Raw genomic sequence first — 72,089 nt, 5'->3', positions numbered from 1 at the left:
CAAAACATAAATGTCAGTCAAAACAGGAAATATTTTGTCACAAGGACATAACGGGAAAAGACATGTACACAAAAAACACATTAATGACCAAAACAACAGGAATGGAAGTAAATTCCCAATATGTATTGTATCAACTTCAACGAGATCTAACTGAACAAAACATGAAAGATCTCTGTTTCCTGTTGGTATTTCCTGTTCAGTATTGTTCCCGTATATTTTGTCCTGTTTAATATCGTTTTCCAGTTTTGTTCCCGTCTTGTGTGTCCGGTTTAATTTTGATATCCTGTTTTGATATCAATCCTGTCTGTCCCGTCCCGTCCGGCATGGACCCAATCACTCCGATATCTACTCGGGCAATTGGAATCGATATTGTCGGCCTCTGGCTTCGTGCATGATTCCCCATCCGGGTCCTGTTTCTGTTCTGGTTCTGACAGGTAAGGGATTAGGGTTAGGCCCAGCCAATCAAAAGTGAGATCAAAAATCTACAGTTGAATGTTTGAGGAACAAAAGAATATCCCATCTCAAATGACTTATTGGTTAAAAATGAAGTTTTTCGAAAAAAAACAAGAACTATCCGCATGCTTCTTCCCCGACACCGACTCCGCGCAGCCCCCGTCCACGTCCGCTCCCGTAAAATCCGAGAGCGGAAAATACAATCGTGGCGACAGTATCGTCGACGCGTCTCTTCAAAAAGTGTCATCCCTCGGCTAACGCGCTAACGTGCTAAGCCGGCGCGCTAATATGATAATCTGACGTTCTTATCCTGAGCCGCGAAGTTGCCACAGGTTTTTGGCATTCACTTATGGCGTCGAGCGCTAAATCGTTTTCGCTCGTAGGTAAATTTGTCGCGCCGGAGACGATTTTGTCCTGACGTACGCTAACCGACGTTCGTCTGGAGATTTGAGCGTGACTGACAATGTCGAGATGCCCTCGACTGAAATCGGGACATCGAGACATCGGGATTTACAGCCTAGACCAGGGGTGTCAAACTCATTTGAACTCGGGGGCCACACGATAGAACAAACATTCTGTCGGGGGCCGGACTAGTAGATTTAAGAGAAAGAAAAAGAGATAAAGAAATGAGAGAAAGAGGGAGGGAAAATGAGAGAGGGCGGGACTAAGAAAGAAAAATAGAGGGAGACAGAGAGCACAGAAAACAAAAGATAAAAAGTCGTGATAGAGGGGGGAAAAGGGAGAGGAAGAAAGAAATCCAAAGAGAAATAGAAAGACGGAAGGAGAGAAAAGAGAAAAGAAAGCGCGAAGGGTATGAAGAGAGAAAGAGAAAAGAGAGAAAAGGAAAAAAGGAAGTTAGAGCAAAAGAGGTTAAAAGACACAGAGAGAGAAAGGGACAAAGAGCAACAAAGGAAGCGAAAAAGAGACACAGAGAGTGAAAGAGACAAAGACAGAGTGGGAGAAATGGGGTGGAAAAGAGAGAAAGAGAGAGAGAGAGAGAGAGAGAGAGAGAGAGAGAGAGAGAGAGAGAGAGAGAGAGAGAGAGAGAGAGAGAGAGAGAGGGAGAGAGAGAAAAATAAATACAAGTACAGTGTCTTTGTGAGAGGCACCTGGCTTTGGCAACATCAAGTTGACATATTTCAACCTGCAGCTTGTTTTTCTCTTGCGCTTCTCTGAGTGTTGTCTCGCGGGCCGGATTCCATCCCCCTAGCGGACCTGATCTGGCCCGCGGGCCGCCTGTTTGACGCTTGTGGCCTAGACGGAGATCCTCATCTCATCTTATCTCATTGGCCGTGCCGCTTATCCTCATTACGGTCGCGGGGGTGCTGGAGCCCATCCCAGCCATCTTCAGGCAGTGGGCAGGGGACACCCTGAACTGGTTGCCAAACAATCGCAGAGCACACAGGGACAGACAACTCGTACACTCATTCACACCTAGGGACAATTTGGACCGGCCATCTCATCTCATCTCATTAGCTACACCGCTTATCCTCAGTAGGGTCGCGGGGGTGCTGGAGCCCATCCCAGCAATCATCGGGCAGTGGGCAGGGGACACCCTGAACTGGTTGCCAACCAATCGCAGGGCACACAGGGACAGACAACTCATTCACACCTAGGGACAATTTGGACCGGCCATCTCATCTCATCTCATCTCATTAGCTACACCACTTATCCTCAGTAGGGTCGCGGGGGTGCTGGAGCCCATCCCAGCAATCATCGGGCAGTGGGCAGGGGACACCCTGAACTGGTTGCTAACCAATCGCAGGGCACACAGGGACAGACAACTCATTCGCTCATTCACACCTAGGGACAATTTGGACCGGCCAAATCACCTGAAATTCACCTGAAACGCAAGCACGAGGAGAGCATACAAACTCTGCACAGGAAGTCTGGAGCTGGATTTGAACCCACGACAGGTTCCCATGACATGAACTGTGCCGCACAAGCGCTAACCACTGCGCCGCCGTGCTGCCCAGACGGAGATCCGTGCGACTAAAATCCGGAAAAAAGAAATAAGACTTATAAACCGATACAAGTTTAGTTTTACACGAAAAAAAAGGTGGCCGAGTCAAAATTCAAGGGCCGGATCGATACTTATTGTCTGGGCGGGACGGAATGCGGCCGACTCTTAGCTATTGGAAGCGGCTCCAGTCATTGCCAAGGCAAAACAGTGTAAAATATGATCTGTTTTTGTTGTTGTCTTTCCTTGTTTGTAAAAGAGTATAGAATAGAATAGAATATACCGTATTTTCCGCACTATAAGGCGCACCTAAAAGCCTTTTTTTTTTTTTCAAAAGCTGACCATGCGCCTTATAGTACAGTGCGCCTTATATGTGGATCAATATTAAGTCGCAAAGCAGCCGCCGACTAGATTTTACCCTGAAGGCAAAGTAGTCCGCTGGGATTTATATACCGACGTTTCATTTCCTAACCAATGTGTCAATCATCATTTGAATCGATCACTATTGGCTAAAGTTATTCAGAGGTAAAGGGGGCAGATCTTTTTTATCATTTACAGGCTCGCATAGGCTAAAGGGGCGAAACAAAGCCTGCGATTGGCCGAAAAAGATGAATGTGAATCACACGTTGGGTTGCACTACGGCATAGAGAAAACAGTTTTTACTATTTTGTATTTGTAAATATTTGACTCTCCTGGATTTACTACACTCACGGTTGTAAGAAGACCATGGTTACGTATCATTATTGAACGTGATGGCTGCAAGAGAACTTAGGTGAGCTAGGCGGCTTTATATTTTCTCGGTATCTTGTTTTAGAACGATCTTGATGTTTCTGTGATGAGTCTATTTTTAAACTCAATTCAATTCAAAGTGTTTATTGTCATATGCAAAGTAAAGAACCCCGTTTCCCTGCACGATAAAATTCTTACTTTGCTGTCCACACAGTTGCTAGCAAAAAATAAAATGGAAACTAAGAAATGATATTTGGAACAATGCATTTGAGTGATTGGTGACATCGTACAGACACTGTTTCCGTACATGTCTGAGACACGTATTTGCTTCTTTGCAAGCTTTGGGAATGTTAAGGGGGTAATCAGTTGGACTGAACTATCTAACTGTTTTTGTAGCGCCTTATAATCCGGTGCGCCTTATGTATGGAAGATATAGGACCAAAAACTATTTTTTGGGGGTGCTCCCTATAACCCGGTGCGCCTTATAGTGCAGAAAATACGGTACCTTTATTGTCATCCTTACAACATGCTTTGAATATATTGTGACAACGAAATTGGACGTGGTACTCCACTTCCACATTTTACAGTGAGGATAAAGAAATCAAAGAGGATAAAGGGACAAAGAAGATGTTTGTACTGTCCTTGTTGCATAGGCTATGTTTTCCTCCGGAGGGGGGTGTATGAGGGGGTGAGGGACAGACAGAGATGGCCGTATCCAACCAATGTTTGATATTACTGTACACATGGTCCAGTGTTTTTTCCCCCTGGTTGCTCAGTCCATGTATTGAATGTATTGTATATTGTTGTAGAATAATGAAGTCAGAGCTTATCGACATAATGAGGACACATTTGTTTGGACAGGAAATTCCAGGCTTGTTTCTCCCGAGTTTAAATGACAGCGAAGCTGTCAGGGTCTTGGCTGGGTCAAGGTGACTTGGCTGAGGTGGGTCGATTCTGAGAAGCATGCACTTTGAGAATAACAAGCAACGTGTGATATTTCTGACATGATGTTTTTGCCCCGGAGGGTGTAAGAAAGCTGATTGTCTCTTAGACGAATGAGAACGCTGTTTGAACGCTAAAGAATATCAATAAACAACTTATCCCTCACCGTCAAAATGTCTCTGTGCTTTTGTGCATATTTCTGGGGAGAGGCGGATCCACGGTCTGCTCCAAAAATATCTAAAAAAGGTAGTTTTGCCCATTTTCAGGATTTTATATCTAAATGTCGGCAACCTCATCTGACGTGTGCAAGATATGATATTGTCGGAACCAGAACGAATGGTAGACCCAATCGCGTAACGTTTCACTCAAAAGTTTATTGGGATATCAAGGAAACAAACGCCCACCATCCGGTGCTCGCTGGACAGGGGGAGCTAGAAACTCTCGGGATCGGAGAGTGATCGGAATGCGGAAGTGGATTTGCCGGAGCGGGAGATCTAACCGTGGTCAAATGGGTCGCTAGCTGGAGCGGGAGATCAGAAACAGACGAGTAGGAAACAGATGAAGACAGGGCCGACGAGAGCCAGAGTCAAAGGGCTTGCCTAGCGTATGCAGAGGTTTGCTGACGGACTGACCAGGAGTGACTGGAGTACTGGGTATAAATAGGAGGGGGAATTGAAATGGCACCAAGTATGCGCTAGCAGCAAGGCGGCAACTTTATTTTAGTCATCAAAGCCGACGCAAAAATTGTTTTTTTTGATCGGCCCTGGATTTCTTCCTTTGAATGTAATGGAAAAATGGCTTTTAAAGTGCTTGAATCTGGCCTTAGAATAAGGAGTTTAAAAAGTCTTAAGTCTTGAATTTGAACGGCAAAATCCTAGGTGAACCCTCAGGGAAAATGTCCGCGAAAATGGCTTTGTTACATTAAGGATAATCCATAGAATCAAACCGTGTCAAATATTGACTCCAAAACACAGATGAAAATAAAAATCTACCTAAAAGCATGTCTGCTTCGTAGAATAATTCCCAATATGGTCGTTAACCTCTAAACTTTTGATGGACACTGCTCTCGGCCAATAGCTGGTCTGTTTGATAAAAGGGACAGTAATAACTGATTCGAATGATGATTGACAGATGGGTTAGCCATTGAAAGTCCAAAATCAAAGGCGATTTGCGATTCATTTTTACACGTGGGTTTTACGCGCAAGTTTGCGCAATCGTGGATTTGACTTCTTGATAGAGAAGTCAATCATTTACAACTCTTTCACAATGTTTAAAAATTGGTCAAAGTTGAATACACTTTTGCCCATTTGACCACACTCCGATCTCCCGTTCATGGGATCGGACTTCTTTGAATTTCCGCCAAAATGGCTTTGTTACATCATTGATAATCCTGAAAATCAAACTGTCATATATTGACTTCAAAACACGGATGGAAAAAAAAATCTACCTAAAAGCATTTCTGCTTCATAAGATTATTCCCAATATGGCCGTTTACCTTTAAACCTTTGATTGACACCGCTCTCGGCCAATAGCAGGCCTGTTTGATAAAAGGGACAGTAATAACTGATTCGAATGATGATTGACACATGGGTTAGCCATTGAAATTCCCAACAAAATTGTATGCCATTTTCCAGGAGTGTATTCAAATCAGACCCAAAATCAAAGGCGGTTTGCGATTCAGTTTTACGCGCAAGTGTGCACAATCGTGGATTTGACTTGCAGAAAGAGAAGTCAAACATTTACAACTCTTTCACAATTTTTAAAATTTGGTCAGAGTTAAATACACCTATGCAAGGGTTTAAGTGCTGTAAATCGGCAGGTCCAAATGGCCATATTTGGAAACGCCTTCACATACCCTTAATAAAAATGTGTCAAATAAAATTGAAATATTGACCCCAAAACAGATACAAAAAAAAAAGGTTTTTTTTTGCTTCATTTGAGGTTCCTAGTATTAATCAGTTCGTTTCTCTCCAAATATTCCCTTTAAAAACAATCCGGACTGGTGAAAACTTTCCCAATATGGTCATTAGCCTCTGACCTTTTGATTGACTCGGCTCTCAGCCAATAGCGGTGTTTTTTCCACAGTCCACAGCATGTATTAGCCTGTAGGGGCCTGTTTGATAAAAGGGAATATTTTCAGCCAGTAGTAACCGTTTCGGATGACAATTGACATATTGGTTAACCAATTAAGTTCCCAGCATCAAATGGAGCTCGAGATCCATTTTTACGCACCGTTATTACCCGCAAGTTTGCACCATTATTGATTCGACCTCTGAATGGAGTCAAACATTTACAACTCTTTCAAAACGTCTAAAAAATAGGCTCCAAAAATACACATTTGCAAAAGGTTTTCTTGATGTAAACTGGTCGTCTCCAAATGGCCGCTATTCGCTTAAACCTACCATTAGAAAAATGTGTAAAATATAATGTTTAGTTTTTCAGAATGTGGGCAAATTTGCCAAGGTGCCGGGTGATGCTTCAAGCTAATGTCCCAGCTGTTTTCTAGCTAAAATGCCCATGCTACACTCATCGTCAGGCATGTAATTGCATTGATTTTATATCATAAGAAGAAAGATAGATAGATAGATACTTTATTCATCCCCGTAGGGAAATTCACACTTCCAGCAGTCTACCCCGTTGTTTATTAACAGATGAACATGATGCCCTAGGGGTGCTTGTAGCGGAGTGGATGACGTCACGCCAGTCCAAAAGTTCGACATCCCTGCGGCAGATGGAAATCTTTTCTTTGTGAAAATCCAGGGATACACCACCTCGTGTTAGCAAGTCCGCCTCCTCTCTGATTCCCCCCAGCTTTCGTGTCTCTGTATAGCGGCGCAGAAGCCGGATAGCTCCGGGTGGCTACACGTTAGCGTCCAAGAATGCTAAACGTGAGCCACGTTTCCGCAAAACACAGCAACTGCGCTCCCTGTGCGCTTCGATGTTTTCCACCAGCACTCGATGATCTTATTTGGTCGTGAGTTCGCATTTACCATTTTGTAACACTGACAATAAAGGTATATTCTATTCTATTCTATTCTACCGAAGACTTATAACGCCGCTAGCCGCTTAGCTAGCTCCGGCTCTTCGTCCACGATAGGCCCCTTCATCACGCCGGCACGAGAATTCTTCAGGGCAAGGAGTTGATTCATTGATTAGACGCATTTCTGTGCGCTAAAACCCATGTCCATAGGATAGAAGCAATCCATAGTGTAGTTGTCAAAACGGGAACAAAAAACCCCGAAGATAGGAGCAGACAATTAAACAATAGGGCAGCTGCTGGAAAAGGCAGCCGCTCGTGGCAGCGCCGCTTTAGACGAGCGTTCATCAATTAGTCACGATTTTTTCTAACAAGGGGAGACGAAATTTACAGAGGCCTTTCCAAAGAACCCCAAAAACAGAAAAACCTCCAGAGTCATAAATCTCGCTCGGCTCCGTCAGATAAGTTTAGGGAAAACATCTGACTCAAAGTGCCACATTTGTCATCATCGCCAAGAGGACGGTCACACAATATGTTCTCGCTTTCAGTGTCTGGTTTTATAGGGTTTGTTTTTTGTTTCTGTTTTTTTTTTTTTTAGAGTTTACGACGCCAGTTTCTAGCAAATTAAGAAAACCCACTTTTCTCTGTAAAAATGATGAAAACGAAACCAAGCTAAGCTCATTTTTGTATTGAAATGATTCCTTAGTTCCTTAAAAATTAGCAAAAAAACGCTACCAAAACATTGAGCAATAAACGACCAAAAATGGCCAAATAATCTGAAATGAACCACCCTTTCTTTTCATTAAATTTCAGAGATGACAAAAGCAAATCCGCCTTAAAGGCTCCGGTCGTCAAAGAACAGCAAGATGATTGGCCAAAAACAAATAAAGTGTGAAAGAAAAAAAATACACCAAACACTTACCAAAAAATACAACAAAAAAACATAAACATATGAAAAAACAACCGAAATTCTGACAAACATTAACCCCAAAACAACAACTAAGTAAATTAACGAAAACTACCAGAAAAGAATCCAAAACAACCGTAAATTGATCAAAAAAATCAACAGCAATATTTACCTTAACCCACCAAAATATGACAACGAAAACTGACACAAAGCTGAGAAAAAAATTGAAAATTAGCAAAAAATATTACCAAAACAATGAGCAATAAACAACCAAAAATGGCCAAATCATTTGAAATGAACCACCAAAAAATTGACTGCCCTTTCTTTTCATTGAATGTCTGAGATGACAAAAGAAAATCTGCCTTAAATGCTGTGGTCATCAAAGAACAGCAAGATGATTGGCCAAAAACAAGTAAAGTGTGACTCCACCCAAAAAAAAAATATTACCAAACATTTACCAAAAAATACAACAAAATACATTCAAAATATGAAAAAACAACCACAATTCTGACAAATATTAAACCAAAAAAACCAACAAAAAATTGCCCAAAAACTACCCGAAAAAAAAAATAAAACGACTGGAAATTGATCAAAAAAGCAACAGCAATAATGACCAATACCCACCAAAATACGACCCCCCAAAAAAAAATCAAATTCCGACACAAAATTGAGAAATACACTATTTCAAAAAATTCCAAAAATGAGCAAACGATACTACAAAAACAAGGAGCAACTAACGACCAAAAATGGCCGAATCATTTGAAATGAAACACCAAAGGCTGCGATCATCAAAGAACAGCAAGATCATTGGCCAAAAACAAGTAAAGTGTGAAAAAAAACACCTTATATTTACCAAAAAATACAAAAAAATACATTCAAAATATGAAAAAAAAAATGTGTCAAAATTCTGACAAAAGTTAACTCAAAAATTAACAAAAAAATTGATGGAAAACTACCAGAAAAAAACAGAAAACGACCGGAAATTGATCTAAGAAAACAACAACAATAATGACCAAACCCCACCAAAATATAACCAAAAAAACCTCAAATTCTGACATAAAATTAAGAAAAAACACTATTCCGAAAAATTACCAAAAATCAGCAAAACAATGAGCAATAAACGAACACAAATGGACATATCATTTGAAATGACCCACCAGAATAAAACCCCAAAAATTTGACGGCCCTTTCTTTTCATTAAATGTCCGAGATGACAAAAGCAAATCCGCCTTAAAGGCTGCAGTCATCAAAGAACAGCATGATGATTGGACAAAAACAAGTAAAGTTTGACAAAAAAAAAAAAAGGTACACCAAACATTTACCAAAAAATATAACAAAAAGCATAAAATTATGAAAAAACAACCAAAATTCTGTCAAACATTAACCCCAAAAAAACAACTAAAAATTGACCGAAAACTACCAGAAAAAATAACCAAAAACGACAGGAAAATGATCAAAAAAGCAACAACAATAATGACTAAAACCCACCAAAATATGACCCAAAAAAAAAATCAAATTCAAACACAAAACTGAGAAAAAACACTATCCCAAAAAATTACCAAAAATGAGCAAAAAATACTACCAAAACAATGACCAATAAACGACCAAAAATGGCCAAATTATTTAAAATGAACAACCAAACTATAGAGAAAAAAATACCACAAACATTTACCAAAAAATACAACAAAAAAACATAATACGAAAAAAACAACCGAAATTCTAACAAACATTAACCCCAAAAAACAACTAAAAATTGACCGAAAACTACCCCAAAAAAAAAAAAAAACAACCAGAAATTGATCAAAAAAGCAACAACAATAATTACCGAAACCCACCAAAATCAAAAACTGACCAAAAAACTGAGAAAAAAAAACTATTCCAAAAAATTACCAAAAATGAGCAAAAAAAAAAAAAACCTACCCAAACAATGAGCAAAAAAAAAAAAACTACCAAAACAATGAGCAAAAAACGACCAAAAATGGCCAAATCATTTGAAATGAACCACCAAAAAATTGACTGCCCTTTCTTTTCATTGAAGTCTGAGATGACAAAAGCAAATCCGCCTTAAAGGCTGCAGTCATCAAAGAACAGCAACCCGATGATTGGCCAAAAACAAGTAAAGTGTGATAAAAATACACCAAATATTTACCAAAAAATACAACGAAAAACATAAAAATATGAAAAAACAACAGAAATTCTGACAAACATGAACCCCAAAACAACAACTAAAAAACAACTGAAAACTACCAGAAAAGAATCCAAAACGAAATTGATCATAAAAGCAACAACAATAATTACTGAAACCCACCAAAATCAAAAACTGACACAAAAACTGAGAAAAAAAAACTATTCCAAAAAATTACCAAAAATGAGCAAAAAAAAAAAAAACTACCCAAACAATGAGCACAAAACGCCCAAAAATGGCCCAATCATTTAAAATGAACCACCAAAAAATTGACTGCCCTTTCTTTTCATTGAATGTCTGAGATGACAAAAGCAAATCCGCCTTAAAGGCTGCGCTCATCAAAGAACAGTAACGTGACAATGATGTGCATAACAGTCCAAATAATAGTGTGGCATTCTAGCAATCTCCTTTGCAGATGTCCAGTACACAAAACATAATAAAGATTTCATTTTGAAAATGTTAAATCCCCGAAACCGAATCACAATACCAGCGAAGAAGAAGTGTTGCCGGGTGACTCAGAGCTGCAAAAAAAAAAAAAAAACTCCCCGGAGATTTCCCGGCAAATCCCCGCCGCATAAAAGGCGACGGGCGGCACAATAAAAGTAAATGTCAGCGAGCTTTAATATTCCTGTCCGTCATTTGCTTTCCGAGGCACGCTAGCGTTAGCGTCTCGCCGCTAACGCTAGCGCGACCTCTGTGGCTAGGTCACTCCGGCTAGCTTACGCTACCCGTTATTGTCTCCGATGGCTTTATTGGAAATACGGACGTATACCTGAGATACTGACGTCCGATATCTGTCACGGTTGCCAAGGCGCCCAATTGGCCCCGCCCGTGTGGCGCCAGCTGTGGCTTGTTAACAGATTGGCTTTCTGTCTATTTAAGCTCAGAGCTCTCATTTTTCCTTTGTCAGTCCGTCGACAAACCTCTGCACCCGCTAGTCGTGGGTTGTGACCCGGTCCTGTTTCCTGTTGGTATTTCCTGTTCGGTATTGTTCCCGTTTATTTTGTCCTGTTTGATATCGGTTTCCAGTTGTGTTCCCGTCTAGTTTGTCCTATTTGATTTTGATATCCTGTTTTGATATCAATCCTGTCTGTCTTGTCCTGTCCGGTATCGACCTTGTCCTCGTCTGTGTATGGTGTCCCGTTTCGATCCCGTCTATTTCGTCCTGTTTTGATTTCCGTCTCCAGTGTCAGGTATCGTGCCTGTCATTCTCCTCCAGTCTGATATCTGTCTCTAGTCTCCTATATCTGTTATCAATCCTTTCTTTCCCGTTCTGTTCAATCCCGTTCGCCAGTTGCGGCTCGTTAACAGATTGGCTCTCACTTACCCTTTGTCAGTCCGTCAACAAACCTCTGCGCCCGCTAAACGTGGGTTGTGACTCTGTCTGATTTCTCATCTGTGTATTGTGTCCAGTTTCGATCCCGTCTATTTCGTTCTGTTTTGATTTCCGTCTCCAGTGTCAGGTATTGTGCCCGTCATTCCTCGTCCAGTCTGATATCTGTCTCCAGTCTTCTATATCTGTTATCAATCTTTTGAATCCCGTTCTGTTCAACCCTGTTCGCCAGATTGGCTCTCACTCACCCTTTGTCAGTCCGTCAACGAACCTTTGCACCCGCTAAACGTGGGTTGTGACTCTGTCTGATTTCTCGTCTGTGTATCGTGTCCGGTTTCGATCTCATCTGTTTCGTCCTGTTTTGATTTCAGTCTCCAGTGTCAGGTATTGTGCCCGTCATTCTCGTCCAGTCTGATATCTGTCTCCAGTCTCCTGTATGTGTTATCAATCATTTTAATCCCGTTCTGTTCAATCCCGTTCGCCAGCTGCGGCTTGTTGACAGATTGGCTTTCCTTCTATTTAAGCTCAGTGCTCTCACTCGCTGTTTGTCAGTCCGTCAACGAACCTCTGCCCCGAAAGATGTGGGTTTTGACTCGGTCCTGTTCCTGTTGGTATTTCCTGCCCAGTATTGTTCCCGTTTATTGTGTCCTGTTTAATTTCGGTTTCCAGTTTAATTCCCATCTATTTTTTGTCCTGTTTGTTATTCTTTCCTGTTTTTTATTCTCTAAATTTTGTGCAGGCTTGGGGAGTAACGGAATACATGGAACGGCAAAAATAATGTGGGCAAGCTATTTGGATTTATTTTCATTTTGTTTCTGTGGCATTTGATGTTCGTTTTGCCGGAGATCAAAGAGATCAAAGCCAGGAGAGAAAGCTTACTACGTGTTGTGAGTTATCATTTTATTCAAATTTAGTTTATTTTGTCTTTTATGAGCATATTTGGTATTGGAGTCATCCAAAAGTAATTGAAAGTAATCCAATTAAAGTAACCCTACCCAACCCTGGATATAGTACATACAGACGCAGGAGGACACTAGGCCTGCTTCTCATCACCTGCACCTGACTCTAATCAATCTAAAGGAACCAGTAAACACCAATATTTAAGGACCGTGCCCACAGCAAAAGCTGTCAGATGTTTGCGCTGGTGATTCTGGAGGGGTAAAAAATTCCTGGGACTTCGAGTGTTAAGTAATTTTACACAAAATAGAGTATTTCATTGTTTAAATCAGGGGTCTAAAACATGCGGCCCGGGGGCCAGATCAGATCCGCTAAGGGATTGAATCCGGCCTGCGAGGCAACGCTCAGTGAAGCGCAAGAGAAAAATAAATATGTCCACTTGATGTTGCCAAAGCCAGGTGCCTCTCATAAAGACGGTGTACTTGTATTTCTCTCTCTCTCTCTCTATCTCTCTCTCTCTCTCTCTCTCTCTCTCTCTCTGTCTCTCTCTCTCTTTTCCTCCCTTTTTCTCTCACTCTTTGTGTCTCTCTCTCTTTCACTTTCTGTGTCTCTTTATCTTCCTTTGTTTCTCTTTGTCTCTTTCTCTCTCTGTGTCTTTTTACCTCCTTTTGCTCTCTCTTCCATTTTCCTTTTCTCTCTTTTGCTCTCTCCTGCTTTCCCCTTCTCTCCTTCTCTTTTCTCTCCTTCCCTCTTTCTCTCTTTTTCTATTTCTGTTTGGATACGATTATTTCTCTTTCTTTCCCCCTCTCTCACTATTTGTCTTTATATCTTTTTTGTTTCTCACATTCTCTCTCTCTCTCTCTATCCCTCTCTCTCTCTCTTTTCCTCCCTTTTTCTCTCACTCTCTGTGTCTCTCTCTCTTTCACTTTCTGTGTCTCTTTATCTTCCTTTGTTTCTCTTTGTCTCTTTCTCTCTCTGTGTCTTTTTACCTCCTTTTGTTCTCTCTTCCATTTTCCTTTTCTCTCTTTTGCTCTCTCCTGCTTTCCCCTTCTCTCCTTCTCTTTTCTCTCCTTCCCTCTTTCTCTCTTTTTCTATTTCTGTTTGGATACGATTATTTCTCTTTCTTTCCCCCTCTCTCACTATTTGTCTTTATATCTTTTTCGTTTCTCACATTCTCTCTCTCTCTCTCTCTATCCCGCTCTCTCTCTCTTTTCCTCGCTTTTTCTTTCACTCTCTGTGTCTCTCTCTCTTTCACTTTCTGTGTCTCTTTCTCTTTCTTTGTTTCTCTTTGTCTCTTTCTCTCTCTGTGTCTTTATACCTTATTTTGCTCTCTCTTCCATTTTCCTTTTCTCTCTTTTGCTCTCTCCTGCTTTCCCCTTCTCTCCTTCTCTTTTCTCTCCATCTCTTTTCTCTCCTTCCCTCTTTCTCTCTTTTTCTATTTCTGTTTGGATACAATTATGTCTCTTTCTTTCCCCCCTCTCTCACTATTTGTCTTTATATCTTTTTTGTTTCTCACATTCTCTCTCTCTCTCTCTCTCTCTCTCTATCTTTCTGTTTTCCTCCCTTTTCTCTCACTCTCTGTGTCTCTCTCTCTTTCACTTTCTGTGTCTCTTTCGCTTTCTTTGTTTCTCTTTGTCTCTTTCTCTCGCTCTGTGTCTTTTTACCTTCTTTTGCTCTCTCTTACATTTTTCCTTTTCTCTCTTTTGCTCTCTCTTGCTTTCCCCTTCTCTCCTTCTCTTTTCTCTCCATCTCTTTTCTCTCCTTCCCTCTTTCTCTCTTTTTCTATTTCTGTTTGGATACAATTATGTCTCTTTCTTTCCCCCCTCTCTCACTATTTGTCTTTATATCTTTTTTGTTTCTCACATTCTCTCTCTCTCTCTCTCTCTCTATCTTTCTGTTTTCCTCCCTTTTCTCTCACTCTCTGTGTCTCTCTCTCTTTCACTTTCTGTGTCTCTTTCGCTTTCTTTGTTTCTCTTTGTCTCTTTCTCTCGCTCTGTGTCTTTTTACCTTCTTTTGCTCTCTCTTACATTTTTCCTTTTCTCTCTTTTGCTCTCTCCTGCTTTCCCCTTCTCTCCTTCTCTTTTCTCTCCATCTCTTTTCTCTCCTTCCCTCTTTCTCTCTTTTTCTATTTCTGTTTGGATACAATTATGTCTCTTTCTTTCCCCCCTCTCTCACTATTTGTCTTTATATCTTTTTTGTTTCTCACATTCTCTCTCTCTCTCTCTCTATCTTTCTGTTTTCCTCCCTTTTCTCTCACTCTCTGTGTCTCTCTCTCTTTCACTTTCTGTGTCTCTTTCGCTTTCTTTGTTTCTCTTTGTCTCTTTCTCTCGCTCTGTGTCTTTTTACCTTCTTTTGCTCTCTCTTACATTTTTCCTTTTCTCTCTTTTGCTCTCTCCTGCTTTCCCCTTCTCTCCTTCTCTTTTCTCTCCATCTCTTTTCTCTCCTTCCCTCTTTCTCTCTTTTTCTATTTCTGTTTGGATACAATTATGTCTCTTTCTTTCCCCCCTCTCTCACTATTTGTCTTTATATCTTTTTTGTTTCTCACATTCTCTCTCTCTCTCTCTCTATCTTTCTGTTTTCCTCCCTTTTCTCTCACTCTCTGTGTCTCTCTCTCTTTCACTTTCTGTGTCTCTTTCGCTTTCTTTGTTTCTCTTTGTCTCTTTCTCTCGCTCTGTGTCTTTTTACCTTCTTTTGCTCTCTCTTACATTTTTCCTTTTCTCTCTTTTGCTCTCTCCTGCTTTCCCCTTCTCTCCTTCTCTTTTCTCTCCATCTCTTTTCTCTCCTTCCCTCTTTCTCTCTTTTTCTATTTCTGTTTGGATACAATTATGTCTCTTTCTTTCCCCCCTCTCTCACTATTTGTCTTTATATCTTTTTTGTTTCTCACATTCTCTCTCTCTCTCTCTCTCTCTCTCTATCTTTCTGTTTTCCTCCCTTTTCTCTCACTCTCTGTGTCTCTCTCTCTTTCACTTTCTGTGTCTCTTTCGCTTTCTTTGTTTCTCTTTGTCTCTTTCTCTCGCTCTGTGTCTTTTTACCTTCTTTTGCTCTCTCTTACATTTTTCCTTTTCTCTCTTTTGCTCTCTCTTGCTTTCCCCTTCTCTCCTTCTCTTTTCTCTCCATCTCTTTTCTCTCCTTCCCTCTTTCTCTCTTTTTCTATTTCTGTTTGGATACAATTATGTCTCTTTCTTTCCCCCCTCTCTCACTATTTGTCTTTATATCTTTTTTGTTTCTCACATTCTCTCTCTCTCTCTCTCTCTCTCTCTATCTTTCTGTTTTCCTCCCTTTTCTCTCACTCTCTGTGTCTCTCTCTCTTTCACTTTCTGTGTCTCTTTCGCTTTCTTTGTTTCTCTTTGTCTCTTTCTCTCGCTCTGTGTCTTTTTACCTTCTTTTGCTCTCTCTTACATTTTTCCTTTTCTCTCTTTTGCTCTCTCTTGCTTTCCCCTTCTCTCCTTCTCTTTTCTCTCCATCTCTTTTCTCTCCTTCCCTCTTTCTCTCTTTTTCTATTTCTGTTTGGATACAATTATGTCTCTTTCTTTCCCCCCTCTCTCACTATTTGTCTTTATATCTTTTTTGTTTCTCACATTCTCTCTCTCTCTCTCTCTCTCTATCTTTCTGTTTTCCTCCCTTTTCTCTCACTCTCTGTGTCTCTCTCTCTTTCACTTTCTGTGTCTCTTTCGCTTTCTTTGTTTCTCTTTGTCTCTTTCTCTCGCTCTGTGTCTTTTTACCTTCTTTTGCTCTCTCTTACATTTTTCCTTTTCTCTCTTTTGCTCTCTCCTGCTTTCCCCTTCTCTCCTTCTCTTTTCTCTCCATCTCTTTTCTCTCCTTCCCTCTTTCTCTCTTTTTCTATTTCTGTTTGGATACAATTATGTCTCTTTCTTTCCCCCCTCTCTCACTATTTGTCTTTATATCTTTTTTGTTTCTCACATTCTCTCTCTCTCTCTCTCTATCTTTCTGTTTTCCTCCCTTTTCTCTCACTCTCTGTGTCTCTCTCTCTTTCACTTTCTGTGTCTCTTTCGCTTTCTTTGTTTCTCTTTGTCTCTTTCTCTCGCTCTGTGTCTTTTTACCTTCTTTTGCTCTCTCTTACATTTTTCCTTTTCTCTCTTTTGCTCTCTCCTGCTTTCCCCTTCTCTCCTTCTCTTTTCTCTCCATCTCTTTTCTCTCCTTCCCTCTTTCTCTCTTTTTCTATTTCTGTTTGGATACAATTATGTCTCTTTCTTTCCCCCCTCTCTCACTATTTGTCTTTATATCTTTTTTGTTTCTCACATTCTCTCTCTCTCTCTCTCTATCTTTCTGTTTTCCTCCCTTTTCTCTCACTCTCTGTGTCTCTCTCTCTTTCACTTTCTGTGTCTCTTTCGCTTTCTTTGTTTCTCTTTGTCTCTTTCTCTCGCTCTGTGTCTTTTTACCTTCTTTTGCTCTCTCTTACATTTTTCCTTTTCTCTCTTTTGCTCTCTCCTGCTTTCCCCTTCTCTCCTTCTCTTTTCTCTCCATCTCTTTTCTCTCCTTCCCTCTTTCTCTCTTTTTCTATTTCTGTTTGGATACAATTATGTCTCTTTCTTTCCCCCCTCTCTCACTATTTGTCTTTATATCTTTTTTGTTTCTCACATTCTCTCTCTCTCTCTCTCTATCTTTCTGTTTTCCTCCCTTTTCTCTCACTCTCTGTGTCTCTCTCTCTTTCACTTTCTGTGTCTCTTTCGCTTTCTTTGTTTCTCTTTGTCTCTTTCTCTCGCTCTGTGTCTTTTTACCTTCTTTTGCTCTCTCTTACATTTTTCCTTTTCTCTCTTTTGCTCTCTCTTGCTTTCCCCTTCTCTCCTTCTCCCATTCTCTTTCCTCTCCTTCTCTTTTTTATCCACCCTTCTTTCTCTCTTTTTCTATTTCTGTTTGGATAGGATTATTTCTCTTTCTTTCCCCCTCTCTCACTATTTGTCTTTATATCTTTTTTGTTTCTCTCTCTCTCTCTCTCTCTCTCTCTCTCTCTTTTCCTCCCTTTTTCTCTCACTCTTTGTGTCTCTCTCTCTTTCACTTTCTGTGTCTCTTTATCTTCCTTTGTTTCTCTTTGTCTCTTTCTCTCTCTGTGTCTTTTTACCTCCTTTTGCTCTCTCTTCCATTTTCCTTTTCTCTCTTTTGCTCTCTCCTGCTTTCCCCTTCTCTCCTTCTCTTTTCTCTCCTTCCCTCTTTCTCTCTTTTTCTATTTCTGTTTGGATACGATTATTTCTCTTTCTTTCCCCCTCTCTCACTATTTGTCCTTATATCGTTTTTGTTTCTCACATTCTCTCTCTCTCTCTCTATCCCTCTCTCTCTCTCTTTTCCTCCCTTTTTCTCTCACTCTGTGTCTCTCTCTCTTTCACTTTCTGTGTCTCTTTCGCTTTCTTTGTTTCTCTTTGTCTCTTTCTCTCTCTGTGTCTTTATACCTTATTTTGCTCTCTCTTCCATTTTCCTTTTCTCTCTTTTGCTCTCTCCTGCTTTCCCCTTCTCTCCTTCTCTTTTCTCTCCATCTCTTTTCTCTCCTTCCCTCTTTCTCTCTTTTTCTATTTCTGTTTGGATACAATTATGTCTCTTTCTTTCCCCCCTCTCTCACTATTTGTCTTTATATCTTTTTTGTTTCTCACATTCTCTCTCTCTCTCTCTCTCTCTATCTTTCTGTTTTCCTCCCTTTTCTCTCACTCTCTGTGTCTCTCTCTCTTTCACTTTCTGTGTCTCTTTCGCTTTCTTTGTTTCTCTTTGTCTCTTTCTCTCGCTCTGTGTCTTTTTACCTTCTTTTGCTCTCTCTTACATTTTTCCTTTTCTCTCTTTTGCTCACTCTTGCTTTCCCCTTCTCTCCTTCTCCCATTCTCTTTCCTCTCCTTCTCTTTTTTATCCACCCCTCTTTCTCTCTTTTTCTATTTCTGTTTGGATAGGATTATTTCTCTTTCTTTCCCCCTCTCTCACTATTTGTCTTTATATCTTTTTTGTTTCTCTCTCTCTCTCTCTCTCTCTCTCTCTCTCTCTCTCTTTTCCTCCCTTTTTCTCTCACTCTTTGTGTCTCTCTCTCTTTCACTTTCTGTGTCTCTTTATCTTCCTTTGTTTCTCTTTGTCTCTTTCTCTCTCTGTGTCTTTTTACCTCCTTTTGCTCTCTCTTCCATTTTCCTTTTCTCTCTTTTGCTCTCTCCTGCTTTCCCCTTCTCTCCTTCTCTTTTCTCTCCTTCCCTCTTTCTCTCTTTTTCTATTTCTGTTTGGATACGATTATTTCTCTTTCTTTCCCCCTCTCTCACTATTTGTCCTTATATCGTTTTTGTTTCTCACATTCTCTCTCTCTCTCTCTATCCCTCTCTCTCTCTCTTTTCCTCCCTTTTTCTCTCACTCTGTGTCTCTCTCTCTTTCACTTTCTGTGTCTCTTTCGCTTTCTTTGTTTCTCTTTGTCTCTTTCTCTCTCTGTGTCTTTATACCTTATTTTGCTCTCTCTTCCATTTTCCTTTTCTCTCTTTTGCTCTCTCCTGCTTTCCCCTTCTCTCCTTCTCTTTTCTCTCCATCTCTTTTCTCTCCTTCCCTCTTTCTCTCTTTTTCTATTTCTGTTTGGATACAATTATGTCTCTTTCTTTCCCCCCTCTCTCACTATTTGTCTTTATATCTTTTTTGTTTCTCACATTCTCTCTCTCTCTCTCTCTTGCTCTCTCTCTCTCTCTCTCTCTCTCTCTCTCTCTCTATCTTTCTCTTTTCCTCTTTTTTCTCTCACTCTCTATGTCTCTCTCTCTTTCACTTTCTGTGTCTCTTTCTCTCTCTGTGTGTCTTTTTACCTTCTGTTGCTCTCTCTTCCATTTTTCCTTTTCTCTCTTTTGCTCTCTCTTGCTTTCCCCTTCTCTCCTTCTCCCATTCTCTTTTCTCTCCTTCTCTTTTCTCTCCTCCTTTCAATTTCTGTTTGGATATGAATCTTTCTCTTTCTTCCCCCCTCTCTCACTATTTGTCTTGATATATTTTTTGTTTCTCACATTCTCTCTCCCTCTCTCTTCTCTCTCTCTCTTTCTCCCTTTCTCTCTTTCATTGTCCCAACCTCTCTCTTTTTCTCCCATTCCTTCATCTTATTTCTCTCTCTCTTTTTCTTTATAGTTTACATTGAGTCATATTTACATCGCTAACATCTACCGACGTTCCGATCGTCAAAATCGGGATTAGCCTCGTTAGCCGCTTTCAATTAGCCACCGATTGTGAACGGTGGAAACTGCCGGCAGCTTGTTCCTGTCTAATCTTTGAATACAGCTGTGCTGGAGGGGGCGACATGCTAGCCTCATTAGCCGTGCTAGCTTCATTAGCGATGCTATCTCCCTCGGTGGGGAAATAAAGCCTGGGGGTCTCGGATCAATGTTCGTCTGCTTTATTCACACTCCTGAAAAAAAAGGGGGAAATCAGGTGGTTTTTATCTATCGCAGCGAGCGGGTGTCAGTGTTTGAGGAAACAAATTCGGGAGATTAACGACAAAAAGAGACACAATTATAAAAGTTGCGCTTGTCAAATGTAAATAAAGGAGGTTTTGATGCTGCTAGGGGGCGGCCATTTTGCTTCGCGTGCCAAAGGGGGCGGTACTGTCATAAAACAATTAAGGTGTGATGTGTCAAGAGAATGTTTTTGTTTGCTTTTCTCTTCTAGATGTTTGATTGTTTGGCAACATTTTTTGACTCCTGTCGCTCGTTTTAAGAAGAATGATTCGATTAGGGGTTCATTTTAACCGACGTTAGGAATTAGGTTAGTTAGGAATTCCCGAGGCAATTGTGAGAGTTGTGATGGATCTGGAAAATGATGGTAGAGAACCGGTAGCGTTGAGTTGGTTGCGTTATGAGTTAGCACAAAGTTATTAACTCAGAGAGATGTACCGTATTTTCCGCACTATAAGGCGCACCGGGTTATAGGGCGCCCCCCCCCAAAAAATCGTTTTTGGTCCTATATTTTCCATAAATAAGGCGCACCGGATTATAAGTTGTTACAATGGGAACGTCGACAAACCGGGTTCTTTACTTTGCATATGACAATAAACACTTTAAATTGAATTTAGTTTAAATATAGACTCATCACAGAAACATCAAGATCGTTCTAAAACAAGATACCGGGAAAATATAAAGCCGCATAGCTCACCTAAGTTCTCTTGCAGCCATCACGTTCAATAATGATACGTAACCATGGTCCTCTTACAACCGTGAGTGAAGTAAATCCAGGAGAGTCAAATATTTAGAAATACAGAATAGTAAAAATGTTTGCTCTATGCCGTGGTGCAACCCAACGTGTGACTCACATTCATCTTTTTCGGCCAATTGCAGGCTTTGTTTCGCCCCTTTAGCCTATGCGAGCCTGTAAATGAAAAAAAGGATCCGCCCCCTTTACCTCCGAATAACTTTAGCCAATAGCGATCGATTCAAATGATGATTGACACATTGGTTAGGAAATGAAACGCCGGTATATAAATCCCAGCGGAAGACTTCGCCTTCGGGGGAAAATCTAGTCGGCGGCTGCTTGCCTTATTTGCAAGACTTTGCGACTTAATATTGATCCATATATAAGGCGCACTGTATTATAAGGCGCATGGTCAGCTTTTGAAAAAAATAAAGGCTTTTAGTTGCGCCTTATAGTGCGGAAAATACGGTATTTGTCATTTTTATATATAACTTCGCAAGCACAACTCATTGCCAACTGTGCTAACAGCTCAGTTGGTAATGTGTTGTGCATTGCGAAGCCATCACAACTAAAAACATGTTTCCACAAGTGGCCATGTAAAGACGACCAGTTTACAACTCTTAAAACTTCAGTCGTTTTTTTAGACATTGTGAAAGAGTTGTCGATGTTTGACTTATTCATCCAGATGTAAAACCAATGATTGAGCACATTCGCGCGTAATCATGTCACGTGTCAATCAATCTTGACTTTCTTTGCACACGTTATTTTCAGCTCTAATTTGAGTACATGCTGTTAGGAATTTAATATTAAAATGTACCGTTTACCAAATTGTTCGAATGAGTTATCTGACTCCATTAACAATACACCTCCTAACAATGCATGCTCATTTATTTTTGGGAAAAGATGGACAACAATAGCCGAAATTTTCACACGGGGGCAGATTTATTTTCTTAAAGTATTTAACTAAGTGAATTCCATCGAATTAGCCGAATTATCGTCGCTCTTCGTCGAGCCTCCTTTATCGATTGTCCCTCTCGATCGATCTTCTGAAGTTCTTCTCTCGACCCACGTCTTTCTCCCAAGCTGGCGTGTCGGCTCCTCCCATGGGCGGGCCAGAGACTCCCCACGTGGACTCCACATCGTCTCCTCGATGTCAGTGCCTGGCCTTCTCCGTCAGAGTCCCGTTATCAACAGAATCAAACAAAACATTCACATTCCGAACGGCGTGACTTGTCATTGAACTTAAGCCGTCTCTGTGAAAAATCTTCATTGCATTCAATCAATGTAACTTGTATAAAATCCTTTATAGTCAAATGCATAAAATCCTTCACCGAGCATATGGTTAGTTTATTTGTTTTTTCACAAATTTTGGCCGTCTTTCAGTTTGAGATGATGTTTTTTGGGGAAATCAAAATAGAAATATTATTCCAAATTCTTCTTAGCGAAAAAAAAAAGCTAGCATACATCAATTTCACGTTGGTTTTGTATACTTTTATAAAAACGAGAAAAATAAAATCTTCATTCAATAACGAGCTGTATAATAAGAGTCTTATGTATGAATGAATATGTTGAAACTTGATTTGCTCCAATGTGCCCGTTTTTTTTTTTTCTTTTCTTTTTTTCTTTTTCAGACAGGCATTCCCGCGGGCACCCGTGACAGGAGATGAATAAATTTCGCCCGTCCAATTAACTCTCGACTCAAAATCAATTTGCGTGCCAAAAGGTGACGGGGAACACGGAGCGCTGTCACTTTTTGCCCGATTTTATTAGCCACCGTGTGTGCAAATGACGCCGGGCGGTGTTAAATGCCTGAAACTCTCTTTCTGACTTTATTTTGTCGTTTTTTGCGAGCTGGGGTGTGCACAAATGACAGTGGGCGGTGCTAATTGCTGGAAAGTAATCCTCCCCCCATTTTTATTCCTCTACAATCTGCAACTCTGGCATTTTTTTCAACAAAAACTGTATAAAATTATATGTACATCATGGACAGAAAAAAAGGGGAAAAGAAAAAAAAAAAAGAACGCAAGCAAAAAAAGGAAAAACATAAAAGAAAAGAAGGAAAAAAACTGTAAAAACAGTAAATAGAAAGAAACAAACTTAAAAGAAGAAGGAAGTAATGGATAAAATGAGTGGGAAAACAATAAGAGGGAAAAGCAACAAAAAGAAAAGAAAAAAAAACAATGGAGCAAAAAAATAGGGAAAATAAAGAAAAAAACAGGATAAAAAACAAGATAGAAGAAAGAAACAAATTACATGAGAATAAAAAAGAAAATAAAACAAGGGATAAAGAGAGAAAGGGAAAAAATAAAAACAAGAAAAAAGGGAAATGAAAATTGGATAAAATCAAGAAAACACTTGAATGAAAGGGAAGACAATAAAAAAAGAAAAACAAAGCGAACAAAAAAGGGAAAAGAACAATGAAAAAAAGGGAAAATGCGGGGAAAAGAAAAATGAAAAACAAAAGAGAAATAAAAAAGAAAGGAAATAAGAAAGAAAACTAAAGAAAAATTGAAAAAAATAAAGAAAGAAAAAAAAAGGGAAAAAAACAAAAAATGAGAGTGAAAAAAAATAAGGAGAATTAAAGATATAGGTTTTTTGTTAATTGTTTTGTGCTACCCGAAGCAGCAAGATGGCCTGCAATCAAGTCATCTCACATAGGAATAAAAACTACATTTTTTTCAAATAATTGACATTTCTTGCAACCACTAGAAGATGCAAAATAACACGTAATATCCATTCAAATTGCCGCAAAATTAAGTAAAGGACTTAAGCTAGTAGCGGTGGGAATGCTTCAATAAAGATGTCCGGAGTTTATTATAAAAGATCCGGCGCGGCCGCGCACTCGCTAGCCGCGGCTAATCAGCTTAATGAGCCGAAGATTGCGGCCGTAATCGGGACTCGTTAGCCTCGTTAGATTTATGAGGATTTATGAGCTAGCAAACAACAAAAGCCCGCGTTCCCTTCATGGATGCCGTCGCCCTGGCGACCGAAAATCCGACTCGATGTTGTTGCCGTGCCGTTCCAATTTTTAGCTGACGGGAGTGACGTCGTGCTGTTGCGCTAAATAAAACAACAAAAAACGTGACGTGAAAAGTAAATCTCAAGAAAATGACAAAAGAAACCCAAAAATAAGCAAACGACACAACATAACAAGGCAAAATATGTCACGGTTGCCATGGCCGTGTGGCGCCAGCTTCTGTCCCGGTTGCCCTGGCGCCCAATTGGCCCCACCCATGGACACCAGCTGAAGCTCGTTGATGGATTGCTCCCTGTGACTACTTAATCGCTGTCCTGTGAGTGGCCTTTTGTCGGAGCGTCTGCGAATCTCCGTTTCTACAAGGCAAGCCTTGAGAATTTCCGTCTTTCCCGTGTTTTTGCTCCTGTTTTGTTCTCCCCACGATCTGTTTCATTTTGACCACGTCCGCGTTCTGAGTAATCTATTATCCGGATCGAGTGTGCGCTCCTTTCTCTTCTCCCCATTATATTGCGAGTAACGTTACGCGAGTGGGTTCTGCTTCCTGTGCTGGTAACTGACAAAATACACATCCAGATAGTTGGCTAGAGTAAGTACATGAGGACAAGCGACAAAATACATGATCCTAAAAAACAGTGAAACACAAAACAACAACAAAAAACACACACAAAAACATTATATGACTAAATACACGCCACGATAAGTTGCAAAATACATGACTCAAAAAAACAATAAAATGCACACACACACAAAAAAAAAGACTAAATACACGTCAAGATAAGCGACAAAATAAATGATCCTAAAAAAAAGTGAAACACAAAACAACAACAAAAAGCGCAAAAAATTAAACGCCGAAATAAACTGAAACAACACACAACAAAAAAAAAGACAAAATACACCCAAAAATAAACGACAAAATAAACAAATGACACAACATAAGAAGGCAAACTACAGATCCAGATAGGCGGCTACAGTAATTAAATGACCCCCAAAAATGACAAAAAAAGACAAAATACATGAAAAAAAAAAAAAAAAAAAATGACAAAATACATGACCCAAAACAACAATAAAACACACACACACAAAAAAAGGAATGACTAAATACATGTCAAAATAAGCGACAAAATACATGATCCTAAAAAACAGTGAAACACAAAACAACAAAAAACACAAAAAATGAACAACAAAAAAAACGACAAAATAAACTGACAAAACACACAACCAAAAAAAAGACAAAATAGAACCCAAAAAAACAAACAAACGACACAACATAACAAGACAAAGTACAGATCCAAATCGGTGGCTACAGTAATTACATGAACCTAAAAAATGACAAAGAAAGACAAAATACATGAAAAAAAAACAAAAAATATATGACTAAATACACGCCAAGTGACAAAATACATGACCCAAAAAACTCTAAAAAACACACAAAAAAAAGGAATGACAATTTACACATCAAGATAAGCGTCCAAATACACGACAAAATGCTTAAAAGAGAAAAAATGAATGACAATATTACCAACAAAAAAAACACAAAAAAATAAACAACTAAATAAACTGACAAAATACACGACAAAATACGACAAAATCCCTAACAAAAAAAATCTTAATATTAAATGACAAATAAAACTATTAAAAAGAATAACAAAATCTCAGAGAAAATGCTCAACAAAATACTAAAAAAAAAAAACAAATATGAACTCCCTCAAGGGCGGGACAGCTTTTGCTGTGTGCACAGTCCTTAAATATTGGTGTATACTGGTTTCTTTGGATTTATTAGTCAGGTGCAGGTGATGAGAAGCAGGTGTAGTGTCCTCCTGTTTGGCTGGATGTACTAAATCCCCCCAAAAATGGTTTTAAAAGTCCAGTGCCATTAAGGACAGGTAAACATCTGACAGCTTTTGCTGTGTGCACAGTCCTTAAATATTGGTGTATACTGGTTTCTTTAGATTTATTAGTCAGGTGCAGGTGATGAGAAGCAGGCGTAGTGTCCTCCTGTTTGTCTGTATGTACTAAATCCACAATAATTTGTTTTGAAAGTCCAGTGCCATTAAAGGTGGGTAACCATCTCACAGCTTTTGCTGTAGGCACAGGCCTTAAATATGGATGTTTACTGGTACCTTTAGACTTATTAGAGTCAGGTGGAGGTGATGAGAAGCAGGCGTAGTGTCCTCCCGTTTGTCTGTATGTACTAAATCCACAACAATTTGTTTTAAAAGTCCAGTGCCATCAAGGGCAGGCAACCATCCGACAGCTTTTGCTGTGGGCACGGTCCTTAAATATTGGTGTTTACTGGTTTCTTTGGATTTATTAGTCAGGTGCAGGTGATGAGAAGCAGGTGTAGTGTCCTCCTGTTTGGCTGGATGTACTAAATCCCCCCAAAAATGGTTTTAAAAGTCCAGTGCCATTAAGGGCGGGTAACCATCTGACAGCTTTTGCTGTGGGCACGGTCCTTAAATATTGGTGTTTACTGGTTCCTTTAGATTTATTAGTCAGGTGCAGGTGATGAGAAGCAGGCGTTGTGTCCTCCTGTTTGTATGTATGTACTAAATCCACAACAATTTCTTTTGAAAGTCCAGTGCCATTAAGGGCGGGTAACCATCTAACAGCTTTTGCTGTAGGCAGAGGCCTTAAATATGGGTGTTTACTGGTACCTTTAGACTTATTAGAGTCAGGTGGAAGTGATGAGAAGCAGGCGTAGTGTCCTCCTGTTTGGCTGGATGTACTAAATCCCCAAAAAATGGTTTTAAAAGTCCAGTGCCATTAAGGGCGGGTAACCATCTCACAGCTTTTGCTGTGGGCACGGTCCTTAAACATTGGTGTTTACTGGTTCCTTTAGATTTATTAGTCAGGTGCAGGTGATGAGAAGCAGGCGTAGTGTCCTCCCGTTTGTCTCTATGTACTATATCAACAAAAAAATGTTTTAAAAGTCCAGTGCTATCAAGGGCGGGTAACCATCTTACAGCTTTTGCTGTGGGCACGGTCCTTAAATGTTGGTTGGTTCCTTTGGATTCAATCGAGTCAGGTGCAGGTGATAAGAAACATATTTGTGGTCTTCAACTTTGTCTGCCTTTTGGTCCCGAGATATATTAACATTTTTTAATATTCACATCAACTACAAATTATTTTACAAGTCCAGTGATTCATACGTCATCCATGCTCGTCTGCTATTGGTCAAAGTCATTTAAAATAGCATCATGAAAATGAAGATACGCTACTGGTTGAACTACCTCCCACAATGCCTATCTCTTAGTTCAATTGAGAATCTGTTAAAGACTTTGTAAGCTACTGCAATATAATTGTATTTCATTTTACTGTATTCATTGGCGGTGGTGTCGAGAATGATGCTAAGAAGGAAGCAAAAACTTTTTATCATGCATTGGAAACTTTATAAAAAAATATGAAATATTTTTACCCTCGCTAAGGAATGTCGGTGATACGATACTGTATATTTCTGCCATATTTTTTGGTGTTTAAAATGTTATTAGCATAGCTTTGCATGCCCCACTATATGGCAATCTGACTTTCCGGTACATTACTGTACATTTTGCATTTTTACGACTCAGGCGTTAGTAGCAAGACAGAAAAATGGCTCTTTTTTTGGAGTGGGACTGTATGATAGAAAGTTTTGTACTTTCCATGTCATGAATCTATTCATCAGCAGGCAAACTATTGATGTTGTGCTAAATGTTTCGAAACGTTGCCTTGGGAATGAAAAGAGAGAAAAGAATGAAAAAATTCACGCCCCTTTTCGGCTCATTTCACTTCACTTTTTTTCTTTTATGACATTTTTCTTCCAGGGGTTTTATAGGGTGTGTATATCGAGTAACCGCTTTGATATTTCTATTGCTCGACATCTAAAATGCTGGTCTTCCATTGGTTGAGTCACAATATCATGAGAACGCCAATAAGCTGTTGGTTTAACTACCTCCCACAATGACTTTCTCTTTATTTAGTTAAAGTCCCGCGTGCTTCGTGAAGACTTTACTGTATTTGTTTGATTACCGTACATTTCGACGACCGAGCGCACCTGATTAATAGCAGCATGCACTAATATTTAAGGACCGTGCCCACAGCAAAAGCTGTGAGATGGTTACCTGCCCTTAATGGCACTGGACTTTTAAAACCAGTAAAAATCAAAATAATTCTCTTACCTCTCTGGAATGACCATCGGATAGCTAAAAGGCTGTTTTATTTCAAACAGCCCATTTTGTCACCAAGGTGTGCTGTGATAAATGCATAACTAAATGCATTGTGAAACTAAAAAAAAATAATACCAAAATACTACAACATTTCTCTAAAACTAAATAGCAAATTTAGTGCTTAAAAACAGGGACTCTTATATGTTATTTTGTCTTAATTTTGATCCGAAAAATACAATAGTAATAACCAGGGTTGGGTAGGGTTTCTTTAACTGGATTACTTTCGATTACTTTTGGATGACTCCAAGACCAAATATGCTAATAAAAGACAAAAGAAACTAAATATGGATAAAATGATGACTCACAACACGTGGTAAGCTTTATCTCCTGGCTTTGATCTCTTTGATCTCCGGCAAAACGGACATAACATGCGAGAGAAACAAAATGAAAAGAAATCCCAACATCATTTTTGCCATTCCGTGTATTCCGTTACTCCCCGAGCCTGCACAAAATTGAGTCATTTTATTCATATTTAGTTCCTTTTGTCTATTATGAGCATATTTGGTATTGGAGTAATCCAAAAGTAATTGAAAGTAATCTAGTTTAAGTAACCCTACGCAACCCTGACTATATACACACAATTCGTTTTAAAACTCCAGTGCCATCAAGAGCAGGTAAACATCTGACAGCTTTTGCTGTGGGCACGGTCCTTAAATATTGGTGTTTACTGGTTCCTTTAGATTGATTAGAGTCAGGTGCAGGTGATGAGAAGCAGGCCTAGTGTCCTAGTGCATGAAGATTTAAGAAAAGGTGCGACAGAAAACCTTGTGAGAGACGAAACTCAATTGACCGTACTGACCTCAAATCTGATTTTTGTACGTAGAGTGTCACCATGTGTCAGGACCAGAACGGAAACAGGACCCACTCGCGTAACGTTTACCAAAAGTTTTATTGAAAGAATGAGGAAGGAGTGCGTCCACATTCAGGTGTTCGCTCTCGTCCTCAACTTGTGAACCGAATGTGGAAGTGGAACTTCCGTAGCGAGCGATGGCAGTGTCAGGAGAGCAAGACGTGGTCGGGGTCGGAAGTCAGTCGTAAGCCAGGACGGGAGAGTAGACGTGGTCGGGATCAAAAACGGATCGTAATTCGGGACGGGAGAGCAGACGTGGTCGGAATCAAAAACGGATCGTAATTCGGGACGGGAGAGCAGACCTGGTCGGAATCGAAAACGGATTGTAATTCGGGACGGGAGAGCAGACGTGGTCGGTATCAAAAATCTATCATAATTCGGGACTGGAGAGCAGATCTGGTCGGAATCAAAAACAGATCGTAATCCGGGACCGGAGAGCAGACCTAGTTGGAATCAAAAACGGATCGTAATTCGGGACGGGAGAGCAGACGTGGTCGGAATCAAAAACAGATCGTAATTCGGGACGGGAGAGCAGACGTGGTCGGGATCAAAAACGGATCTTAATCCGGGGGGGAGAGCAGACGTGGTCGGAATAAAAAACGGATCGTAATTCGGGACGGGAGAGCAGACGTGGTCGGAATCAAAAACTGATCGTAATTCGGGACGGGGGAGCAGACGTGGTCGGATCAAAAACTGATCGTAATTCGGGACGGGAGAGCAGACGTGGTCGGGATCAAAAACGGATCTTAATCCGGGAGGGGAGAGCAGACATGGTCGGAATCAAAAACGAATCGGAATTCGGGACGGGAGAAGACGTGGTCGGAATCAAAAATGGATCGTAATTCGGGACGGGAGAGCAGATGTGGTCGGAATCAAAAACAGATCGTAATTCGGGATGGGAGAGCAGACGTGGTCGGATCAAAAACTGATCGTAATTCGGGACAGGAGAGCAGAAGCAGACGTGGTCGGAATCAAAAACGGATCGTAATTCGGGACGGGAGAAGGCGTGGTCGGAATCAAAAACGGATCGTAATTCGGGACGGGAGAGCAGACGTGGTCGAGATCTAAACAGGTCGTAGCGGGAGACAAACAGGAGCAAAAAAATGGGACAGGGGTGAGTCAGGGTCAAAAATTGGCTTTGCGTGTAAAAACAGAGATTTGCAGACAGACTGAAAAAAGGGGATTGACAGAACAGGGTTTAAATAGTGGGGAAGCCAATCCGTCAACAAGCTGCAGCCGGCGCCGGGGCCAATTGGGCGCCATGGCAACCGTGACATGGCATCTTTACGGTAATGCGAGAAAAATACCTGTTTTATACCAAAGTTTGTGGCGACTCAAAGCCAGATGAGAAAAGGAGTGCTGTTCTTTGAAGACTTTGTGAGAAGGTGGCGCTATTCGTCAGTATCACCCCCCCAGTCGGGCCAATTAGCCTTCCTGGAGGACGGCGTGACGGGGGGCCACTTCGCCCGGTCCACCCGAGTGACAATCGGGGTCCCCCGAGTCGGGAGCCGAAACAATTAGGGCCCTCGAAAAGAGGACGGTTGGGCTTCCATCGTTCCGTACGGCGATTACCGAAAGCGGCTATTAGAAAGCGAGGGGGACACGCGGCAGCAATTCAAAGGACGACGGCGAAAGACTTTTTCGCAAAAAGAGAATTGAAACTGATCGATTCGGCAAGTTTAGGACGAATAGTTTGGCCTCAGGATTTGAGTAGAATCAAAAAGGTTCCTCTAGAGTAGAGTACAGTAGAATGGAGTGCAATAGAATCAAATATGACCCTAAAGTAGAATAGAATAGGAGAGAATACAACAAAATACTACTCTACAGTAGAGTAGAGTAGAACAGGGTATCATCGAAAATTACTCAAGAGTAGAGTAAAATAAAGTACTCTAGATTAGAATACTGTAGAGTATAATATTATTCTAGAGTAGACTAAAACAGAGTAGAATAAAACAAAATATTCTACTCTAGAGTAGATTAGAACAGGGTAAAATACAACAAAATACTACTCTAGAGTAGAGTAGAGTAGAATAGAACAGGGTATCATCGAAAATTACTCTAGAGTAGAGTACAATAGAGTAGTCAAGATTAGAATAGTGTAGAGTAGAATATTACTCTAGAGTAGACCAAAACAGAGTAGAATAAAATGAAATTTTCTACTCTAGAGTATGGTAGAACGGGGTATAATTGAAAATTACTCTAGAGTAGAGTAAAATAGAGTACTCTAGGTTATACTAGTGTAGAGTAGAATATTACTTTAGAGTAGACCAAAACAGAGTACAATAAAACAAATTATTCTACTCTAGAATAGGGTATAACAGGGTGTAATTGAAAATTACTCTAGTGTAGAGTAAAATAGAGTACTCTAGATCACAATAATGTAGATTGGAAAATTACTCTAGAATAGACCAAAACAGAGTAGAATAAAACAAAACATTTTACTCTAGAGTAGGGTAGAACAGAGTATAATTGAAAATTACTCTGGAGTAGAATATAATAGAGTACCCTAGATTACAATAATGTAGAGTAGAATATTACTCTAGAGTAGACCAAAACAGAGTAGAATAAAACAAAATATTCTACTCTAGAGAAGGGTAGAACAGGGTGTAATTGAAAATCACTCTAGAATAGAGTAAAATAGAATACTCTAGATTACAATAGTGTAGAGTAGAATATCACTTTAGAGTAGAGTAAAATAGAGTACTCTAGGTTATACTAGTGTAGAGTAGAATATTACTCTAGAGTAGACCAAAACAGAGTAGAATAAAACAAAATATTCTACTCTAGAGAAGGGTAGAACAGGGTGTAATTGAAAATCACTCTAGAATAGAGTAAAATAGAATACTCTAGATTACAATAGTGTAGAGTAGAATATCACTTTAGAGTAGAGTAAAATAGAGTACTCTAGGTTATACTAGTGTAGAGTAGAATATTACTCTAGAGTAGACCAAAACAGAGTAGAATAAAACAAAATATTCTACTCTAGAGTAGGGTAGAACAGAGTATAATTGAAAATCACTCTAGAATAGAGTAAAATAGAATACTATAGATTACAATAGTGTAGAGTACAATATTACTTTAGAGTAGAGTAAAATAGAGTTCTCTAGGTTATACTAGTGTAGAGTAGAATATTACTCTAGAGTAGACCAAAACAGAGTAGAATAAAACAAAATATTCTACTCTAGAGTAGGGTAGAACAGAGTATAATTGAAAATTACTCTGGAGTAGAATATAATAGAGTACCCTAGATTACAATAATGTAGAGTAGAATATTACTCTAGAGTAGACCAAAACAGAGTAGAATAAAACAAAATATTCTACTCTAGAGTAGGGTAGATATTTTAGAGTGGTATGTAATAATAAACTCAAGTAGAATAGAGTAAAATAGAATAGAAAATATCTGAGTTTAACAGAACAGAATATTCTATTCTAGAAAAGAATAGAGTTGAGAAGAATAGAATATAGTCAAATGGAATAGAGTAAAATAGAGTAGAATGGAAAAAAACAGTATAATTGAGTAGACTGAAATGGAATAGAGTAGAATAGAATCATCTTTAATGTCATTGATATCAACGTTGTGAAACATTGTATGCACTCCAGGAACACCACTTTTATTTCTATATGAATGAATGAATGAATGAATGAATGAATGAATGAACAAATGAATGAATGTCTTTTATTGTCTTTATAACAGGGGTGTCAAACTCATTTTACCTCGGGGGCCACACGATAGAACAAACATTCTCTCGGGGGCCGGACTAGTATATAAGAGAGAAAGAAAAAGAGAGAAAGAAACAAGACAAAGCGAAGGAGAGAAAAAGAGAGAGGGTGGGACGATGAAAGAAAGAAAGGGAGAAAGAGAGAGAGAAGAGAGAGGGAGAGAGAATGTGAAATACAAAAAATATATAAAGATAAATAGTGAGAGAGGGGGAAAGAAAGAGGGAGAAAGACTGATATCCAAAGAGAAATAGAAAGTGAGAAAGAGGGAAGGAGAGAAAAGAGAATGAGAGAAAGAGGGAATGGGAGAAGGAGAGAAGGGGAAAGCAGGAGAGAGAGAAAGAGAGAAAAGGAAAAATGGAAGAGAGAGCAAAAGAAGGTAAACAGACACAGAGATAGAAAGAGACAAAGGGAAACTAAGAAAGAGAAAGAGACACAGAAAGTGAAAGAGAGAGAGAGAGACACAGAGAGTGATAGAAAAGGGGAGGAAAAGAGAGAGAGAGAGAGAGAGAGAGAGAGAGAGAGAGAGAGAGAGAGAGAGAATGTGAGAAACAAAAAAGATATCAAGACGAATAGTGAGAGAGGGGGAAAGAAAGAGAGAGAAAGAATGATATCCAAAAAGAAATAGAAAGAGAGAAAGAGGAAAGGAGAGAAAAGAGAAGGAGAGAAAGAGAGAATGGGAGAATACCGGATACCGGGCAGAGTCAATACACAAGTCTTGTGGGTGCAGAGGTTTGTTGACGGACTGACAAAGGGTGAGTGAGAGCACTAACTTAAATAGAAGGGAAGCTAATCAGGCAATGAGCTGCAGCTGGCGCCAAGTCAAAGAGAGAGAGACACAGAGAGTGAGAGAAAAAGAGAGAGAGAGAGAGAGAAAGGGAGGAAAAGAGAGAGAGAGAGAAAAAAAGAAAGAAATACAAGTACAGTGTCTTTGTTCTAGGCACCTGGCTTTGGCAACATCAAGTGGACATATTTCAACCTGCAGCTTGTTTTTCTCTTGCGCTTCTCTGAGCGTTGTCTCGCTGGCCGGATTCAATCCCTCAGCGGGCCGGATCTGGCCCGCGGGCCGCACGTTTGACACCCCTGCTTTATAACAACTATATATATATATATATATATATATATATATATATATATATATATATATACATATATATATATATATATATATATATATATATATATATATATATATATATATATATATATATATATATATATATATATATATATATATATATATTGCCTTTTTATGTTTTGATGAAACGGACCCAAGCGCAGAAACAAAAGGAATTAACTATTGAGAGGAGGAAAAGAATCCCAGTCTGAAAAACGCTTACCGCTAAAAGGGTTAAGAAAGTCCCCAAGAGATCAGGAAAATCAAATGCCAAGAACCATCTGACAGCTTTTGCTAAAGGCACAGTCCCGTTTATTTTAGGCGCTTCCTGGTCTTCTAGGACGGCCATAGCAAAGGTCGAAGTCGGGAAGCACGGAGAGTTCTGATTGGCCGGCCGCCCGCTGACAAGAACGGATGTCCTCTATTAAGCTAGCCGGCGCCCTAAGTAGCCTCGGCGATTCCGACGCTAGCGCTATCCCCGGGCGCTAGCGTAGCATTGGAAAAGATTGTCGCCGCTAATAGAAACAGATGTGGCCCCGGGGCCAGGAGGGACTTTTCTTTTCTTTTTTTTTTTCTTATTCCCGATATGATGATCCATGTGAGCTATAGCTTAGCCATTAGCGCTCAATATAGAAACAATTGAAAGATTTTTTTTTTTTTAGGGGCATGGAAAATGTGGACATATTATTATATTCCCTAAAGCAGGGGTGTCAAACTTATTTGAACTCGGGGGCCATACGATAGAACAAACATTCTGTCGGGGACCGGACTAGTAGATTAAAGAGAAAGAAAAAGAGAGATAAAGAAATAAGAGAGAAGGAGAGAGGGCAGGACAAAGAAAGAAAAAGAGAGAGAGGGAGAGAGTGTAAGAAACAAGAAACAAGAGATAAAAAGTCGTGAGAGAGGGGGAAAAGAAAGGGAGAGAAGAGGAGTGAAGAAAGCCAAAGAGAAAAAGACAGTAGGAGAGAAAACAGAAAAGAAAGAGCGAAGGGTAAAAAGAGAGAAAGAGAAAAGAGAGAAAAGGAAAAAAGGAAGTTAGAGCAAAAGAAGAAGAAGACACAGAGGGAAAAAGAGACAAAGGAAGAGAAAAAGAGACACAGAGAGTGAAAGAGACAGAGACAGAGAGTGAGAAAAAAGGGGTGGAAAAGAGATAGAGAGAGAGAGAGAGAGAGAGAGAGAGAGAGAGAGAGAGAGAGAGAGAGAGAGAGAGAGAGAGAGAGAGAGAGAGAGAGAGAGAGAGAGAGAGAGAGAGAGAGAGAGAGAGAGAGAGAGAGTATCGTCGACGCGTCTCTTCAAAAAGTGTCATCCCTCGGCTAACGCGCTAACGTGCTAAGCCGGCGCGCTAATATGATAATCTGACGTTCTTATCCTGAGCCGCGAAGTTGCCACAGGTTTTTGGCATTCACTTATGGCGTCGAGCGCTAAATCGTTTTCGCTCGTAGGTAAATTTGTCGCGCCGGAGACGATTTTGTCCTGACGTACGCTAACCGACGTTCGTCTGGAGATTTGAGCGCGACTGACAATGTCGAGATGCCCTCGACTGAAATCGGGACATCGAGACATCGGGATTTACAGCCTAGACCAGGGGTGTCAAACTCATTTGAACTCGGGGGCCACACGATAGAACAAACATTCTGTCGGGGGCCGGACTAGTAGATTTAAGAGAAAGAAAAAGAGATAAAGAAATGAGAGAAAGAGGGAGGGAAAATGAGAGAGGGCGGGACTAAGAAAGAAAAATAGAGGGAGACAGAGAGCACAGAAAACAAAAGATAAAAAGTCGTGATAGAGGGGGGAAAAGGGAGAGGAAGAAAGAAATCCAAAGAGAAATAGAAAGACGGAAGGAGAGAAAAGAGAAAAGAAAGCGCGAAGGGTATGAAGAGAGAAAGAGAAAAGAGAGAAAAGGAAAAAAGGAAGTTAGAGCAAAAGAGGTTAAAAGACACAGAGAGAGAAAGGGACAAAGAGCAACAAAGGAAGCGAAAAAGAGACACAGAGAGTGAAAGAGACAAAGACAGAGTGGGAGAAATGGGGTGGAAAAGAGAGAAAGAGAGAGAGAGAGAGAGAGAGAGAGAGAGAGAGAGAGAGAGAGAGAGAGAGAGAGAGAGAGAGAGAGAGAGAGGGAGAGAGAGAAATAAATACAGGTACAGTGTCTTTGTTCGAGGCACCTGGCTATGGCAACATCAACTTGACATATTTCAACCTGCAGCTCGTTTTTCTCTTGTGCTAGCCTAATAGAGGACTCGGTTTGAATAACGCTTGTTATTAGCATTACAATCAGGTTAGATTTACTCGCAGATTATTAGTAGCATAGAAGAAAAAAGAACATGCAAACTCCACACACGAAGTAATCCTCAGTAGGGTCGCGGGGGTGCTGGAGCCCATCCCGGCAATCATCAGGCAGTGGGCAGGGGACACCCTGAACTGGTTGCCAGCCAATCGCATGTCACACAGGGACAGACAACTCGCTCGCTCATTCACACCTAGGGACAATTTGGACAGGGCAATTAACCCGCACGGGGAGATCATGCAAACTCCACACACGAGGTTATCCTCAGTAGGGTCGCGGGGGAGCTGGAGCCCATTCTATCCATCTCCGGGCAGTGGGTAGGGGACACCCTGAACTGGTTGCCAGCCAATCGCAGGGCACACAATATGTGTCTTTTAAAAAATTGGTGAACTTTACAGGATCCAACGTATATGCAGATGAGCACCATTAGCCAATTTTTACGCTCGGCTGTGACGAGCATCATCGTTTTTGGTCTGATTCTTAATAAAAATGAGCACCGCATATTATTCCGAATGTCCGACGGGCGCCGTCACGAATGTCTTCGATTAAAACGACACCCGGGTTATGAATCGACGTCGGAAGCAAAGCTTTCGTGTCCGCCTCGAATTAGAATCGGATTAATGGCGCGCTAATTGCCGCCGTTACTCATAGCGCGCCCCGGTGGTCGGAGTGATTTATGACCGCCACGAAACGCGAATGGAAAAAAAAAAAGACTTCGCCACAAAATGATTGAAAGAAATGACAGTTATGGTACTTTGCTTCCTTTAAGAACTAAAACTAGCAATGGGAATTCAGGCCCTTTCTAGATAACCGGCACTTTTGGCTCGAATCACTACAAAGAGCCGACTCTTTCACCTTACAAAAAAAAGAGTTGAAATGTGGAAGTGCCCTCGAATTAGACAACTAAGCCCCAATGCCCCGATGAGCAGGTCGGCACCTTGCATGGCTGACTCCCTATCGGTGTGTGAGCGTGTGTGTGAATGGGTGAGTGTGAAGCACGTTGTAAAGTGCTTCGGGAGGTCTTCGGCAATTTGAAAAGCGTTATGGAAATGCAGACCATGTAACATGCAAAAGAAGAAAACCAAAGACAAGAAGGAAGTATAAAACTATGACAAAAAGAGAGAACGGAAAAACAATGAAGAAAATAAGAAAAAACAAAAGACAAAAAACGAAATAAAGAAAAGAAGTAAATGAAAAAGCACTAAAAGAAGAAAAAAAGAACCAAAATCTAGCAAAAAGAGCACAAAAGAAAAATATAAAAGAGTCAAAAATGGAAAAAGATAACATCAAACAATGAAAGTAAATGAGAGAAAAAAAAGACAAAGAGAAAGAACAAAACAATTCAAGAAAAAAAAAATAAAGATAAATCAGAAAAAGATGAAAAAAGAAAAAAGGCAACAAAAGGGAAGTAAAAAAACAAACAACAAAAGAAAAAAAAACAATAAACAGAAAAAAAGCTAGGAAACAGAAGATTAACCATAAATAAAGAAGAGGGGAATAGAGGAAGACAAAATAAAAATAAAAAAACAAGAAAAAAGCAAGGAAAAGGGAAGATAAACGATGAAAAAAAAGTAACAAATAAAAAATAAAAAAGCAATGAGACAAAAAGAAAGAAAAAGCAGGGAAACAAAATGTGAAAAATGAAAAAAAGAGAGAGAAAGGCAAGAAAAAAAATTAGTAAGCTAGGAAAAAAACCCAAAATGAAAATATAAAAAAAAACGAAAAACAGAGGGAAAAAAAGCAAGCAGGAAAGAAAACTGCAGAAAAAAAGACAAAGAGAAAGAACAAAACAATTCAAGTAAAAACAAAGATAAATCAGAAAAAAAAGAAAAAAGAAAAAAGGCAACAAAAGGGAAGTAAAAAAATCCAACAACAAAAGAAAAAAACAGGAAAATAGCTAGGAAAAAGAAGATTAACCATAAATAAAGAAGAGGAGAATAGACGAAAACAAAATAAAAATAAAAAACAAGAAAAGAGCAAGGAAAAGGGAAGTTAAACGATGAAAAAAGTAACAAATAAAACGTGAAAAAATAAAAAAGCAATGAGACAAAAAGAAAGAAAAAGCAGGGAAACAAAATGTGAAAAATGAGAAAAAGAGAGAGAAAGGCAAGAAAACAAAATTAGTGAGCTAGGAAAAAAAAACAAAATGAAAATATAAAAAAAATGAAAAACAGAGGAAAAAACAAGCAAGCAAGAAAGAAAACTGCAGAAAAAGTGTTTGAGGGTCTCTCATCTGTATATTATTACGACCAATACGCAAAAAATGAATTCATAACAATTAGCGATAGCAAATCTAGCTCTTAGAGACCCGGCTCTTTCGGCACGGCTCACTAAAAAGAGCCGGGCTCGCAGAGTCGTTACGTTTGCCAACGACACATCCCCTACCTAGTATTGACAACTGAGCCGAAACGAATGCTCCTTAAAAGATTGGATTTCTTGGGGGGTGCATGGGGGGGGGGGGGTCCATTTCTTCCACACTGTGCATAACTAAAAGGTAAAAAGATGGTCTTCTCTGCGTGAAGTCCGACTGGTGCGCCTTCTCCAGACATATTAAATGGAAAACAAGTCGGCATCGATTTTGTGCCCGTGAAATATGAAATCGAGGATTTCATCTCTGATTCTCGATGACGGCAAACTAAAACACAGGGGTGTCAAACTCATTTGAACTCGGGGGCCACACGATAGAACAAACATTTTGCCGGGGGCCGGACTAGTAGATTAAAGAGAAAGAAAAAGAGAGAGAGAAAGAGGGAGGGAAAAGGAGAGAAGGCAGGACAAAGAAAGAAAAAAAGAGAGAGGGAGAGAGCGTGAGAAAAAAAAGTCGTGAGAGAGGGTGAAAAGAAAGGGAGAGGAGAGGAGTAAAGAAATCCAAAGAGAAAAAGACAAAAGGAGAGAAAGGAGAAAAGAAAGCGCGAAGGATAGAAAGAGAGAAAGAGAAACGAGAGAAAAGGATAAAAGGAAGTTAGAGCAAAAGAAGTTAAAAAGACACAGAGGGAAAAAGAGACAAAGGAAGAGAAAAAGAGACACAGAGAGTGAAAGAGACAGAGACAGAGAGTGGGAAAAAAGGGGTGGAAAAGAGAGAGAGAGAGAAAGAGAGAGAGAGAGAGAGAGAGAAAGAGAGGAGTAAAGAAATCCAAAGAGAAAAAGACAAATGGCGAGAAAGGAGAAAAGAAAGAGCGAAGGGTAAAAAGAGAGAAAGAGAAACGAGAGAAAAGGAAAAAAGGAAGTTAGAGCAAAAGAAGTTAAAAAGACACAGAGGGAAAAAGAGACAAAGGAAGAGAAAAAGAGACACAGAGAGTGAAAGAGACAGAGACAGAGAGTGGTAAAAAAAGGGGTGGAAAAGAGAGAGAGAGAGAGAGAGAGAGAGAGAGAGAGAGAGAAAGGGAGAGGAAGAAAGAAATCCAAAGAGAAATAGAAAGACACAAGGAAAGAAAAGAGAAAACAAAGCGCAAAGGGTATTAAGAGAGAAAGACAAAAGCGTTATTCAACTTAAAACTTTAGCAAATGTGTATTTTACTTTGGGGATTTTTTAGACATTGTGAAAGAGTTGTAAATGTTTTACTTCTCTTTCCAGAAGTCAAATCCATGATGGTGCACGCTTTAGTGGGTAAAAATGTTGTGTAATTTTTTTGTGTGTAAAAATGAATCACAAATTGCTTGGCGCACATTTATATTTGTCTCTGATTTGAATAGATCTTCCAAATATGGCATGGAATAATGTCAGGAATTTTCAATAGCTAACCAATGGGTTGAACATAATTTTCTTCTATGCTACTAATAATCTGCGAGTAAAGCTAACTTGTTAGGAATGCTAAAAACAAGTGTTATTCAACCGGCTTAGATCAGGATCTTTTTGACCCCATTCATGGAAAAGTTTCAAAGGGTTTAGGCCAGCGGTGTCAAACTCATTTGAACTCGGGGGCCACACGATAGAACAAACATTATGTCGGGGGCCGGACTAGTAGATTAAAGAGAAAGAAAAAGAGAGATAAAGAAATAAGAGAAAGAGGAAGGGAAAAGGAGAGAGGGTGGGACAAAGAAAGAAAAAGAGAGAGAGGGAGAGAGCGTGAGAAACAAAAGATGAAAAGTCGTGAGAGAGGGGGGAAAAGAAAGGGAGAGGAAGAAAGAAATCCAAAGAGAAATGGAAAGATAGAAGGAGAGAAAAGAGAAAAGAAAGCGCGAAGGGTATGAAGAGAGAAAGAGAAAAGGAAAAAAGGACACAGAGAAAGAGACAAAGTGCAACAACGGAAGAGAAAAAGAGACACAGAGAGTGAAAGACACAGAGACAGAGAGTGGAAAAAAGGGGTGAAACAGAGAGAGAGAAAAAAATAAATCAAAAAAGAAATAGAAAGAGAAAGAAAAGAGAAAAGAAAGCGCGAAGGGTATTAAGAGACAAAGACAAAAGAGAGAAAAGGAAAAAAGGAAGTTAGAGCAAGAGAGGTTATAAGACACAGAGAGCAACAAAAGAAGAGAAAAAGAGAGAGAGTGAAAGAGACAGAGAGTGGGAGAAACGGGGTGGAAAAGAGAGAGAGAGAGAGAAAGAAATACAAGTACAGTGTCTTTGTTCGAGGCACCTGGCTTTGGCAACATCAAGTTGACATATTTTAACCTGCAGCTTGTTTTTCTCTTGCGCTTCTCTGAGTGTTGTCTGGCGGGCCGGATTCAATCCCTCAGCGGGCCGGATCTAGGTCCCTAGGTGTGAATGAGCGAGCGAGTTGTCTGTCCCTGTGTGCCCTGCAATTGGCTGGCAACCAGTTCAGGGTGTCCCCTGCCCACTGCCCGATGATTGTTGGGATGGGCTCCAGCACCCCCGCGACCCTACTGAGGATAACCTCGTTTGTGGAGTTTGCATGATCTCCCCGTGCGGGTTAATTGGCCTGTCCAAATTTTCCCTAGGTGTGAATGAGCGAGCGAGTTGTCTGTCCCCGTGTGCCCTGCGATTGGCTGGCAACCTTCAGGGTGTCCCCTGCCCACTGCCCGATGATTGCTGGGATGGGCTCCAGCACCCCCGCGACCCTACTGAGGATAAGTGGTGGAGCTAATGAGATGAGATAAAAAATTTGGAGCATTAAAAAAAAAAAACTTCCCATTTTTTGGCCGTAATTTCTAGTGTGGGACAAAAGGAGCGTTCTCCAAATGTTGAACTTTGGTGAAGGAGTCACGGCAAACAAGAAGAGGAACCGGTCTTCTGGGAAATTCCTCCCGATGAGTGTTTGGGGGGTGAAAGATTGCTAAAGTAATTTGCAAAATAATGGGCTTTTTAATGAGTCAAGCTATGGGACGCCCACATGCGCTCTTTCTTCCTTTTCACTTGTGTAATATCAAATTGCCGCTGCTTAATTACTCCAGCAAATGCTTTTTAACCAACCCATTATGCTCGGCGATTCCGTTTTTTTTTTTTTTTTTAATGAACACAAAATCCATCGGCGCTATTGCATCACGGCTTTATTAATCGTTTGGAGCGCGGCCCCCAATGTCATCAAAAACGATACGGTATAGTGTCGGGAACAGAACGGAGACGGGACCCACTCGCGTTACGTTTCTTTTTTGGAAGAAAGTATTGTGGTTTAGTTTAAAACGGGACATTCCAGGCTTGTTTCTCCCAGGTGTAAATTGAATCGCCTTGTGCTGCCAAGTAATAACTTTCGCTTGGTGTGGAGCAATTGGTCAAGTCAGGAATATGGATTAGTCAGGCCGACCCACAACACGTGGTAAGCTTTCTCTCCTGGCTTTGATCTCTTTGATCTCCGGCAAAACGAACATAAAATGCCACAGAAACAAAATGAAAATAAATCCAGTTTGCCGACATCATTTTTGCCGTTCCATGTATTCCGTTACTCCTCAAGCCTGCACAAAATGTAGGTTTTATTGGAAGAAAGTGTTTATTGGAGTTGAGCTTTAGTTTAAAACGGGACATTCCAGGCTTGTTTATCCCAAGTTTAAAATGTCAGCGAATGTTATTATTAATCACCTTAGGCTGCCAAGTAATAACATTTGCTTGGTGTGGAGCAAGCGGTCAAGTCAGGAATTTGGATGTGTCAGGCCGACCCCAACTAGTTTCTTGGAAATTGTGTAACTTTGGAAAATTGAAAAGAGGACAGGACCCACTTGCGTTACGTTTCTTTTGGTTCTATTGGAAGAAAGTGTTGTGGTTTATTGGAGTCGAGCTTGAGGTCTAAAACGGGACATTCCAGGCTTGTTTATCCCAAGTTTAAAACGTCAGCGAATGTTATTATTAATCGCCTTGGGCTGCTAAGTAATGACATTCACTTGGTGTGGAGCAAGCGGTCAAGTCAGGAATTCGGATGTGTCAGGCCGACCCACAACACATGGTAAGCTTTCTCTCCTGGCTTTGATCTCTTTGATCTCCGGCAAAACGAACATAAAATGCCACAGAAACAAAATGAAAATCAATCCAAACAGCTTGCCAACATCATTTTTGCCGTTCCATGTATTCCGTTACTCCCCAAGCCTGTACAAAATTTTGTAATTTGATTCATATTTAGTTCCTTTTGTCTTTTATTAGCATATTTGGTATTGGAGTAATCCAAAAGTCATTGAAAGTAATCCAGTTAAAGTAACTCTACCCATTCCTGATAGCTACTCCCAGAACGAATTAGCGAATTGTGTAAATAAATGTACTGTATGTATATAATTTTATGGCAAAACTGTAAAGAAAAGTGTAATGTTCCTCCCACTTCACCCTCGAGATCGGAATACTCTGAATGGGCACCTATACCCCGTTATGTCTTTGTCTCTGGACATGTAAACCTCCCATCCGGATTATAATCCAATATTCCGCCTCCGATGGGATTATAGCCTCCGTGTCTTTTTCCACCTTGTGCAGTTTGATCTTTCCAAAAGGAGTTGTCGGCATAATAGGCGTAACGAGTGTGGGCCAGCTTCCTGGCGGCCATGTTGACACGACCGCAATTGATTTCCCAGTGGCCTGACGCTCCGAAGCTCGCCAGAAACATTGGCCCCGGACCGCCGAACTTTCCTCGTGTTGACACGGCGGGCGAAATCGGGGGAGGGGAAGCGAGGGGGAGGCAGGCGGGCCATCGTTTTCGGCCTTGTTCCTGACACGCATGACAAAACGGTACTGACTGGTTCTTAAAGGGACATCGTGTAATATCTGACTGACAGATGTCACTGTATTGTGTCGTTCATACACGTTGGGCTTCCTTGGCACGCCCATGGGAGGAGCCGGCACACCATCTTGCGGGGAGAGGTGGGCCAAGGAAAATAAAAGAGCCAAAGGACTTCATACCGAAATCAAAAAACTACGGGACTCAACTGCATAAAAAAATGACTCAAAAATTGAACAAGAAACATCTGAAAATTGATTCTAAAGCGACCAAAATTACCAAGAATACCTGAAAAACGACAGATAGGGAATTTCGGGGTCTGAAGGATTTTATACAATCGACTATAAAGGATTTTATACGATTGACTCATAATGCAATGAAGATTTTCACTGAGTAGGCTTTAGTTCAATGACAGGTCCAGCTGTTCCAAATGCAAACTATTTTGTCTAGTTCTGTTGATAACAGGACTCTGACAGAGGACGGCAGGCGTTGTTTTGAGAAACGCTCGCCGTTGTTTTGAGCAACCACAGACATCGGGACGCTCGTCTCTGAGATTGTGAAGCCCACGTCGGGCTTCATCGGCACGTCCATGGGAGGAGCCGGCACACCATTGTGCTGGGAGAAGATGGTCAATAGAAGAAAGGACTTAAGCAGAGGGTTTCCCAGAGACTCCAACGCACCAATTGGGCTGTTTTCGATGGAGTACACTTGATTTTTAAAGGAAAATAAATCTGCCCATGTGTGGAAATGTCGGCTTCCTGTTCATTGTTTCCCTCAAGAAAGGCGCATACATTCTTGGGTGAATGTAGGTTGTTTTTGGTTAATGGAGTCAGATAACTAATTTGAACAATTTCGTAAACGGTACTTTTTGATATGAATTCCCAACAGTATGTACTCAAATCAGAGCTGAAAATAACGTGTGCAAAGAAAGTCAAGATTGATTGACACGCAACATGATTACGCGCAAGTGTGCTCAATCATTGATTTTACATCTGGATGAATAAGTCAAACATTGACAACTCTTTCACAATGTCTAAAAAACGGCTGAAGTTTTAAGGGTTGTAAACTGGTCGTCTTTAAATGGCCACTTGTGGAAACATGTTTTTAGTTGTGATGGCTTCGCATGGCACAACGCATTACCAATGAGTTGTGCTTGCGAAGTTAAAGTAAAAAATGACAAATACCGTATTTTCCGCACTATAAGGCGCAGTCAATATTTTCAATGAATTAATAATCAATTAATTGATGGAGAAAACTAGAAATCAGTTAGTTACCATTCAAAATAGACTACGACAATAAATAACAAACAAAATCCATTGAAAAACAACCAGAAAAAGACACTAAAAACTGCATCACATTTCTTCTCTATTTGTTTTAGTCCTGCATTTTGTGACGAAAAAGGAAAAAGTGGAAAAAAAAAAAATAAATGAGAGAGAAGTAAGACAAAAAAAGGAAAATATGAAAAACTAGACAATATCCGCGGCAATTGTAAAAGTTGTGATTGATCTGGAAGATAATCCCGGCATGTAGATATAACCCCGGTTGTTAGCATTATGAGTTAGCATAAAGTTTTTAACTCAGAGAGATGTTTCTGTCATTTTTGACTTGGTTCTGTGAGATGGGCCCACAACTGTTAGCAAAAATGATATGTCTTGTGGAGGTCTAAAAAACACATTCTTGGTAATAACATAGTAATAACACTGTTATTACATATTAAAAACATTAAAATGTACATGTTCGAAAGGAATGAGCCATTCCATTTGAATTGGCCCACCTGGAATGCATTATAGCACTTGGCAATGTAGTCATGCCTTGCTGAAGCAATCACAACTAATGAAGGAATGAGAAAACAAAATAAGTCTTGTTGAATGAGTGAAGTTGTTTTTACATATCCTGCTCAAGGGAGGAGCCGGGACACCATCTTGTGCTGGCTTGGGGGGTAACGGAATACATGGAACGGCAAAAATGATGTTGGCAAGATGTTTGGATTTATTTTCATTTTGTTTCTGTCGCATTTTATATTAGTTTTGCCGGAGATCAAAGAGATCAAAGCCAGGAGAGAAAGCTTACCACGTGTTGTGAGTCATCATTTTATTCATATTTAGTTTATTTTATCTTTTATTAGCATATTTGGTATTGGAGTCATCCAAAAGTCATTGAGAGTAATCCAGTTAAAGTAACCCTACCCAACCCTGCATTTTATGTTCGTTTTGCCGGGATCAAAGAGATCAAAGCCAGGAGAGAAAGCTTACCACGTGTTGTGAGTCATCATTTTATTCATATTTAGTTTATTTTGTCTTCTCATCTCATCTCATTAGCCGTTCCGCTTATCCTCATTAGGGTCGCGGGGGGGGCTGGAGCCCATCCCAGCCATATCCGGGCAGTGGGCAGGGGACACCCTGAACTGGTTGCCAGCCAATTGCAGGGCACACAGGGACAGACAACTCATTCGCTCATTCACACCTAGGGACAATTTGGACCGGCCAATTCACCTGAAATGCATGTTTTTGGAACGTGGGAGGAAACCGGAGTGCCTGGAGGAAACCCACGCAAGCACGGGGAGAACATACAAACTCCGCACAGGAAGTCTGGAACTGGATTCGAACCCACGACAGGTTCCCATGATATGAACTGTGCCGCACAAGCGCTAACCATTGCGCTGCCGTGCTGCCTTATTTTGTCTTTTATTAGCATATTTGGTATTGGAGTCATCCAAAAGTCATTGAAAGTAATCCAGTAAAAGTAACCCTACCCAACCCTGCCTGCTCAATATTTCTAGCCCAACAGTAGCCCCGCCTCCTTTGCTCATTCAATATTCGAAACACACTTGGGTCCGCCCCCTATTTCACCCAAAAATCCACGCCGAAAGCAATCCGGCCTTGGAGCAATTCTATGGATTTCGAAGCGTCCGGAAAGAAGTCTAATATCGGTCTTCAATCCAATTAGTCGGCACGCCGTATCGATATGTTGTTACGACAAATGGTCGGCCGATTATTAATGAAGACGTCCTGCTAGTAATTACGGCGCTAATTTGGTTACAGGGCCGAGCGGAGTAGATTCGTTTGAGCAAACGAAGACTTCGTTATCCCTCGGCGAGGAGTTTTCCCATTCTTCGATCCTAAGAGCTTTTTCCCCGAACGGCTGGAGTGAATTTTGGGGTCAACGAATTATGAATTGATTCATTCGTCAAGGGAACTCAAAATCAGTGGGTATCCGTTCAAAACGGACACAGACCAAAAAAAACCCGCCAAAAAGTCTAAAAAAACATTTCCCCCCCCAAAAAAAAAACCGACCCAAAAAACGATTGAAAAATGACCCCCCCGAAACAACTTCAGAAACTGTGCTAAAAATGACCAAAAATTGACCCAAAAGCGGCCCACATAACGTTAAAATAACAACTGAAAAACAACCCAAAATATTCCTCAAGAAACTTCAAAAATGGCCCAAAAATGACCAAAAACTACCCCAAACTGAGAGAAAAACAGACAAAAAAAATTTGAAAAATCGACTGTAAAAATGACCCAAAAGACAATGTGAAAAACGACGGAAAAATGACCAAAATTGACCCGAAAGCGGCCCAAATAACGTTAAATTAACAACTGAAAAACAACCCAAAATATTCCTCAAGAAACTTCAAAAATGGCCCAAAAATGACCAAAAACTACCCCAAACTGAGAGAAAAACAGACAAAAAAAATTGAAAAATCGACTGTAAAAATGACCCAAAAGACAATGTGAAAAACAACTGAAAAATGACCCAAAAATTGACCCAAAAGCGGCCCAAATAACGTTAAATTAACAACTGAAAAACAACCCAAAATATTCCTCAAGAAACTTCACAAATGGCCCAAAAATGACCAAAAACTACCCCAAACTGAGAGAAAAACAGACAAAAAAAATTGAAAAATCGACTGTAAAAATGACCCAAAAGACAATGTGAAAAACAACTGAAAAATGACCCAAAAATTGACCCAAAAGCGGCCCAAATAACGTTAAATTAACAACTGAAAAACAACCCAAAATATTCCTCAAGAAACTTCAAAATGGCCCAAAAATGACCAAAAACTACCCCAAACTGAGAGAAAAACAGACACAAAAAAAATTGAAAAATCGACTGTAAAAATGACCTAAAATACAACGTGAAAAACGACTGAAAAATGACCAAAAATAGACCCGAAAGCGACCCAAATAAGGTTAAAATAACAACTGAAAAACAACCCAAAATATTCCTCAAGAAACTTCAAAAATGGCCCAAAAATGACCAAAAACTACCCCAAACTGAGAGAAAAACAGACAAAAAAAATTTGATAAATCGACTGTAAAAATGACCCAAAAGACAATGTGAAAAACGACTGAAAAATGACCAAAAATTGACCCGAAAGCGACCCAAATAAGGTTAAAAAACAATTGAAAAGAACCACAAAAATATTCCTCAAGAAATGGCCAAAAGATACCTAAATAAGGCCAGAAAATGAACCTTAAAATAAAAAACCTACCCCAAAATGACGGAAAAACAGACAAAAAATAATTGAAAATTGACTGTAAAAATGACTCAAAAGACAACGTGAAAAACGACGGAAAAATGACCAAAAATTGACCCAAAAGCGACCCAAATAAGGTTAAAAAACAATTGAAAAACACCACAAAAATATTCCTCAAGAAATGTCAAAAATGGCCAAAAGGTGCCTAAATAAGGCCAAAAATGACCCTTTAAAATAAAAAAAATTACCCCAAAATGACGGAAAAACAGACAAAAAATAATTGAAAATTGACTGTAAAAATGACCCAAAATACAACGTGAAAAACGACTGAAAAATGACCCAAAATTGACCCAAAAGCGACCCAAATAAGGTTAAAAAACAATTGAAAAACACCACAAAAATATTTCTCAAGAAATGTCAAAAATGACCAAAATTGACCCAAATAAGGCTAAAAAAATGACCCTCAAAAAAAAGAAAAACTACCCCAAAATGTCAGAAAAACAGACAAAAAAATGCAAATTGACTAAAAATGGCCCAAAAAAACAGCGTGAAAAACGACTGAAAAATGACCAAAAATTGACCCGAAAGCGACCCAAATAAGGTTAAAAACAATTGAAAAACACCACAAAAATATTTCTCAAGAAATGTCAAAAATGACCAAAATTGACCCAAATAAGGCTAAAAAAATGACCCTCAAAAAAAAGAAAAACTACCCCAAAATGTCAGAAAAACAGACAAAAAAAATTTAAAATTGACTAAAAATGGCCCAAAAAAACAGCGTGAAAAACGACTGAAGAATGACCCAAAAATGATTTAAACGGTTTAAGTTCGACTAAAAAATGACTGAGAAAACACTAAAATGACAGTAAATGTTAGGGTCACTTAATTATTTCAACGACTTATCAATTGATTGACTAATTGAGAAAACTAGAAATAATTTAATAACCATTCAAATGGACCCAGACAACAGCAAAACAACCAAATAACGACCCCAAAAATGCCCCCAAAAGGACCAGAATAACGGCCCTGGAAGTTGACCGCTAATAGATCCCAAAACACCACAAAAAGGCTTGAAAAGAAACTGACAAACGTCCCAAAAAGATACAAAAACGACTGAAAAATGACCAAAAATTGACGCAAAAGTGACCCAAATAAGGTTAAAAACAACTGAAAAACACCCCAAAAATATTCCTCAAGAAATGTCAAAAATGGCCAAAAGATACCTAAATAAGGCCAAAAAATGACCCTGAAAGATAAAAAAAATCCCCCAAAATGACGGAAAAACAGACAAAAAATAATTGAAAATCGACTGTAAAAATGACCCAAAAACCAACGTGTAAAACTACTGTAAACGTTTTAAGTACGACCAAAAAATGACTGAAAAAACACTAAACTGATATTGAAAGTGAATTTTAGGGTCACTTAATTATTACAACGACTTATTAATTGATTGACTAATTGAGAAAACCAGAAATCATTTAATAACTTCATTCAAATGGCCCAAAAATGACCAAAATAGACCCAAATAAGGCTAAAAAAATGACCCTCAAAAAAAAAGAAAAACTACCCCAAAATGTCAGAAAAACAGACAAAAAAAATTGAAAATTGACTAAAAATGGCCCAAAAAAACAACGTGAAAAAACACTGAAAAATGACCCAAAAACGATTCAAACGTTTTAAATACGACCAAAAATGACTAAGAAAACACTAAAATGAAAGTGAAAGTGAATTTTAGGGCCATTTAAATATTTCAACGACTTATTAATTGATTGACTAATTGAGAAAACTAAAAATCATTTAATAACCATTCAAATGGACCAGGACAACAGCAAAAATACGACCCAAATGTGTAAAACTATTGAAAAACAACAAAAAAACGACCCCCAAAATGCCCCTAAAATTACCAGAATAACGGCCCAAGAAGTTGACCGCAAATTGACCCAAAAGCACCCCAATAAGGATGGAAAACAAACAACGAATAGCCCAAAACAACACGAAAAAAGACTGAAAAATTATCAAAACCGACGCCAAAAAACAAAAACTGAAGCAAAAACGACTAAAAAAACGATCAAAAGAAGCCTATTGACTAAAAGACGGCCCAAAAACGAAAAAGTGCAAATACATTTTACCCAAAAATCAACCAAACAAAACAAAAAATGACTCCGAAAAAACAACTGAAAAATTGCCCCAAAAATGACCGCAAAACAAACCAAAGACAACTGAAGATTGAATACAAAACGACCAAAAATAACAGAAAACTGACAAGGAACGAAATATAAACTCAAAATGAATGAAAAAAGAATGAAAGTGAATTTTGGGTTCAGAAAATATTTCAATAAATTATTACCTGATTAATTAATCAAGAAAACTAAAAATCTGTTAGTTACCATTCAAATTAATCTATGAGGAAGACTAAGATAACCTAAACACCAAAAAGGACAAAAGTGACTGCATAAAAACCGAAAACTGACCCCCCCAAAAAAATTAAAATAGCTGAAAAAAACAGAATTACTCACAAAGCGACCTCTAAAATGGCCCAAAATATGACCACAAATTTACTCAAAAGTGACGTAGTTAAGGCAAAAATGATTTTAAAAAAAAACGAAAAAGGACCAAAAAAAACCACCTGAAAATTGACAACACAAAAACGACCCCAAAAAAACGCCCTAAAGGTGAAAAAGAACAAAAACAAAAACGGAAAAAAATGACTGTGAACTGAACCAAAAGCAACCCAAACACCCCGCAAATAATTTTAGCCAATAATTACCGATTATAATGATGATAGACACATTGGTCAGCCAATCAAATTCTGAATGAATTGATACGAAGATGTGGCTATTGCGTTCAAATAAGACCCTTAAATATGTGCGATCCGTTTTTGCACACCATTTTTAAGCTCAAGTGTGCCCAATAGTGATACAGAGGTGGAAGAGAATTCCAACGTTTACAACCCTTCCACAACGTCTAAAAATAATGCCGAAGTATAATATAAACTTCCAAAGGTTTTAGTGTTGTAAACTGGTCGTCTGAGAAAGGCTACTTTTGGAAACGCCTATACATACTGGTGTCCCGGCTCCTCCCATGGTCGTGCCAGGAAAACCCCCACGTAGGGTCCACCTCCTCGCCTCGATGTCCGGAGAAACTCAAAACAGGAGAGCGTTTCTACGTCATCAGGGCCTTGTTTTCCAAACATCGCCTGTGGTCCCCCGTCAGAGTCCTGTTATCAAAATTACCAGTCATTGAACTTAAGCCTACTCAGTGAAAATCTTCATTGCACTCAACAAATGTAACTTGTATTAAATCGTATAAAATCCTTTATAGTAAAATATATAAAATCCTTCAGCGTCCAGATTCTCCAAGAACAGCATCCAATTGACTTTGAGTCTGTCTTGGGTTAGGATTTTCGGCCAATTTGACGGGAAGGTTAAGGGGTTCCAGTTACTCGGCAACATTTCACCAAACAAATTTCCGTCATGTGCATGGAAATCACAGTGGAGTGTCATTTGAGAGAAAAAAAATGAACGTTATGAAGGATTTTGACTATAAAGGATTTTATACGATTGAATACAAGTTACATTTATTTAGTGCAATGAAGATTTTCACCGAGTAGGATTAAGTTCAATGAGCAGTGAAAGTTCAGGGCGGCCTCGTCTGGTAGGAAATATTGTTTACAGAAATGGCGGGAACTGACGTGAGGCTAATAAGATATTTAGCGCATCCAGACGCGGAGGGGCCCTGATGACGGAGGACGGCAGGCATTGTTTTGATCAACGCTCTGTTGTTTTGGTTATTTCCAGACATCGCGGCGCTCTTCTCTGAGATGGTGGAGCCAGGGGGGCTTCATTGGCTCGCCCATGGGAGGAGCCGGGACACCATCTTGGGGAAAGACGTGGGCCGAGAGAAAAAAAAGGCTGGAGGACTTCAGAAAAGGCTTGACGGAGACTCCGACGACACTAATTCGGCCATTTTAAATGGAGTACACTTAGTTAAATTGTTAAAGAATTTAAGTCTGCCTCTGTGTGAAAATGTCGGATATCGTTGTTCATCTTTTCCATCAAGAAATGAGCGCACATTGTTGGGTGAACGCAGGTTGTGTTTGGTTAATGGAGTCGAACAATTTGGTAAACGATACATTTTGATATTTAATTCCTAACAGTTTATTCTTCGGAATCAATTTTCAGGTAGAAATTGCCCGTACCGAGCCGACTCCGCGGCACACCTCGAACGGCGATTCGTTGTGAGTTTCCCCAGCCTAGAAAATCGCGATAAAAGCCCCATTTTTCTTATTTCTGTGTTTCCGTGAGAAAGCGAGCGACTTTGTCTCCGGGCAATTGAACCCGAGTCAGGAGGCTAATCCATCGGGATCCGCACCGTCGCGCTAATAGCCTCCACGTTGGCCGTTCCGTTCCCGCTTTTCGCCGTCCCGCATCAATCACGGCCGATTTCTCCGCCGATGACAAATGTAATAGCGCGCGAACGACACGTTTCGGGAAAAATGACGGCCGTGCTTCCGGCAGATGTTGTAGCCGACGCTAAATTAGCCACTATATTAGTGCGATAAATGAGCAATGACTCCGTCTAATTGAGAGCGGACGGTGTCCTTAACTGAAGACGAATGACCTTGACTCGATCGACGGAATGCTACCTGACATGCTAACCAGGGTTGGGTAGGGTTACTTTAACTGGATTACTTTCAATGACTTTTCGATGACTCCCATACCAAATATGCTAATAAAGGACAAAAGAAACAAAATATGAATCAAATGATGACTCACAACACGTGGTAAGCTTTCTCTCCTGGCTTTGATCTCCGGCAAAACGAACATAAAATGCGACAGAATCAAGTTAAAGTAGCCCTACCCAACCCTGACTATATCCACAAAATTTGTTTTAAAACTCCAGTGCCATCAGGAGCAGGTAAACATCTGACAGCTTTTGCTGTGGGCACGGTCCTTAAATATTGGTGATTACTGGTTCCTTTAGATTTATTAGAGTCAGGTGCAGGTGATGAGAAGCAGGCGTAGTGTCCTCCTGTTTGTCTGTATATATTCTAACCAGGGTTGGGTAGGGTTACTTTAACTGGATTACTTTCAATTACTTTTGGATGACTCCAATAGCAAATATGCTAATAAAAGACAAAATAAAATAAATGTGAATAAAATGATGACTCACAACATGTGGTAAGCTTTCTCTCCTGGCTTTGATCCCTTTGATCTCCGGCAAAACTAATAAAAATGCGACAGAAACAAAATGAAAAAAAATCCAAACAGCTTGCCAACATAATTTTTGCCATTCCATGTGTTCCGTTACTCTCCAAGCCTGCACAAAATGGAGTCATTTTATTCATATTGAGTTTCTTTTGTCTTTTATTAGCATATTTGGTATTGGAGTCATCCAAAAGTAATTGCAAGTAATCAAGTTAAAGTAACCCTACCCAACCCTGATGCTAACCAAATAGCCTGACCAAATATCATCCAGCTAAAACATTGAATGATTTACCGACAAAATAGACATTTTGACTCATTTAACTAATTTGTTACAAACGGATTGAAATGGAAAATAGGCATTTGACAACTCTACCCGTCTGTGGCATCAAATGTCTTGAGATTTTATTTAATCTATAGTTGCAAATGGCTTTTACAATGTCACGGTTGCTATGGCGCCCAATTGGCCCCGCCCGTGCGACGCCAGTTGCGGGTCATTAACAGATTGGCTTTCCATCTTTTTAAGCTTAGTGGGCTCACTCTTCCTTTGTCAGTCCGTCAACAAACTCTGCCCCGCTAGACCTCAGTGCTCTCACTCTTCCTTTGTCAGTCCGCCAATGATCTTCTGCCCTGCAAGACGTGGGTTTCGACTCACTCCTGTTCCTGTTGTTTTTTTCCTGTCTGGTATTGTTCCCGTTTATTTTTTCCTGTTTAATTTGGATTTCCAGTTTTGTTTCCGTCCAGTTTTGTCCTGTTTATTATTTTCTCCAGTTTTCGTTCCTGTCTAGTTTTTCCTGTTCATTGTCAATATCCTGATTCATTATCTATCTATTTAGACATCTATATATCTATCTATCTAGACATCTATCTAGACATCTATCCAGACATTTATCTATCTATGTAGACATCTATCTATCTATGTAGACATCTATCTATCTATCTAGACATCTATCTTTCCATCTAGATATCTATCTAGACACATGTCTATCTAGACACCTATCTATCTATCTATCTATCTATCTATCTATCTATCTATCTATCTATCTATCTATCTATCTATCTATCTATCTATCTATCTATCTATCTATCTATCTATCTATCTATCTATCTATCTATCTATCTATCTATCTATCTATCTATCTATCTATCTACCTATCTATCTATCTATCTATCTATCTATCTATCTATCTATCTACCTATCTATCTATGAAATGAAATGGAATGAAATGATCTGAATGATCTGCATTTATATAGCGCTTTTCAGGTCAATGATTTCCCAAAGCGCTTTACATTGTGCTTCACATTTCCCAATAGCGGCCTTGCAGCCATATTAGGCGCTAACCTGCTTATTGGGGGTATTGGGGATTCAGTGTCTTACCCATGGACACTTCGGCATGTAACACGGACGAGCCGGGATTCGAACTGGGATCCCTTAATCCTAAAACGATCACTCTACCTCCGGGGCTACTGCCGCCCCGACATCTATCTATCTATCTATCTATCTATCTATCTATCTATCTATCTATCTATCTATCTATCTATCTATCTATCTATCTATCTATCTAGACATCTATCTAGAAATCTATCTAGACATCTATCTAGACATCTATCTAGACATCTATCTATCTATCAATCAAATCTGGACAATGCATGGGTTCACACACAGCATCTTATAAATTTGCCATTGATTCCAGATGTTTTCTGAAAAAGTTCATGCACACTTTTCTCTGTTTTCTCTATTATAATATAAGAAATATAGATTTTGACAAAAATCAGTTATTTAGTGTCAATGCACAAAGACGACATATCCTGAAACAATTCCATCGACACAGTCGAGCAGAGATGTTTGATGTTAGCATGTTCTCGGGCTATAAATGTATTGACATTGTGGCGGCCGTACGGGTGTTTTCCCGTCCGTGCTCATCAACGTGGAACAGCGCGCAATCAGAAGCCCTTTGCTAGTTACAATATGTCATTAAACGTCAAGACCGTCGTGACTGATTTCAAAGACGCTCTTTGGCAGCTCGTGCCGCACCGCCTGATTGAAGCCACGCACTTGAAAGAGAAAGAGAGACGCCGGGTCGGTGGCCACCTGCCCCCGGTGTCGCTCGTCTTTGTGGAGGAAACTTCAAACAATGGCGGGGATATCTGTCACAGGACATTAGCACCAGGTGCATTGAGCACCAGGCCAAATGGACGTCCCTTAGGGCTACAGAAGCTTGAAAATCCACGGGGGGCTTTGCGTTTTATGTTCCTCTGGCATACTCAACCTGGATCTACCTGGCCATCATTACCAGAGTGCCAGAGTGGACCAGGTCCAGCCGGTCGGTCAACAGCCAGGATCTTCCAGGTCATTGCTACCAGAACGGTCCAAACAGTTTTATCCAGTGGGAATCGATGGCCGGAACGGGAGATCGACAGACGGGTCGGTGCAGCGCCTGCCGTCTTCAGACCCTATACCGGTCGGTCGTGGTGAAGAGGCAGCTGAGCCGAAAGGCGAAGCTCTCGATCTACCGGTCGTTCTACGTTCCTACCATCACCTATGGTCATGAACTTTAGGTTATGACCAAAAAAACACAATCCCGGGTCGAAATGAGTTTCCTCCGCAAGCTGTCTGGGTTTTCCCTTAGAGATAAGGTGAGAAGCTCAGTCATCCAGGAGGGACTGTGTAGAGCCACTGCTCCTCCGCATTGAGAGGAGCCAATTGAGGTGGCTCGGGCATCTGATAAGGATGCCTCCTGGACGCCTCCCTCGGGAGGAGTTCCAGGTAGGTACCACCAGCAGGCTGACCCAGGGCAAGCTGGAGAGACTATGTCTCTTGGCTGGCTTGGGAACGCCTCGGGATCCCGTCGGATGAGCTGGAGGAGGTGGCTGGGGAAGGAGACGTCTGGCCTTCTCTTTTAAGGCTGCTGCCCCCGGATAAGCGGAAGATAATGGATGGATGGATGGATGGATGGAATCGATGGCCACAGAATGATCAGTCTCACCATCGGCAGAAGTTCCCAAGCAAGCAGTCCAGGTCATTCCATTGTCCGGTCCCTTAGGATCACCCTCGGCCTCTGCCATCCTTCAAGGACTTTCACTTAGTTCAGAAAACCATTATTTTTTTAATTATACGCCTAATGTTTAATAAAAATAATAGCTCACCATTTCATGGTGATTAGCCTTTGACTGACTTTGCTTCAACCATAACAATCAAACCCTTTCAGGACTAGAGCAGAATTAATCAAATGACAGAGAAGGCTGTAAGAAACAAGCTAAAGGTCAAATAGTTCCAAAAGTAGACAATTATTCTCAGAACTGTATTCTAAAAATACAATTTGTCCTTGAATGAGGCGACATCCTGCTTTTTAAGACGTAACCCAGACGGTAGCTGGTCCAGTTTCGAGGACCGCGCCGGTAATAAGTACGTTCTCATTAACGGAGATATCACGCGGCGTCTTTGCGGCAGCCCAGCTTGAGTCCGGAGCAAATCTCGGGGGAACGTTACCTCATATAGAACACCCCGGAGCCCTTTTGTCACGCTCAAAAATCTTTGCCGGCTCGTTAAACTGCTCCACCTACTTTCACGTCGCTCCGATTTGAGAAGTTTGGGTCGGACAGATCCTCTTATTGGTTTAAAAACCTTTCTATTCTGTTGACAGAATGGACCAACGTTTCATTATGTTGCAATTATATCAACAGTTTGAACACCAATCTTGTAAACAACAACAAATTTGGATCATAAGAGTTTTCTCAGGACATTCATATAACACATCAGTCTTAGAGCAAAGTGAACTGTTTCACAGAATATTCCCATTTTAACGATTTTAAACCATTGGGACATCAATCTCATCAAATTTGGACATTTTCAGGGTCCAAAACGTTCTCGGCTTCACAAGGTCCTCAAGTGAGTTATCTAACACAACATCCAAGTCAAGTCCTGTTTATTTGTTTGGCCCTTAATCACAAAGAGTCTCGAAGGGTTGCACAGACCACAGGTTATTGCAAACCACAGACTATTATGACACCATCACCTGATACTGTCAACATAAAATATAGGTTATTTATATGCTATGGAATAGAAGTGTGTTTTACGCTTAGATTTAAACATTTCCACTGAGGTTGCAGATCCAATATCAGGGAGAAGAGCATTCCACAGCACCGGGGCCCGAATGGAGAACACTCTCCAACCTGCGGTTCTCTTCTTGGATCTTGGGATCACGAGTAGACCGGCATTTTCAGAGTGAAGGCTCCAAACTGGAACATAGGGGGAAATTCAATCTGAAAGATATGAGGGAGCAAGTCCATGCATGATTTGGTATACTACCAACAGGACCTTCAAATCACATCTTAAGCTAACAGGGAGCCAATGCAGGTTAGGTAAAATCGGGGTCATGTGATCAAACTTTCGTGTCTTAGTTAAAACCCTCACTGGAGCATTGTGTACCAGCTGATTTTGGACTCGGGAGACCGGAGAGTAGTGCATTACAGTCATCGAGACAGGAAGTAACAAACGCGTGAATTATAATCCCTGCATCAGACTGAGACAGTTTAGGATGAATTTTAGCAATGTTGCAAAGATGGAAATAAGCTGTTCTAGTAATATTCTTCACGTGTGTTTGAAAGGACAGATCGGGGTCAAATATGACACCTACATTTTTAACCGAGTTACTCTGCGTGATATTAGATTTGTCAATGTTCAGAGCCGTTTTTGAGACCAATAACTAACATTTCGGTCTTTTCAGAGTTAAGGCGCAAGAGTTCCAAATGTATCCTGTAAATGTTGTGGTCCAGTTTCCTGCTCTCCACATGATTCCCCTTTGATAATATTGAAACATCAGCAACTTCAGGAACACCATCGATGACACCGAATTCTGACAATGAGTGTATAGAACTTTCTTGGTTCTGTTCCTCAGGCCAGTTATAGAACACATTTCTTGCAGAGTGTATCCCGCATAGTTGGTACAGAGTTGACTTTGTTTCTACACAAAAGTTTCTCCATAATCCTCATGACATGAGGCTCTTTAACTCCACCCTGTAAACATAAAAGCCCAGATTAAACCCCAACCCCATATTACCCTATTTTATTACAGTGTGTATTTTTCATAACACTATTTGAATGCCCTTTATTAACACGCTATATTGGGTATTTTTGTATTTTATATCTTTTATTTTATTTTTTAACAGACGGATACTGCTGAAAGTGTGAATTTCTCTATGGGGATGAATAAAGTATCTAGACATCCATCTATGTAGAGATCTAACTATCTAGACATCTATCTATCTAGACATCTATCTATATCTATCTGTCTATCTCTCTATCTATCTATCTATCTATCTATCTAGACATCTCTCTATCTAGACATCTCTCTATCTGGACATCCATCTCTATCTATCTATCTAGACATCTATCTATATCTATCTGTCTATCCCTCTATCTATCTATCTAGACATCTCTCTATCTCTCTATCTAGACATATATTTCTATCTATCTAGACATCCATCTCTATCTATCTAGACATATATCTATCTATCTAGACATCTATCTATCTCTCTATCTAGACATATATTTCTATCTATCTAGACATCTATCCATCTCCCTATCTAGACATCTATCACTATCTCTCTAGACATCTATCTCTATCTATCTAGAGATCTATCCATCTATCCAGACATCTATCTCTATCCAGACATCTATCCATCTAGACATTTCTCTGTTTAGACATCTATCTCTATCTATCCAGACATCTATCTATCTCTCTCTCTCTATCTAGACTTATATCACTATCTATCCAGCCATCTATCTCTATATATCTAGATATCTATATCTATCCATCTAGACATCTACCTAGACATCTGTCTAGACATCTACTAGACATCTATCAATATCTATATATCGAACTATCTCGCTATCTATCTATCTATCTAGACATCTCTCTAGCTAGACATCGCTCTAATAGCAACTTTTCTGGAGAACAACTTGCCATTTTTGAGTTGTGCTAACAAAGTGACATTCCACTTGTTATGACTGAAGACTACGTTAGCATTAGCTGTGTTTGACAAAAAAACATACAAGAAAAGAAGCTAAAATTGCTAAACGTGTTGTTTAAGTACCTTACAATTAGCGCTTTGTTCTCATTAGCAGTGCTTGAATCGCCAATTTTAGCGCCTTTGTTAGCATTAACATATTTTTTTTTTAACTTTTTTTGAAAAGCTATTATTGTTGTGTTAAGGCGGGTGATTACTCGTTTGACGGGAGAACCACTTTTCAACGTGGCTAATGTTATACTAACCCAGCAACGTCGTTTGTGATTTTAGCATAATGCAACAGATACTTAGAGCAAACGTCAGCTAACAGGACTGGCGCTCTGACTTTTCTTTGGCGACCCGACAAGAAGCCGTTCCCTCTGTTCCTCGAAGTGCTTTTCTATTAGCGACTAGCGCTCTTGGAAAGCATTAGCGCTTAGCGGCCAATCGCGCCGCGACATAAAAACCGTGATTGTCCTTATTTGGGGGACTTGGGGTTGACGGAAAACTATGAACTGTTTTTCATAAGAACTTTCCCAGGAAACAAAAACAGAAAAACACAAACACGAATAACTCAATCCGGAAGAATATCGAATAAATGCAAAGCCGCATTTGTCATCTTTTCCCCCAAATGTGAATTTAAACGCTTTAAGAGCGGGCAGAGTTGTTTATTTTCAAAATTCCCGGCATTAAAAGGGCTTTTGTCCGACAAATACAAATGGCTCCAATTCCGGAGAGCGTGTTTACGCATTCGCTGGCGAGATATGAAACGATTTTATTGCGCTTAATGAAGTCAAATGAGAACCCGGACGCCGCGCGACAGACGCTAGTTCATTCCAGGCGCAACGCCGGAGTTTTTCTTGCTTTAATAACATCTCAAGGTGACCGCCGAGGTTTTGCTCGCAAGTAGGGCTACGGTCGGTACCGGCGGACCCAGTTGAGGGGATACCGTGAGATGGACAAGACCGGTACGAGACCAAAGAGTTATTCCAGGTCAATGTGCTCGGGCTAAGTGGACCATTGGGGGTTAGGGACACCAACCGAGACATTTCAGTAGTTTCTGAGCTTCCGTAGAGAGCAACTGTTGACACCGGGAGAGGAAGCGGAGGCGGGACCACCAGACCGACAAAAACGATGAGACAGACGAGAGGTTTTAGTCAATGCGCAGGCAATAAGCGGGACGTTGCCTGCCAGGGAAGCCGGCTGAGCAATTTCAGTCGTTTCGAAACTTCTGTTGAACAGATTGTGCAGAGGTGGAACCACGGGATCAAAACAAGACCAGAATGCGGCAACCTTATCAAAGTGCTGAGTGGGACAACAAAGATCAGGGACGCTGGCAAAAGGCTGTTCTGTCACTTTTGTCAGGAGCTATGGTTGAAAGGAGGTTTTTCAAACCAGACCAAAACAAGACTAACGAAATATTATGCGGTGACGCTGGCACTTGGCGTTTAGAGCCTGATAGTTCTTTCCAAGCTTCCATTAGAGTGACAGTCAACACTGGCAGTACTAGCGGAGGCAAAACGGCGAGACGGACGAGAGCAACAGACCACCGAGTGATTCCAGTGGTGACCCTATCGATGTGCTGTTGCCAAATGGGACATTGGTGATCAGGCGACAACGTCTGAGACTTTTCAGTCATTTTCGAGTTTCTGTGAAGACAGATCTGTAGTCAACGCCAGTAGCAGAGGCTGAAACATGAAACGGGACCAAAGACTGATTGTGGTCGGGGCCCTGACACTAAGCAAGAGACTCCTGGTCAGTGACGATAGTGGAAGCATTTCAGTTGCTTCCAGAATGCATGGGGGTGGAACTACGAGACCAAAAAGAGACTATATCGAGACCAACGTGCCATTCTGGTGTCGAACTTATCAATGCACCAGCGCTAAGCGGACAAAAACCTTTCAGCCACACCTTTGAATGCTTTTTAAACAGAAATGGTCAACACTGGTAGAACAAGCCCAGAACAAGAAGAACGAGCGATTCTGGTGGGCCCCTTTTTTAATGCCCCAGTGCCAATTAACATGTTTGGAGGCAGGGAGACCAGCCGAGGCCTTTTAGTCACTTGTGGGGCGAGCAGTGGTCAACGCAGACAGCACATGCAAAGGTGTGGCAAGTGAGAAGGGAATGAGACCTGAATGATACCAGTGAGCAATTCAGGTTTTGGTACTAACGGTAAGCAAGACGTTGGGGGTCAGGGATGCCGGCTGAAGCCTTCCGGGTGATTTTGAGCTTCAGTGGAGAGCGCCAGTCGACACTGGCAGATTGAGCAAAACCGGAACCACAAGACCAGAATGAAACCAATGAGCAATTCTGATGTTGACAATATCTGTGTGTTAAGCGAAACACCTTGGGTCCATCATTTCTGAGCTTCTGTGGAGGGCGGCGATTGACACCGGCAGCGGAGGCATTCAAATGAACAAGCGGAGGCGTAACCACGAGACCGAAACAAGACTGACAAGCGCCTCTGGAGAGGTCCCTATCAATGCATTGGCACTATGCCGGGCACTTAGGGTCTGTTGAGTCCTTTCGCCGTTTCCGATTCGGTGTCGACCGTCTCTCTCCATACAGAAGAGTGGTAACAACTGTTTCTGTATCGAGGGACGGTTGACACCGGCAGTAAAAGTGGAACGAGACTGAAGAGCAATTGTAGTGTTGACCCTATCAATGTACCGACACTATGCGGGACTGAGAGAGGTCAGGGACGCTGACTTAAGGTTTTTCTGTGGCTTTTGTGGAGAATGATCATAGAAACCGGCAGAACAGGCAGAGGCATAACCACGAGACCGGAACAAGACTGACGAGCGCCTGTGGAGAGGTCCCTATTAATGCATCGACACCATACCAGGCACTTAGGGTTCGTTGAGTCCTTTCGGTCGTTCCCGATTCGGTGTCGACCGTCTCTCTCCATACAAAAGATTGAGAACCACTGTTTCTGTATCGAGGGACGGTTGACACCGGCAGTAAAAGTGGAACGAGACTGAAGAGCAATTGTAGTGTTGACCTTATCTATGTACCGACACTATGCGGGACTGAGAGAGGTCAGGGACGCCGGCTTGAAGTTTTTCCGTAGCTTTTGTAGACAACAGTCTAAGAAACCGGCAGAACGAGCAGAGGCGTAACCGCGAGACTGGAATGAGGCAAATGAGCGACTGTGGAGAGGTCAGGGACGCTGTCTTAAGGTTTTTCTGTCGCTTTTGTGGAAAACAGTCGTAGAAACCGGCAGAACGAGCGGAGGCGTAACCACGAGACAGGAATGAGACCGATGAGCGATTGTGGCGGAGATTCTATCAATGTACCGGCACAATACGGGACACCAGGGTTCAGGGACGCCAGCGGAAGCCTTTCAGTGGTCCTCCATACAATGTCGACCATTTTGCTGTACATAAAATCTAAAACAACTGTTTCTGTATAGATAGACGGTCGACACCGGCAGCAAAAGCGGAACAATGAGACTTGGTGTCGACTGTATCAATGTGCAAACACAATATAGGACACCAGAGTTCAGAAACTCCGGCTTTTCGGTCGATCTTGATAAAAGTCCTTGTGACCTGCGTAGGCGGTGAGGCAAAGCGAGAGCCGCCTCACCTTGAAAATGACAACCTCTATTCGAAGCGGGGATTGAAAATTTAACGCTGCGTCGCTTAGTGATGAACAAGAAAAGAGAATGGACCTTCTGTCATCTGTAGAAATATTTACTTCTTCTGACAATAACTACAAGTACTTTATATATATGATATATTTTTGCTGTCGTGTTAAAAATGTCTCCAAAGTTCCCTAAATGATACAAAGATTTAAAAAATATGACAATTGAGATTGAAATATTATACAGTATTGTGTTTTCTTATTTTGCAATATTTTTTTTCTGACAACGTTAGCAATTGCTACTTGCTAATGTCAATAGCCACGTTACCACGAGTGGTGTTTGAGTCACTAATTCTAGCAGCTTTGTTAGCATTAGCATTTTTGCTTTCTCAACTTAGAATGTTTTGTACAATTAAAATTCTAAACAGTGTTAATGTTAAAAGCGCACGAGTACCTTCATTGTTGCTAGCCTATAGCATAAGCTAATAGCATTTTTCAGGAGAACAACTTACCATTTCTGAGTTATGCTAACAAAGTGATATTCCACTTATTATGACTGAAAACTACGTTAGCATTAGCTGTGTTTGAGTCACAAATTAGCTTTTTTTGCTTCATTGGTATTAGCGACTGTGGCTTACTTTGCTTTTGGTAAATAGAATTGTTTTCCCTCCTGGGATGAATAAAGTATCTTTCTAGACATCTATCTATCCAGACATCTCTCTGTCTAGACATCTATCTTCATCTATCTAAAAATCTATCTCTATGTATTTAGATATCTATCTCTATCCATCTAGACATCTATCTATCCCTCTATCTAGACATCGATCTCTATCTATCTAGACATCTATCTATCTCTCTATCTAGACATATATCTCTATCTATCTAGACATCTATCTCTATCTATCTAGACATCTCTATCTATCTAGACATCTCTCTATCTAGACATTTCTCTATCTAGACATCTCTCTATCTAGACATCTATCTCTATCTATCTAGAAATGTATCTCTGTCTATCTAGACACATCTCTATCTAGACATCTCTCTTGGGGTTGACGGAAAACGTTGTTAAAAGTGCATGAGCACCTTCATTGTTGCTAGCCTATAGCATAAGCTAATAGCCACTTTTCAGGAGTGAATGAAGTATCTATCTAGACATCTATCTATCTAGACATCTCTCTGTCCAGACATCTAACTTTATCTATCTAGACATCTATCCCTATCTATCTAGACATCTATCTATCCCTCTATCTAGACATTGATTTCTATCTATCTAGACATCTATCCATCTCTCTATCTAGACATATATCTATCTATCTAGACATCTATCTCTATCTATTTAGACATCTCTCTATCTAAACATCTCTCTTGGGGTTGACGGAAAACGTTGTTAAAAGTGCATGAGCACCTTCATTGTTGCTAGCCTATAGCATAAGCTAATAGCCACTTTTCAGGAGTGAATGAAGTATCTATCTAGACATCTATCTATCTAGACATCTATCTGTCCAGACATCTAACTTTATCTATCTAGACATCTATCCCTATCTATCTAGACATCTATCTATCCCTCTATCTAGACATCGATCTCTATCTATCTAGACATCTATCCATCTCTCTGTCTAGACATATGTCTATCTATCTAGACATCTATCTCTATCTATTTAGACATCTCTCTATCTAGACATCTCTCTATCTAGACATCTATCTCTTTCTATCTAGAAATTTATCTCTATCTATCTAAACATCTATCTATCAAGACATCTCTCTTGGGGTTGACGGAAAACTTTGTAAAAAGCGCACGAGCACCTTCATTGTTGCTAGCCTATAGCATAAGCTAATAGCAACTTTTCAGGAGAACAACTTGCCATTTTTGAGTTGTGCTATCAAAGTGACATTCCACTTATTATGACTGAAAACTACGTTAGCATTAGCTGTGTTTGGGTCACCAATTATAGCATTTTTAGGATTAGGAGTGCTTGTGTTGTGTTGTATTAGCGACTGTTGCTTCCTTCGCTTTCGGTAAATAGCATTTTTTTCTCTCCGGGGATGAATAAAGTATCTATCTAGACATCTATCTCTCTATCTAGACATGTATCTCTATCTGTCTAGACATCCAGCTATCTTTCTATGTAGACATCTATCTATCTCTCAATCTAGACATATATCTCTATCTACACATCTATCTCTATCCATCTAGACATCGATATATCTAGACATCTATATATCTAAATATCTATCTATCTATCTATCTATCTATCTATCTATCTATCTATCTAGACATATCTCCATCTGGACATCTATCTATCTAGACATATATCTCTATCTGTCTAGACATCCAGCTATCTCTATCTAGACATCTATCTATCTCTCTATCTAGACATATATCTCTATCTACACATCTATCTCTATCTATCTATCTATCTATCTATCTATCTATCTATCTATCTATCTATCTATCTATCTATCTATCTATCTATCTATCTATCTATCTAGACATATCTCCATCTAGACATCTATCTATCTAGACATATATCTATCTAGACATCTATCTCTATCTATTTAGACATCTCTCTATCTAGACATCTCTCTATCCAGACATCTACTTCTATCTATCTAGAAATGTATCTCCATCTATCTAAACATCTATCTATCAAGACATCTCTCTTGGGGTTGACGGAAAACTTTGTTAAAAGCGCACGAGCACCTTCATTGTTGCTAGCCTATAGCATAAGCTAATAGCAACTTTTCAGGAGAACAACTTACCATTTTTGAGTTGTGCTAACAAAGTGACATTCCACTTATTATGACTGAAAACTACGTTAGCATTAGCTGTGTTTGGGTCACGAATTATAGCATTTTTAGGATTAGGAGTGCTTGTGTTGTGTTGTATTAGCGACTGTTGCTTCCTTCGCTTTCGGTAAATAGCATTTTTTTCTCTCCGGGGATGAATAAAGTATCTATCTAGACATCTATCTCTCTATCTAGACATGTATCTCTATCTGTCTAGACATCCAGCTATCTCTCTATGTAGACATCTATCTATCTCTCAATCTAGACATATATCTCTATCTACACATCTATCTCTATCCATCTAGACATCGATATATCTAGACATCTATATATCTAAATATCTATCTATCTATCTATCTATCTATCTATCTATCTATCTATCTATCTATCTATCTATCTATCTATCTATCTATCTATCTATCTATCTATCTATCTAGACATATCTCCATCTGGACATCTATCTATCTAGACATATATCTCTATCTGTCTAGACATCCAGCTATCTCTATCTAGACATCTATCTATCTCTCTATCTAGACATATATCTCTATCTACACATCTATCTTTATCTATCTATCTATCTATCTATCTATCTATCTATCTATCTATCTATCTATCTATCTATCTATCTATCTATCTATCTATCTATCTATCTATCTATCTATCTATTTATCTATCTATCTATCTAGACATATCTCCATCTGGACATCTATCTATCTATCTAGACATATATCTCTATCTGTCTAGACATCCAGCTATCTCTATCTAGACATCTATCTATCTCTCTATCTAGACATATATCTCTATCTACACATCTATCTCTATCTATCTATCTATCTATCTATCTATCTATCTATCTATCTATCTATCTATCTATCTATCTATCTATCTATCTATCTATCTAGACATATCTCCATCTAGACATCTATCTATCTAGACATATATCTATCTAGACATCTATCTATCTAGACATATATCTATCTAGACATATATCTCTATATATCTAGAAATGTATCTCTATCCATCTAAACATCGATATAACTAGACATCTCTCTTGGGATTGACAGAAAACTTTGTTAAAAGCGCACAAGCACCTTGATTGTTGCTAGCCTATAGCATAAGCTAATAGCAACTTTTCAGGAGAACAACTTGCCATTTTTGAGTTGTGCTAACAAAGTGACATTCCACTTGTTATGACTGAAAACTATGTTAGCATTAGCTTTGTTTGAAGAAAAAAAACATACAAGAAAAGAAGCTAAAATTGCTAAATGTGTTGTTTAACTACCTTACAATTAGCGCTTTGTTCTCATTAGCAGTGCTTGAATCGCCAATTTTAGCGCCTTTGTTAGCATTAATATCTTTTTTCATTGACTTTTGTTGAACAAATATTATTGTTGTGCTAAGACGGGTGATTACTCGTTTGACGGGAGAACTACTTTTTAATGTGGCTAATGTTATGCTAACCAGGCAACGTTGTTTGTGATGTTAGCATAACGCAACAGATACTTACAGCAAACAAAAGCTAACAGGACCGGCGCTCTGATTTTTCTTTGGCGACCCGACAAGAAGCCATTCCCTCCGTTCCTCGGAGTGCTTTTCTATTAGCGACTAGCGCTCTTGGAAAGCGTTAGCGCTTAGCGGCCAATCGCGCCGCGACATAGAAACGGTGATTGTTTTTGTTTGTTGTCGCAAGAAAAAACAAAGTGGCTCTAGCTAGCCAGCGTCACGCCTCTTTAAGGACGTACGGGCGCTAATGAATAGCCTGTTTGCGCCGTTTGACGCTAGCCATAAATATTCAAGGACTCGCTGGCGGTTAGCTTAGCGGCGCCAATGGAAGCTTTATGGACAGGGGTATCAAATATGCGGCCCCGTGAGAAAATCTGGCTCGTTAAGGGTTTAGATTTGATGTTATTTACCCACAATGCAATATATATTCATCTAAAAACACTTTTATTTTGAAATCCCGGCTAAATCCTAACATGATTTTTCAGAAGCGAACCCTAGCAGATGTCAGCCTCGTCTCCCGAGTGCAAAAAAAAAAAAAAAGAAAAAAAAAAGGGTCTTCATTTCCTGACGTTGATCAGTATAACTCATTTCTGTTCCATTTTTAACTTTGGCGTGTCGCACTAATTGAAATATTAGCTTAACTAAATCAAGTTCATTTTGTTTCTGCTTTTCTATTCCCCGGTGCGGTGTCACGCCGTTTTTAATGAAGACGACAGTCCGGGCATCAATTTGGAGCAGCTTTTTATAACCGACGTGACACTTCTATTATCTCTACGGAGAGACGGGGAAAAAAAATCCTACGATTCAGAGAAACTCGAACGCAACGTGCGTTTTATTTTTCGGCGGTTTCTGCTCGTAAAAGGTCTATGTTTTATGATTACCAAAATCCTCAGAAACCATTTTGATTTATTCAGTTATTGATATGAATTATTTTGAATTATTTTTAATATGGTTGATAAAAAAAATCCTACGATTCTAAGAAACTGGAACGCAACGTGCGTTTTATTTTTCGACGGTTTCTGCTCGTAAAAGGTCTATGTTTTATGATTACCAAAATCCTCAGAAACTATTTTGATTCATTCAATTATTGATATGAATTATTTTGAATTATTTTTAATATGTTTGATAAAAAAAATCATACGATTCTAAGAAACTAGCACGCTACGTGGATTTTATTTTTCGACGGTTAGTGCACGTAAAATGTTTACTTTTTACTATTACCAAAATCCTCAGAAAATATTTTGTTTTATTCAATTATTGATATGAATTATTTTGAATTATTTTTAATATGTTTGATAAAAAAATCCTACGATTCTAAGAAACTAGCACGCTATGTGGATTTTATTTTTCGACGGTTTCTTCACGTAAAAGGTTTATGTTTAATTATGACCAAAATCTTCAGAAAATGTTTTAATTTATTCAATTATTGACAGGGATTATTTTGAATTATTTTGAATTTGGTTGACAAAAAAATTCCTATGATTGCAAGAAACTAGCATGCAACGAGCATTGGATTTTTTCGACAGTTTCTGCACGTAAAAGGTCTACATTTTATGATTACCAAAATCTTCAGAAAATATTTTGTTTTATTCGATTATTGATATGGATTATTTTGAATTATTTGGAATTTGGTTGACGAAAAAATCCTATGATTCCAAGAAACTCGAACGCAACATGGATTTTATTTTTCGACAGTTTCTGCACGTTAAAGGTCTACGTTTGATTACTACCAATATCCTCAGAAAATATTTTGATTTATTCAATTATTGATATGAATTATTTTGAATACTTTTTAATATGTTTGATAAAAAAAATCCTACGATTCTAAGAAACTGGAACGCAGCGTGCATTTTATTTTTCGACAGTTTCTGCACGTTAAAGGTCTACGTTTGATTACTACCAAAATCCTCAGAAACTATTTTGATTTATTCAATTATTGATCTTGATTTTTTTGAATTATTTTGAATTTTGTTGACAAAAAATCCTACGATTCCAAGAAACTGGAACGCTACGTGGATTTTATTTTTTGACAGTTTCTGCACGTAAAATGTCTATGTTTTATGATTACCAAAATCCTCAGAAACTATTTTGATTTATTCAATTATTGATCTTGATTTTTTTGAATTATTTTGAATTTTGTTGACCAAAAATCCTACGATTCCAAGAATCTCGAACGCAACATGGATTTTATTTTTCGACGGTTTCTGCTCGTAAAAGGTCTATGTTTTATGATTACCAAAATCTTCAGAAACTATTTTGATTTATTCAATTATTGATATGAATTATTTTGAATTATTTTTAATATGTTTGATAAAAAAAATCCTACGATTCTAAGAAACTGGAATGCACCGTGCATTTTATTTTTCGACAGTTTCTGCACGTTAAAGGTCTACGTTTGATTACTACCAAAATCCTCCGAAACTATTTTGATTTATTCAATTATTGATATGATTTATATTGAATTATTTTGAATATGTTTGATAAAAAAATCCTACGATTCTAAGAAACTAGCACGCTACGTGGATTTTATTTTTTGACGGTTTCTTCACGTAAAAGTTCTATGTTTTATGATTACCAAAATCCTCAGAAACTATTTTGATTTATTCAATTATTGATCTTGATTTTTTTTAATTATTTTGAATTTTGTTGACAAAAAATCATCCGATTCCAAGAAACTGGAACGCAACGTGGATTTTATTTTTCAACAGTTTCTGAACGTAAAAGGTTTACATTTAATTATTACCAAAATCCTCAGAAAAGATTTTGATTTATTCAATTATTGATATGGATTATTTTGAATTATTTTTAATTTGGTTGACAAAAAAATCCCATGATTCCAAGAAACTTTTCGACAGTTTCTGCACGTAAAAGATCTACATTTTATGATTACCAAAATCCTCAGAAATTATTTGGATTTATTTAATTATTTATAAGGATTATTTTGAATTTGGTAGACAAAAAAAACCCACGATTTAAGAAAATACGTAAACGAGTCTAAGTTAGAATTTTATAAACAAAATCTTCAGAAAATACTTTTGAATCGAATAATGTATCGATGTATTCTAAATATTTTGAATTATTTCTCAACAAAGAATTAAACGCAACATGCATTTTATTTGTCGACGGTTTCTGCTCGTAAAAGGTCTATGTTTTGTGATTACCAAAATCCTCAGAAACTATTTTAATTTATTCAATTATTGATCTTGATTTTTTTGAATTAATTTGAATTTTGTTGACAAAAAATCCTACGATTCCAAGAAACTGGAACGCAACGTGGATTTTATTTTTTGACAGTTTCTGCACGTAAAAGGTCTATGTTTTGTGATTACCAAAATCCTCAGAAACTATTTTGATTTATTCAATTATTGATCTTGATTTTTTTCGACTTATTTTGAATTTTGTTGACAAAAAATCCTACGATTCCAAGAAACTCGAACGCAACATGGATTTTATTTTTCGACAGTTTCTGAACGTAAGAGGTCTACGTTTTATGATTAACAAAATCCTCAGAAAATGTTTTGATTTATTGAATTATTTATATAGATTATTTTGAATTATCTTGAACATGGTCGACAAAAAAATCCTACGATTCCAAGAAACTCGAACGCAACGTGGATTTTATTTTTGAGCAGTTTCTGCTTGTAAAAGGTCTATTTTTTATGATTACCAAAATCCTCAGAAAACCTTTTGATTTATTCAATTATTTATATCGATTTTTTTTAATCATGTTGAATTTGGTTGACAAAAAAACCTACGATTCCAAGAAACTAGTACGCAACGTGCATTTTATTTTTCGGAATACATGGAACGGCAAAAATGATGTTGGCAAGCTGTTTGGATTGATTTTCATTTTGTTTCTGTCGCATTTTATTTTCGTTTTGCCGGAGATCAAAAAGATCAAAGCCAGGAGAGAAAGCTTACCACGTGTTGTGAATCATCATTTTATTCCTATTTAGTTTCTTTTGTCTTTTATTAGCATATTTGGTATTGGATTGCTACAAAATGGGTTGAACATATTGTGACAACGAAATTGGAGGTGGTACTCCAGGTTCACATTTAACAGTGAGGATAAAAGAAAACAAAGAAGATAAAGGAACAAAGAAGATAAAGTTATACATATAAAGATGCGGTTAAGCAACTAGCTTTCAAGATGGCTAGCAAGCTAGCTAAGCATAAAAGTGCTGTTTATCGCTAATCTCTTAATCCTTGTTGAGGCTACCCGTCAGGCAGCATTAGCATGTTAGCATGTCATTTAAGGAACACGTTTCGCTTTGTTTTTCCCCTAACGCGACACAAATTATCCACGGGGCCCATCGATCAGTTCCTTCGATTCTTTCCGGGCTGATTTTCTGGATTTTTCTCGCTCGCTGGGCCCGACGGTGAAACAAAAATTGAGAGCCGGCAATCAGCCGATAGATCTTTTTTTTTTTTTTTTTCGGCCATCAAGGCCGATAAGCGCCCCCCTTTTTCGATCCTCCCCCCCCTCTTTGCCCTTCACATCGTGGCGTCTGCAGAGCCCAGATAAGCAAATCAATATCCTGTCACTTGCGGTTTTTGCCGGCACCTCGCGCAAGGTGACAAGTCTCCGGCACCGCCCGCTCGACATTTCGTCCCCGGAGACGGCGCTCTGACGGCAAAATCCGCCATCTTGAGGTCTTAAATCCGCCTCTGAAGGTCTCGAACTTTGAGTCGGTCGATGAATAGACGTCGATCTGATCGGATAATGCTTGTTTGCTATTGGAGGATGTTGATTGGCCGAATTGGACTGTTGTCTGGAATTAAATATTAAAATGTAGCGTTTACCAAATTGTTCAGATGAGTTATATGACTCCATTAACCAAACACAACTTACATTCACCTAACAATGCGTGCTCATTTCTTGATGGAAAGGATGAACAAGAGAAACTGACATTTTCAAACGAGGGCTGATTTAATTTCATTAACAATTGAACTAAGTGAACTCCATCGAATACGGCCGAATTAGTCGAATCAGTGTCGTTGGAGTATTTTTTTCCCTCGGTGCACGCCTTTCTGCAAGATGGTGTGCCGGCTCCTCCCATGGGGATGCCAATGAAGCCCAACATGATGTCTGGAAAACTCAAAACAGCAGAGAGAATTTCTCAAACAATGCCTGTTGTCCTCCGTCATCCGGGCCTTTCTGCATTATCGGATGTGCTGGCTATCTTATCAGCCTCACGTCCCGTTCCTGCTATTTCTGTAAACAATATTTTCTACCAGGGTGCCCTGAACTTTCACTGCTCATTGAACTTAAGCCTACTCGGTGAAAATCTTTATTGCACTCAATAAATGTAACTTGTATCCAATCGTATAAAATACTTTATAGTCATATGTATAAAATCCTCCAGTGTCAAATTGTCCAGTAATGAGCTCTCATTCACTCCTTGTCAGTCCGTCAACGAACCTCTGCACTTGACAGGCATGCATTTTGACCCTATCCGGTATCCTGCTCTTGTATCCAGTATCCGGTATCGTTCCCGTCTGTCCTGTCCTGTCCGGTATCTTGCTCTTGTATCCAGTATTGATCTCGTCTGTCCCATTCAGTCCGGTATCTTGCTCCAGTAATCAGTATTGACACCATCTGGTATCTTGCTCTTGTTATCCAGTATTGAACCCCTTTGTCCCGTCCTGTCCGGTATCTTGCTCGTGCATCCTGTATCGATCCCTCCAGTCCCATCCTGTCCAGTATCCTACTCGTATATCCAGTATCCGGTATCGATCTCGTCTGTACCGGCCTGTCCGGTATCCTGCT

Source organism: Urocampus carinirostris, chromosome 9 (assembly GCF_059441175.1).
Source record: "Urocampus carinirostris isolate Australia breed hairy pipefish chromosome 9, RoL_Ucar_1.0, whole genome shotgun sequence".
NCBI classification, from domain to species: Eukaryota; Metazoa; Chordata; class Actinopteri; order Syngnathiformes; family Syngnathidae; genus Urocampus; species Urocampus carinirostris.
This window is presented reverse-complemented; position numbering follows the sequence as displayed.